General features: G+C 52.9%; 1 pseudogene; it reads right to left on the reverse strand.

Moving 5' to 3' along the window:
• Window positions 1–6,954: 6,954 nt before the first annotated feature.
• Window positions 6,955–38,412, reverse strand: LOC134520896 (tRNA-dihydrouridine(47) synthase [NAD(P)(+)]-like; annotated as a pseudogene).
• Window positions 38,413–70,858: the final 32,446 nt, after the last annotated feature.

Below are 70,858 nucleotides of genomic sequence, written 5' to 3' on the forward strand. Positions count from 1 at the left end.
TATAAAAGGCTTTCCGACGTGTCTAATAAACTGACATTTTGCTTGCATCAAGCAGCGTCCCGTCTCTCAATCGCGGCACCAAGGCTGGGCTCAAAAATTGTAAAATTGCAAGGCTCGACTTTTGGGGCCAGCTCAGTTCACTGACTGACACAGCTCAGCTCCGGGGGCTGGCTGGGCTCAGCATTTGGGGCATCTCAGCTTGACTCCTGAGCTGAATCATCTCAGCTCTTGGGGAAGACTTGGCTTGGCTTTTGGTACCAGTTCATCTCATCTTTCGGGGTTGGCTCAGCTCAATTCCTTGGCCAGCTCAGCTCCTTGGTCTGCTCGTCCCAGCTCCTTGGACCTTCTCTGGTTGGCTCCTGGGGCCAGATCAGCTCTGCTCATGTGACACAGTTAGCTTGAATTTTGTGCCCAGTGAAGCTCAACATTTGGGGTGTGTTTGTCTCAGTTCATGTCGGCTACTGGGCTGGCTTGGTAAGGCTCCTAGGCTGACTCCGCGTTGCTCCTGGGGCCAACTCAACTCAGCTCCTTGGACCAACACAACTTGGCTCTTTGTGCCACCTTGGCTCAGCTTTTGGAACCGGCTTGGCTCGGCTCCTTGACTAACTCACCTTGGCTCTTGGCGGCAGCTCAGCTCAGATCCTGGGGCCAGGTCAGCCCAGCTTTTTAGGCCAGGGAACTCAATTTTTGGGGCCGGCTTGGCTGGGGTCCTGGGGCAGGTGCATCTAGGCTTTTAGGCACAGTTCAGCTTGGACCATGGGCCAGCTTTGCTTAACTGCTGGCCACGTTTAGTTAGGATCCTAGAAATGACTCAGCTCAGCTACTGGGGCTGGCTTGGATTGGCTTTTGAAGCCAACTTGGTAAGGTCTTGAGTCTGGTTCGACTTGGCTCCTGGAGCCAGCTCGGCTCAGCTCGTGGGCAAGCTGAGCTCGGCTCCATTCTACAACTCAGCTTGGCTCATGATGCCAGCTCAGCTCAACTCCTAGTTCCAGCACTGCTTGGCTTTTAGGTCTGGCTTGGCACAACTGCTGGGGCAAACTCTGCTTGGATTTTGGGGCTGGCTCAGCTCGGCTCCTGGGGTCAGCTAAATTAGGCTCCTCAGGCCGGCTTGGCTCAGCTCAGCTCCTGGGACTGATTTTGTTCAGGTACTGGGACTGACTCGGCTCAGCTTGAAAGAACCATCTCAGCTCGGCTTTCAGGGACGGTTTGGCTTGGCACCTGGGGCCAGCTCTGGATCATAGGATCAGCTCTGGATCAGCTAGGATCATAGGAATGAATCAGCTTGACTCCTATGGCTGACTAGACTCAGATTTTGGGTCTGGGTCAGCTCATCTCCTGGGATAGGCTTAATTTGGCTCCTGATGCCAATTCAGCTGTGCTCCTGTGTGGCCCCAACACAGCTTTTGGCACTGATTTCTCTCTACTTCTTGGGCCGGCTCAATTTGGCTCCTGGTTCTGACCCAGATTCGCTTTTAAGGTGGGCTCGGCTTCTTGGGTGTGGTTGACAAGGCTTCTAGGCTGGCTCGGCATGGCTCCTGGGGCCAACTCGGCTCCTTGGACCAAGTCATCTTGGCTCCTGGTGCAGGCTCGGCTCGACTTTTGGAAATGACTTGCATCAGCTGCTTGGACCAATTCCCAACATGAATCAGTGAAAACAAATTGTAAAACCTGAACATCAAATCATTATGTTCTGATAGTCTAGTGAATATGGACATTTATTTACATTCATAAACTGTTCTCTCTTGGTACATTCAGTGAAACTAAAGAAACCCCCCTAAGTCGCATTTCTACTTGGTCACAAATCACTCTAAGGCTTACAGATCTAGATATACAACACAGCAGTGCAAGAGGAAGTTCTCAGATATTTTCTATATATAACAGCGCACTGTTATCGTCTCAACATACTAACAGGACTTTTCAAGAAATCTTCAGGTTGATAATCAAACACCAGCAGCAAAATAATCTTCATTTTTGTAAAAAGTTTGAATGCCAACAGCAAATTGGTCTCATAAATCACTAAAGGAGAGCCTGCTAACGCATGAGGTTCTTTCCTGATCTAGCTTAAGGTGCTTTTGCTTCCGTTAGGCTACACAACCAAGAGATCTCGGGAGAAAACAAACCACAGTGAAGTCTCACCTGCACAAATCAGATTCTGAAGTCAGACCAGCTTGCCCTGCAACAAAACACTTGGCTAAAGCAAGAACACTCTGTGCCATTGCTTTCATGGCTGTCACCTAAAAACTATTCACCTAATGCTGCTAGTGCTCAAGAGTGACCGAACACAGAAGAGAGCCCACCATCTGTGTCTATTTCTTGGAGCATCAACAGCCAGATTTCTCAGCGCTCAGGGCTTTACATTTCAATGGAAACAAAACCAGCCGTGCTAGAATTGGATCACAGACATTCTGGGGACTTTCACAAGTAGGACAGAATCAGTTGCAGCTGAAGTGCTATCTCCCCTCTTAAGTTGATCATCTAGTTTGAATTAACCAAAGGGACGTGAATGCTTTGAATTGACTTTTTGCAGAGCAGAGACACTCAAATGAAATTACCTATGAAGACAGCCTTGAAAGGTTTTCCAAAAACAGCATGTGCCTGAAGCTCTCAATGCTTTGCCTTGGCTTACAGCGTGTTAGTCTTTTGAAGAGGCAGAAAGCCTTCTGACCTTGTACATAAGGCCCAAACAAAAAAACAATGACCTGAAACACTTGCACTGAGTAAGTTTAAAATGCAAAGGTTTCTCCATGAGAATGGTCTTTATATTGTACTTACACAAACTGGATAGGAGTAAATATTTTAAAGCGCTATCAGCAGCCATTGCCTGTAATCTGCCTATGGGTTTGAATGTCAAAAGCCCTTGCCTTTGCAGATCAAATCAGAACAATGTTGCATATCTAGTCAAGCTCTGTCAGGGAGGTTTTGCTCAGTGATCACACACAAAATACAGGACTATTTCACCATTTATGCTCCTTTTTTCATTGTATTATTCGTATGGGCAGGAACCTCTCTTAGACCAAAACATACCTACCAGAAGACATCATTTCAACAATGAAGGGGTAATTTTACTTCTATTTCCATATGACAGAATGCTTTTTCAGAAAACTGAGAAATCATTTAGCCGAAACTAATTCCTCATCTTGCCCTCCTAGGGAACCCAACAGCAAGCTTCCTCTGGACTTCAGAGTAGTTTCAAATGGTAGGAGCTCCTAATGACGGAAACGGAATCTTTCTCAGAAGTCATATCCTGAAACCAACCCCTAGAGCTCTTCCCCGAAGGAAAATCTAACCGTTACACAGGCACCTGCCAAGAAAGGCCTGCACTGTGACTTTTTGATGGAGAAGGAGCTCAAACAGTACTGAAGCCCAGACAAACAATAGGGAGATCAGGCCAGCTGCAGTTCTAGAAGCTCAAAGCAGCTGTTTCTACCTGCTGAACGGAGCCACACAGGGTGTTCTTTCTGCTCCAGATCGCAAACTGCTGGACTGAGATTTCGGAGATATAGGGTAAGCAACAGTGGCTCCACAAAAAGCTGGCACTCACTGACCTCTGATTCCTCCCCTGGAGCTGCCACATCTTCCCTATGTGTTTCTGACACTGGTTACATCCTCTCCAGCTTCATAGTCATAGAATCGGATCGTACCGAGGTTGGAAGCGTGGCCAGGGGAGCGAGGAGCTGTGAATCCTGCATTGCGGCTGCCTGAGCTGGAAGTCTTTCATGGGCAAGTATAGTGCTTGGATCGCCAGAACTGTCGCTTCAACATCCTTCAGCATCACTAAAGCAGCTTTGAAGAAAACCAATACCGAAGAACTCGTTGGGAAAGGCCAAGTCAGGAAAAAAGGAAAGGTTGATTACAGAAAAGTGTGATATATATACAGGGAGAACTAAGTCAGAGAAACTTCAGCTGCTCCAATGTCCAAGTTAAGAAAGGTACAAGTATTAATGAAAATAACCCTTCAGCGGGGCTGTGGCACCTGGGGCGGCCCGTTCCCATTGCTCCCCATGCTCCCTCCCCTCCCACACAGGCACGGAGCGGGACTGGAGGAAAAACTTTTAATGGAAAAACACAAGAGAAAAGGTCCTAACAAAGCCACTCTAAGCCCCCCTCCCTCAAACGCACCCCCCTCCCCTAAACACATCCCCCCCCAAATACACCGCCCGCTACTACTTTTAATGGAAAAACACAACAGAAAAGGCCCTATCGGAGCTACTCTAACCCCTCTCCCCTAAACACATCCCTCTCAAAATGCACTACCCCCATTCAAATGCACCCCTCTCCCCCAAGCACACCACCCCCCCAGATACAGTCCCCTCCCTTAAATCTGCCCCCCCACGCCCACTACCCTAAATACAACCCTCCCCCCACCCCCCAAAGGCACTCCCCCTCTGCCCTCCATCATCTCCATCTCCTCGCTGCGGGGGGGAGGGGGGTGTGTGTCTCTTCCCCCCTGCCACCCCCGGGCTGACAGACAGAGCCCTGCGCTTGCTGGGTGGCTTTGAGGGATGGGCTCGTCCCCTGCTTCGTCCCCCGCTCCTCCGCCACTGCAGGCTGGGCCAGCAGCAGTTCCATTCCCGCTCCCCCCACCCCCGGCTCCTGGGACTCTGTCCCATAGAGGAATTCTTCCAGGATGTGGACGGCCTCCAGGATCTCCTCCACGCTGTAGTTGGGCGTCAGCAGCTCCTCGGGCAGCGAGAGGGAGGCATCATCGCAGAGCTGGGCAGCTGCGCAGGTGCCACCGGGGTCACAGTCGAAGAGCCTCAGGACCTCCTCGAGAGATTCTGCCTGGGGCACTGCAAGGTGGCCGGCCATGTCCCCAAGGACAAGGCTGTGAGGGACAGCAGAGGGGCTGGTGGGGACGTCGCTCTCCCAGGAGACATCACTCTCAGAGGAGTTGTTGCTGCTCAAGGAGGTGTCGCTGCTCCAGGAGGTGTCACTCTTTGAGGAGATGGTGTCGCCCTCTGAGATGTCGCTCTCTGAGGAGATGTCGCTCTTTGGGAAGAAGTTGCACTTTGGGGAGATGTCGGTCCCTGAGGAGATGTGGGTCTCAGAGGAGATGTCACTCTTTCGGGAGATGTTGCTATTTGGGGAGCTGATGGTGCTTGAGGAGATGTCGCTGCCGGGGGGGGTCTGCGGGGGGGAGGCCCTGCTGGAGCTGTTGCTCTCTGAAGACCATTCCTTGGAGTTCTCGAAGGCAGGGATGGATGTTGGCAGCTCAGTGGGTGCTGGGGACACCGCTCTCCCCTCTCTGCCAGTGCCACCGGGGTCTCCAGGTGTGGGGATGCTGGTGTCAGGGTCCTGGCTGACCTCCACCATGGCTGGGGAGGAAACAAAGAGGGGGGTGCCAGGGACTGCCCAGGCCGGGAAGGTCCCGCAGCCCCCAGGGCCCCACAGGGCAGCGCCCGGCAGAGCAGTGGCGCCGTGGCCGAGGGTGGTGGTGGCCGGTGCTGGCACGTTGTTGACGGTCTACTTGATGTGGAAGAAGCGCGAGCTGAAGCAGCATCCGCATGGGGTCCTCTGCAGCCCTGTGTGGGTGGGAGGAAGCCATGCTGGGCTGGGGGCACCCTCTGGGGCACCCACGGAGCCGGCCCCCATGGCCATCAGGGCGCTGATGGTGTCAGGGTGGCAGAGGGGACAGGGGTGCCACACCTGGTGGTGGTGCCTGTGGGGCCGCCCCCACTGCGGGTGTCCAGGTTGTGGGGAATGGCTGCTGCTGCCCGGGTGGTGCGAACAGGGTGGCTGCACCTGGAAGAGAGAGAGTAGCCATGGTCACCTCCTGCACTCGTGGCCATGAGAGCATCCCCGGGCTGTGGGTTGGGGTCTGTCCCTGCCTTGGGGGTACAAGGTTTGTGGGAGCACAAAAGCCTGAAGGCTCTGGGGCGCTGGGGGGGACGTGCAGTGGGAGACGCAGAGGTGGCAGCGCCATGGTCGGTCCCCTCAGTCTCTCCGCTGCTAAGGAGTCTTTGGCATCTCCAGGATGGAATGTGGGGGCTCCCTGTGTTCTGCCCCCTCCCAATGGCCCCCAAAACCGCCCCCCCAGCTCCTCCTGGGGAGGGAAGGGGCTCAGGGGGGCTGGGTGTCCCTGGTCCCTACCAGGGGCTGTGTGTGCAAGAGCTTTTTGCTTTAAACAGTATTTTTCAGGGGGCGAAAAGAACCAGTCGATTCAGCTGAGCTTTGTGGGGAAGAAGCTGCACCCGCAGCCTCCTTGTGCCACATGGCAAATGCCTCTGTGACGGTCGCCTGTGCTGCGCTGCCTGGAGTGACGCAGAGACAGGAAAAAGGACCTGGAGGGTGCGAGGTAAGGTCATGCAGCATCCCTTGGTGGCACGCTCCCCTCCCCAGCCCTCCCTCAAATCCTGCTGTTGGGTCTTTTAGTCTCCTCATTGGGAAACAAGCAGCTCTGGGTCCCCCTCAGAGTGGGGTGTACTTTCCCTGGGTGTGTGACACCGGGAGGAGATGGTACCCACTGCTGCGTGCTCTGAAAAAAGGCCGGGATTCTGCACAACATCCAATGACAAGATGCTGGGTCTCTTTGTGCTCTGCAGGACCCCAGGGACTGTGTTAGTTCATCCCCTCCTGGTACTCGGGAGGATTTGGCACTACTAAGGACAACCCAGTAGGAACAGAGGCCTCTCGCTCCTGCTACGTGAACAGTGTGTGGCGTGGGGTAGTCGGGACAACTGCCACGAGCTGGAGGCCAGAGATCCCTCCTGGCTTGTATCCTGTTAATTAAACAGATTGCTCTCTGTTAGTGAGGGACCTCTGGCTGCAAGATCATGTGAGACCATCTGCTGTGTAACTTGCGGCAGGGACCGATGCTGGGGGCGTGAAGGCAACTTCCAAAAGCATTAACCTTTTATTTCATTTCAGAGTGCAGCTGAACAACCCTGTTCCTCGCCACACATTGTCCTAAGGCCTCCTCTTGACCTGACGCCACAGGAAAGGGCCTCCTCGGCCCTATCTGTAGGAATTTGCCTTGTGGTTAGGCAGGAAGGTGAAGTTGTAGGTACAGGTCCCAGAAGCAGCTCACTAGAAGAAAGAAAATAACAAAAAAACAAAGCAAAAAAAGACAAGGAGAGGTTTGTGTTCAGTACAATAGAGCCACCGGTACCCTGTTGCATGGCCCTGTGGCTCTACAGCGAAGGTGATGGCAGTCGGATGTGTCAAACCAAGCCTCTCCCCTCCCGAAAATTTAGGGCTGCTGCACAAAACCACCTCCTGTGCTGAGCTTTAACTTGCTCCTGTCATGATATAATGACAGCCTGCGGAGGCATAATTTAGCCCAGACCTGAAGATGTCTGTTTTAAGGTTAAGAAGTCCTCCAAGCTAAACTTTCTCCAACAGCAGCAACAAAAAAATCAACCTGTATGGTGTTCATTTGGGTTCCTCTCATTAAGGAAGCCATGCAGGATCACAGCCCGGAGGGTCCATCTTTGCTTTATCCCAACTTCCCACATCCGCTGCAAGGTTTAATTGGTTTCATGGCACCAGATCCCAACACGGATTTTAAAATGATCCAGTTGCTAACAGATCTGGTTGCTTTAACCCTGAACCCCAGCACTGGAGGGACACAGCCTCCCGATAAGGGCAATGCCCCTATTGCTGGGGAGTCACCCAGAATCGATGCCAAAATGGGTTCTGAAGTTTGGTGACCAGAATACCAGCCTCACCCCTGGCAATGACATGCCGAAAATCAACAGGAGCCACTGAAAAGCTCCTCCCCATCTCTCGCCGTGCTTATACAGAGCCAAAACCCTGCCAGTGCCAGAAAGCATTAAGGGCAGATCCTGAAATGATGTAAGCCAGTTCTATTGCCATCAGATTTATCCTAGCTTAAGACTTTAGCTATTTCACCCTTTGGAACACACATTGGATTTTCAGTGCAGAGACATTTTCTTCATAGTCAAGGAGGCTTAACTTATTTCCTGGAGGCTCGTTCAATACGGCATCACTAAAACTTCCCATAAGACATGGCAGAGAGAGAGTAGCCCAGCAGGGCACAGAACTGCACAACAAGAGCCTGAATTTTGCAGCAGAAAAGCAGAAATGGAGTGTGCTCAGAGAACCCTGCTCCTGGTTAGCGTCTCCTTCAAATGAGATTTAATGAATAAACCTAAATTGCTTTGAAATGTTGAGTTCTTACGGCTACAAATGTCTATTACATGGCACTGTAAAGACCACAGGTTACAAAGCTTCGTGCAGTCTAACGTGGGCAGGTTCCGCCTGAAAAATGACATTTAAAAATTCGGATCAAACTCGATGTACTTGTAACGTGGTTTCAGGCAGCTGTTCCCAGTACTAACCAAATGGATGAGGATTAGCAAAACCAGAGAAGGCCACAGCCATGCTCTATTTTTGCTAATCCCTGTTTCCGTGAGATGGAAATAGCAGCTGGCTGCTCCAGCTCTCCTTTTAGCTGCCTTTGAGCTTGCAAAGTCATTTCAAGCCAGTGCCTGAGGACTAGTTGGTGGGGAGAAAAACAGTTTCCTGCTCTGTGTTGCATGAACTCAGAAATCAGGTAATGATAAAATGGGGAAAATGCCCAGCTTTCCTAACCTGGGGAAGGGGACCGCTTCCTGCTTGGCATCTGCACAGGCATGGCAGGGTGGGCCTGTGTGGGCAGAGCACGGAGGGATGTGATGCTGAAAGCCTGAGACATCCCACCGCTGCGCTCTCCTCTGTTGGTTCCTACGACTGTCCGGGGATGAACAGCGTGTCATGAGAGAGGTCAGCTCTTCTCGCTTTGCAGCAGGCACGGGATGACCTGCTGAAGCAGATACAGGGACTGAGCTCTTTATGGCAACTTCAAGCTCAGTTAAAACCGTGAAGTGAAGCCCTGGTTAACCTTTGCTGCTTCCTTACAACCTCTCTAACTGATGGGAAAGCGTCATCACCCTCTCTCTGGAGGCTGCATGCAGGCACAGGGACTTTGTGGGGCTCTGCAATGTCCCTTCCTAGCAATTTAAATGAAATTCCGTGCTTTATTACCTTATTCTAGTCAAACCATCCACATTGTGGCTCGCCATCAGATAGCCTCTCCCCACGTAGTAAGGTGGCCGTTCGTTAGTTTTCTGAGGTAGGTGTTCTAATAAGCCAACTGGAATATACCTGCAATGAAACGCAATGGTGCTATGCGCTATTGTTCAAGTGATACAGGCTTGCTGGGGTAAAGCTCCTCTTGGCTCCTCTCACCTGCACAGGAACAAGAGCCATTCCAGCAGCAACTTCCTGGTCTTCTCCACTCCCTGAGTATCCGACCCCCAGTGCTCAAGGCCACAGTTGGTGAAGTCTTTGAGGGTATCAAGTGTCTCGCTGGAGGAGATATCCCAGTGTCTGCTCCTTCATTTCAGTGAAAAGCCACAGTTTGATGAGTGCCCCTCTGTAGCCATAAATAAATTTACTTTGTTATTCCCATGAATGATCCTTCTGAAAATGCCAACTCATTTCAGAGACCTTCCAGCACTTATTTGCCAGCCAATACTGCTTTAATTTCCTTTTTCAATTTCAATAGGAAGCTGCTGTTAGTTCCCACAGACCAAGTTTTAAAGCGTAGTTTTGCCAAGAGGAAACTTCTCATGTTTTGGGTTTGTTTAGGTATGTTTCTAAATTCCTTTTTCCCTCTTGCACCAATAGAGTCAGAAGCAAAAGGGAAACACAGGCACTTGCCTTGCAATCATAATTCCCGAAACATCCATCTGCATGGCTCGATTAGCATCTTCGTAAGACAAAATATCACCGTTTCCTGTACGGAAGGAAGGGAGAAGGCAGAGGTCAAAGCGACACACGAGGACAAGTCACAATGAGTTAATCCAGGCATGAAATAAAATTCAAAATGGACACAGGATCCAAAAGCTAGATTGTCCAAAGAGGCTCTGGGGCTCACATTTGGAGACTCACAGGGATGTTTCTGATTAATGTTCCCTTACAAGGAAAAGGAGAGGCTTCTCCTCTCTTCTGCTCCACTCCAAACTCCTACCCGGAAGGTTCAGCTGGGGCTTTCTGTGCCATGGTGCCCAAGGGAGAAAGCACCTGCTAAAAACCAAATGGTTTGTGTCCTGCCTGTCCCTTCCCTCCTGCTCTGCTCAGTGCTGTCCCACCTGGCCCCCAGCACACAGGCAGATCTGGGCTGCGCAAGAGCTGCTGGTGATTCACTTCATCGTATCATCACCAGCAACATGGATACTCCAACCTTTCCCCCGGATTAAATGTCCTTAGGAGCCTGGGTTTTAATTTTTTAAAGATATTTCGAATCAAATGTGGCACTTTCCGTCCCCGTGACCAAACAATAGAAACACCTACCAAAAAGGGGCATGGGGCTTGCTATTTTAGCACATTCTGCTATGTAGTCCCAGTCAGCACTCCTCGTGTACCACTAGTCCCTGGATCGGCCATGAAGCTGGAGAAAAAAGTCACAGAGAGACCTCAGTGAATGCCCTGGAGGAGGCAGGGCAGAAGGGGAGCACTGGAGGAACGTGCTTCAGCAAAGGCAATAACAGCAGGTAAAGGATCCCTTTGGATGTACAGCCCAGCCAGTGGCTAGCAGCCCGGGCTGCAGAGGTGGCTAGCAGAGCTGAGAAAGGGCTGGATGCTTTCTGAGTAATGTTTTGGCTATTTGCAAGCCAGAGCAAGAAATGACTGTCCAGAGTGAAAGAGAATATTCACTGTCGGCAGGAACAACTCATCCCCATGCAAATGAGACAGTCCCATCACTTCCCCAGCCCTGCTGTAATGAGGCTCATTTGGCTGAAGTTTCTGTTCCTGAGCACTGCAGGAACCATCTCCCTTTGTAACGGAGACAAGGCTCAGGAGCACCAAGCAAAATGCTCTCTGCATCTGAATTTTTCTCCGTTATTAGCAGAAAGCACTAAAAGGCAGTACGCAGCTGGTCAAAGGTGTTTGAAAGAGCTGCTCAGCTGTGGGGAAGGGTAAGGTCACCCCCACATTGTGCTCTGCGCTGACTGGCAAGTGGAGTTCCCTGGGCACCACCCACCAATCTCATGCCACAGCAAGGATCCCTGTACCATGACCAGGGATGCTTTCCACTCCTGGATCTTGGGAATTATTTTAGGAGCCACATTAATCTTTTCTTGCACCCCCGTCTGTACCTTCGCAGTCCATGGGATGTCCAGCACCTGCAGAAACGGGAGAGTGAGGCCAGGCTGAGGCAGGAGTCGGCTCCATCAGCTCATCCGCCACTGCTGGCAGGTGCTCTGACGCACTGAGTTCATCCCTCAGACGATCTGTTCAAACTTGTTGGACTGAGTCATCTGAGCACAGCCTCCTCCCTGGGAGACAAAGAGCATTGGGATCAAGACTTTCTGCCTCCTTGCATAGTGAAGAGCTTCCTTGGAGCTGCTCAGCAGCAGCCCTCCTGATACTCAGGGAACGCAGGTAAGACTCAGAGCACCTCAAGACTTGCAGAAAAGGGACTCTTCAACAAAAAAAACCAAACCCACAGCCCTTTTCCCTTCCAACTTCTGCTTGCTGCCAGGGAGAGACAGCCAACCATTCCCGGCTCTTTGAACAGCTTATTTGCCTTCTCGCTGAGGTCTAGTGCCCATAAATGAACTGGGAGCTCTGGATCAGACTGGCAGGAGCAGATCGGGTAACAGGAGATGAGGCAAAAGACAAGCATCTATTAAATGAGGGAAAATGTGCTGCAGAACGTCTTCTTGTAGACCAGGTCAATGGGACACCCAACACTGATGTCTACAAAGTCCACTTCAATTGCTTGGTTCAGGAGCTCTGCACATTTGGTCATTGTGTCTGGAAACATTCCCTCCAGCTACCAGAGGGGGACAGGTTGTATGAATTCAAGAAGCAGCTTTTCTCCTCAGAAGTGAGTTATCATTTCTGTGGTTCTCAGGATGATAGCACCCACCTGCACCCCGAAAATTATCTTCAGTATGGTGGCGTTTGAGGACAGCCCACTCGGACCGCTGGCCCTGAAGCAGGTTTCTGCACGCAGCCATCTCTCCACAGGTGACGTCTGCCCCGAAATGCTCGCATATCCTTTGGAAAGGGAGGTTACCGCGCTGAAAGAGACAGCAGAGAGATGGTTTGTCTGGAGATTTGCTCTGTTCCAGATGTGGCAATGGCAAATTTTGACAAAAGGAGAGAATTACCTACTTAGTGTGGTCAGTGGAGCCAAGTAGAGCTTGCCTTGGATTTCCAACTGGAAAACAAGAAGGACGGAGGAGCACGTTAGGAGAGTTGAAGCAGCAGTGGTTAAAGAGAAGGCTATTCCAGGTAGCAATTGTACCACTTGCCTTGGGTAAATCTCAGTGGGAAACCCAGGAAATCACTGGTTTTTCTTTGAGAACGCCATGTATTCCAAGAGAATGTATCATTTGGATAAAAGAACCAGAAACCTGAAACGCTCAGTTTGTTTTCACTGCTCAGCTTGGAGAAAACTCAAAGCAGTTACAGATATAGAGGGATGCAAGACTGGCTAAAGGATGCAAGGACGGAGGTGACGAGGAGGAGAGGAAGGAGGCAATGCTCTCACCCCAGGAGAGCACCGTGCAGTACTCGCAAACCAACCAGCCCCAGACTGAGCTCTCCTTGCAGATCGTTTCCAGCCTCACTGAAAACTGAGCACCTGCTCTTCTTCCTGTGTAAAGGGCTGCAACTTCTCTTGGTTCTCACCCTTCCAAGGACACTACCACAGCCCCAGGAGTGCACCTACCTGCATCCTTCCCCTCTCCTGACAGTAATATGGTACCCTGTCTGTGGTACCATTACCAGCAGTAATGCCTGCTCTGTCCCCTGCCTGCCTCTCACCCGGCAAACAGGTCTCTTCTGTCTTCCCAAGCACAATCTCAACCACTTGGCAGGGACACGAGAGACAGAAACCCTCAGCCAAACTCTCACAGCTCATCATCTTCTTCTCACATGACCGCAGCTTTATAACATCTTCATCTGTCACTGGGCCCACCGTTTTCAAGGAGGAAGCTTCCTCACAAGCGGTGGGGCTGGGACTCTGCAAGGCGTCTGGTTTGGGATCTTCTCCCTGCTCTGGTAGCGCAGGACATTCAGGACCATCTCCCAGCCCCTCCTGGGGTGTTGTGCAGTTGGACACCTCTTGCTCCTCTGTAGAACGCTCCGTGGCTTTGCCTCCCTTCCCACCATCCCTGTGGGGCTTGCCCAGACCATGAAGGTACTTGTCAGCCTTCCTGAAGCTAAACTTCCTCTTGCGCAGCTGGTGCTGGAATGCCTTGGAGAGGTTGTTCCTCACCAGTGACTTCCCCTCCCACTGCTTGACTGAGTCCGTGTTGACAATGTTGTGGTAGCTGACCCCGAGGTGGGCTTGGGCAAAGCGGCAAGTGATGCCATAAATGCACTTGCCAAAAGTTTCGAAGAGCACACTTCAACAACTATTTTGGCTATAAAATGTGGACCTCTGCCTGATGTTATTCCCATGGGTACCCCAAATCTAGGAGTCATTTCTTTTAAAAACACTTCTACAACTTCTCTAGCTTTATTGGTGCGACATGGAAAGGCTTCAGACCATCCTATATAGATTAACAAATGTTTTAATCCTTCGCTTCTGGGTAACTCAGTAAAATCAATTTGCCAATATTCTCCTGGTACTTGTCCTTCTGCTGTTTTTCCAAATTGGATCCTATTCTGTGTTTTAGGGTTATTTCTGCAACATATTTCACATTGTTCAGTAACTGATCTAACCACCTCTATCATATTTTGACTAATGATTGATTTCTGGAGATGTTTCAGCAAATTTTCTGTTCCCCAATGCACGGTGTTATGCTCCCTTCTCATGAGGCTGCTCATGAGGGAGTATGGCACTGCCACTAAGCCAGAGGGAGTAACTGCCCGTCCATCCTTCCGCATTTCTGCTTGTAGTACTGTTATCAGATTTAAACCATCTTTATCGTAAACAGCTTTCTCTGGCAATGGTATCTTCTTTTCTGGTATTATGGCCAATATCACGGTTTCTATGTCTTTTTCTGCAGCCCTTTAGCAGCTAAATCAGCTAGCTTATTCCCTTGTTCCTGAGTAGTTTGTCCTGCGTGGTGCGCTTTACAATGCATAATGGCCACTGCAGCAGGTGCCCTTATACACTCCAGGAGCCTTAAAATTTCTTCCTTCTGCTTGATTTCGGTGCCTTGTGTTGTCAGGAGTCCTCTTTCTTTCCATATAGCTCCTTGTGCGTGCACCACACCAAAGGCATACTTTGAGTCAGTCCAAATAAGTACACTTTTTCCTTCTCTTAGCTGTAAGGCTCAGATCAGGGCTATCTGAGCGGATGTTTTGGGTGGCAATGCCTGGGCCTCTACTGTTACTTTTATAGTAGTAACAGCACATCCTGATACCCATTTCCCTTCTCTGACGAAGCTGCTCCCATTGGTGTACAGCCCTAGCCCAGGTCAGGCAAAGGGGTGTCTTTTAAATCAGGTCGGCTTGAATAAACTTCTTCAATAGTTTCTGGACAACTATGCTCAGGATTACTCTCAGCCTGTTATGCCAAAAAGAACATTGCAGGATTAACAACGGAGGTAGTTTTCAAAATCACATCATCTTGTTCCAGAAGTACCACTCGGTACTTCAACGTCCTGCTGGGAGATAGACAATGTCCGCCCTTTTGGTCTAATACTGTAAGTAAGTACCATATGTAGAACGTAAACAGTCATTTTCTGTCCCATAGTAAGTTTCCGGGCTTCTTGTATTGACAACACTGTTGCTGAAACCGCTCTCAGGCGGCCTGGCCAGCCTTGACTTACTGTATCTAATTGCTTGGAGAAACAGGTCACTGCTCACCTGAATTCTCCCAGGTACTGTGTCAAACCCCCAAGGCTACGGCTTGCCTCTTGTAGGTAAAGAGTTCCAATGCCTTCTCCGGGTTAGGTAATCCCAAGGCAGGAGTTCTCATTAATGTCATTGCAAGGGTCCTTTTGATAATTTCAACCGTTCATATAAGGGCTTTACTAACAGCCCATAGTCAGCCATCCACAGGAGACACCATGCAGTCTTGTCGCCACAACTCCAGCTCTTTCGCAAGTTGGTTTCCAAAAACAGTTGGGCTGTTTTTAAACCCTTGGGGCAGCACTGTCCGGGTATACTGGGTCTTTCTTCCCGTTTCAGGATTTTCCCAGTCAAAGGCAAACAGTTCCTGACTCTCAGGTTCAAGTGGGATGCAGAAAAAGGCATCTTTCAAATCTAGCACTGTAAACCACCCTTGGTCTTCAGTTAGAGTGGTTAACTATGTCTATGAGTTTTCTACCACGGGGTGGATATCCTGGACAATTTGATTAATAGCTCTCAAGTCCTGTACTAATCTGTAAGACTTTCCATCTGCTTTCTTAACTGATAATATAGGAGTATTGTACTTGGACTCACATTCTCTTAGTAGGCCATCTTTCAAGAATTTTTGTACCAGAGGCAATAACCCCACCTTAGCTTCTAACTTTATAGGATATTGTTTCAACCTTACTGGAACTGATCCTGGTTTCAATTCTATTCTTACAGGTTCGGATCTTTTGGATTTTCCAGGCACCTCCCCTGCCCAAATGCAGTATGGCCACAGTTTTGACTTCGGGCGGAATTTCTTTCTTTGCATGCTCCTCCTCCTGTAACAATAATACTGTAGCTTGGACAAATTTAGACTCAGGCATTAACACTTCTACTTCTCCATTTTTAAACTTTATTTCAGCCTCCAATTTTTCTAACAAATCCCGGCCAATTAAAGGCTTTGGTGCCCCAGGTAGATACCAAAACTGATGCGTTACCCACTGCTCTCCAATTTTAAACTTTAGGTGTTTAAAGAAAGGTCTGGTTTCTGATTCCCTGTGGCACCAAGAACCCTCACCGTGTCATACCCTAATTCATGTTCTTTCGTATTTGTGATTGAATAAGCTGCTCCTGTATTGACTAAGCATTCTATTTCAGTTTCATCTTCCCCCACCCGTATTTTAACCAGATGGTCTGCTGGGGGAGATTCCTCCGGTCCCCTTCAGTCCCTAGCCTCCACGGCTAGCACAGGAGTATCTGGTACCCCAAAACGTAGCCCCTGCAACAATGGACATTCGTTCTTCCAGTGTCCGTCCTTTTTACAATAAACGCACTGGGTTTCTCCTACAGGGAGTTCCGGAAGTCCTCTGCCACGTCCTCTTCCCTGATAGCCACCCCTAAATCCTGCCCTAGATCCTCCTCGAGGACAATAGGTCCCTTCTAGGGCGGCAATCAATTGAGCATTGCCTTTTTCCTTCTGTTGATCTCTGTTTTGGTAAAGTACCCAAGCCATATCCAACAGTTTTCCTAGGTCCTTAGCATCCGCTCCTTGTATTTTCTGTAATTTCCTCCATAGATCATCAGCAGACTGTCCAACAAACAAGGCTGCCAAGTGAGTCTTTCCTTTTTCCAACAGCTTCCTTCAGGTTATTTAAGAATTCAGTCAGAGATTCTTTCCTATCTTGCTTAATTTTTGACCAATTTATAGCCATTGGTATAATATTCCTTATGCCAAACCGAACCCATTTCTCATATTGTGTTAATAACAATTTATCTCCATTATTATTGATGTTCCATCCAGGGTCTGCCGAGGGAAAATGGTGTTCCAATTGTCCTGGCAAAGCTCCTGCTTCTACCTGGGCTTCTGTCTGAGTCCTTGCCACCATACGAATCATCTCTCTTTCTGTACTATCAAACAATACTTGCTTCAATATCTTTCCAATCAGGGTCTTCGGTTTTTATCATCGTCTCAAAAGCACTAGCCACCTGATCGGGACCATCCCTGTACCTACCTCCAGCTATCTTCCAATTCACTTTCACTACAACCAGATCATCATTTCCAACAGCCTGTCTCAATGGAGCTTGTAACACAGCCCCTCGCCGACTACGAGTTCTCTCTGCCACTGGCTTTGGTCCCAACGTACCTCTCATATTCATCATCCTATTCACTTTCTGCCCTGTGATTCTGAGGTCTCTCCCTGAATCTAGGCACTACCAGCATTTCTGTATTCTCCCTCTTGCTCACTCCGGGTCAACTTCAAGCATCTCTGTCCAATACTACATGTTGAGCAACACCTCTTTAATACTTTTTCTCTCTCTTTCATCCTTTTCTAGTGCCAAGACTAAAGGATCCGACGAGGCAAATTAATTCCACATTTTTTCTGACACTCCTTATGCTGACTCAAAGTAAAGAACGTGTCCGCATACGGAACTTCATCCCATTTCCCTTCTCTTCTTAAAAACAACGTCAATTGCAGTAAAGTATTATAATTTTAACTGCCATTCACGGTCCAGTTCTCCTCGCTTTACAAGTTATACAATGGCCACCATTGGTTACAGTATTTAATCAAATCCTCCCTCTTTGCAACCCCACCGGGGGCTCCACCCATTTGTTTCCAATGACTCAAACTACAACCCAGAGGCAACTTTTTCAGTACTCCCCCACCCGAGGATGATCCGGTGCCTATTTTAGATACAAGAGATAACACACACGGGTGAGTCTTCCGCACAGCAACAATACAACTAACCAATTGCTATAGCAAACAAAGACACAGGTACAATAACAATTACCGTGGTTACATTCAACATGCACTTTAAACGGGGACTCCAACCACTTACCGAACCAAGCGGGGACTTTAACTCCTTTGTCAAATGGGGACTCCAACCCTTTTACCAAACCAAATGGGGATTCTAACCCCTTTACCAAACCAAATGGGGGGCTCTAACCTCTTTCCCGGGACTTAGCCCAGCCTTGTGTACCTTCCCCTGTGACTGACAGGCAGGCAACCGAACAAAACTTAAAGAAAGAGTGCCTTGTACTTACAAATCAGTACTACATGCTTAGAGGCTCTTCAGTCCACAGATCGGGGTACCCTCAGAGAATCCCTCGGGGTGCCGGCTAGGGTTCCACTACCCCAGGATCCGTTGAGGCTCAAAAGCAGTGTCCCATAGGGGTTGCCAAAGGATACCGTAAGACGGCAACTAAGGACTCTCTAAGACTCAAATTTTGGAGTGTTAGAAAGCAGGTGTTCATTATTGCAGTGCTGGGCGCACATGGGATCACTCTGCCTCATGTGTGCCCTGAGCTCCTCAACTAGAAAGATTATAAGCAATGATTAACATATTCACATTATCGCCTAGCAACAGTTTTCCCTCCTGGCACTTTGGGCGTGGGAGCAATCTCCAGACACATGGAAATTTTGGAGGCTGGCGCGGCGCCAAGTGAGAAAGGGTGGTTTTGAGGATGAAGGTGCGAGGAAAGCCTGTAACCCAAAGCCTTTGTGGCCAAGCAATCGGTTCCCAGAGAGCTTTAGAACAAGGCACAGTTTTCCCTCCTGGCACTTTGGCCATGGGAGCAATTTCCAGACATATGGAAATTTTGGAGGCTCTTGTGGAGCCAAGTGGGAAAGAGTGGTTTTGAGGCTGAAGACGCCAGGAAAGCCCACAGCCCCAAGGTCTGAGGCACCATGCAAGTGGTTCCCAAGGAGCTTTAGAGCAAGGCACAGTTTTCCTTCCGGGCTCTTTGGGCATGGGAGCAATCTCCAGACATATGGAAATTTCGCAGTCTGGCGTGGCACCCATTGGGAAAGGGTGGTTTTGAGGCTGAAGGTGCCAGGAAAGCCTGCAGCCCAAAAGTTTGTGGGGCCATGCAAGCGGTTCCCAAAGAGCTTTGGAACAAGGCACAGCTTTTAGCTCCTGGTTCTTTGGGGGTGGGAACAATCTCCAGATATATGGAAATTGTGGAGGCTAGTACGGCGCCAAGTGTAAAATGGTGGTATAGAGGTTGAAGGTGCAAGGACAGCCTAGATCCCGAATGTCTGCAGGGCCATGGTTGCGGTTCCGAAAGAGTCTTAGAACAAAGCACAGTTTTCCCTTCTGGCTCTTTGGGTGTCGTAGCAATATCCAGAGATATGGAAATTTTGGAGTCTGGCGCAGCGCCAAGTGGGAAAGGGTGGTTTTGAGGCTGAAGGTGCCAGGAAAGCCCACAGCCCCAAGGTCTGTGGGGCCATGCAAGTGGTTCCCAAAGAGCTTTAGAGCAATGCACAGTTTTTCACTCCGGGCTCTTTGGGCATGGAAGCAATCTCCAGATATATGGAAATTTTGGAGTCTGGCGCCGCGCCAAGTGGGAAGGGATGGTATTGAGGCTGAAGGCGCCAGGAAAGCCTGGAGCCCCAAGGTCATTATGGCCATGCAAATTGTTCCCAAAGAGCTTTAGAAGAAGCCACAGTTTTCCCTCCTGGCTCTTTGGGCGTGGTAGAAATCTCCAGACATATGGAAATCTTGGAGACTGGCATGGCCCAAAAGTGTGAAAGGGTGGTATTGAGGCTGAAGGCAGGAGGAAAGCCCCCAGCCCCAAGGTCTGTAGGGCCATGCAAGTTGTTCCCAAAGAGCTTTAGAACAAGGCAGAGCTTTCCCTCCTGGCTCTTTGGGCGTGGGAGCAATCTCCAGACCTATGGAAATTTTGGAGGCTGGCACAGCACGAAGAGGGAAAGGATGGTATTGAGGCAAAATGTGCGAGGAAATCCTGCAGACCCAAGGTCTGTGGGGCCATGCAAGCGGTTCTCAAAGAGCTTTAGAAGAAGCCACAACTTTCCCTCCTGGCTCTTTGGGCGTGGGAGGAATGTCCAGACATATGGAAATCTTGGAGGATCTTCTGGAGCTAAGTGGGAAAGAGTGGTTTTGAGGCTGAAGGTGCCAGAAAAGCCCACAGCCCCAACATCTTTGGGGCCATGGAAGCGGTTCCCAAACAGCTTTAGAGAAAGCCACAGTTTTCCCTCTGGGCACTTTGGGCTTGGGAGCAATCTCCAGACATATGGAAATTCTGGAGTCTGGCGGGGCGACAAGTGGGAAAGGATGGTTTGAGGCTGAAGGTGCCAGGAAACCATGGCTCCTGAAGGTCTGTGTGGCCATGTAAGCGGTTCCCAGAGAGCTTTAGAACAATCCACACTTTTTCCCTCGTGGCTCTTTGGGCGTGGGAGCAATCTCCAGACATATGGAATTTTTGGATGCTATTGCGGAGCCAGGTGGGAAAGAATTCTTTTGATGTTGAAGACGCCAGGAAAGCCCGCAGCCCTAAGTTTTGCGGAGCCGTGCAAGTGGTTCCCAAAGAGTTTTAGAACAAGGCACAGTTTTCCCTTCTGGCTCTTTAGGCGTGGGAGCAACCTACAGACCTATGGAAATTTTGGAAACTGGCTTGGCGCCAAGTGTGAAAGGGTTTTTTGGGGCTGAAGGTGCCAGGAAAGACTGGATCCCCAAAGCCTGCGTGGCCATTCAAGCGGTTTCTGAAGAGCTTTAGAACAAGGCACAGTTTTCCCTCCTTGCTCTCTGGGCCAGGGAGCAATCTCCAGACCTATGGAAATTTTTGAGGCTGGCACGGCGCCAAGTGGGAAAGGGCGGTACTGAGGCTGAAGGTACAAGGAAAGCCTGGATCCTGAAGGTTTGTGGGGCCATGCAAGCGGTTACGAAAGAGCCTTAGAACAATGCACAGTTTTCTCTCCTTGTTCTTTGGACGTTCGAGCAATATCCAGAAGTATGGAAATTTTAGAGTCTGCGCGTTACCAAGTGGGGAAGCGTAGTTTTGAGGCTGAAGGTGCCGGGAAAGCCTTGTGCCTGAAGGTCTGTGGGGGAATTGCAAGCGGTTCCCAAAGAGGTTTAGAAGAAGCCACAATTTTCCCTCCTGGCTCTTTGGGTGTGGGAGCAATCTCCAGACATATGGAAATTTTGGAGGCTGGCGCGGCGTCAAGTGGGAAAGGGTGGTTTTGAGGCTGAAGGCAACAAGAAAGCCCGCAGTCCCAAGGCCTGTGGGGCCATGCAAACTGTTCCCAAAGACCTTTAGAACAAGGCACAGTTTTCCCTTTTGGCTCTGTGGGCGTGGGAGCAATCTCCAGACAGATGGAAATTTTGAAGGGTTTTGTGGGGCCAGGTGGGAAAGATTGGTTTTGAGGCTGAAGGCGCCAGGAAAGCTGGGATCCTGAATATCTGTGGGGTCATGAAGGCTGTTCCCAAAGAACTTTAGAAGAAGAAATAATTTTCCCTCCTGGCTCTTTGGGCGTTGGAGTTGCCTCCAGACATATGGAAGTTTTGGAGACTGGCACAGCGCCAAGTGGGAAAGGGTGGTTTTGAGGTTGAAGGTGCCAGGAAAGCCTAGATCCCGAAGGTCTGTGGGGCCATGCTGGCGGTTCCCAAAGAGCCTTAGAAAAAGGCACTGTTTTCCCTCCTGGCCCTATGTGCGTTGGGGCAATTTTCAGACATATTCAAACTGTGGACGCTGGAGGGGCGGGCGACAAATGGGAAAGGGTTGTTTTGAAGCTGAAGGTGCCAGGAAACCCCCAGTCCCAAGGTCTGTGGGGCCATGCAAGCGGTTCCCAAAGAGCTTTAGAACAAGGCACTGTTTTCCCTCCTGGATCTTCGGGCATGGGAGCAATCTGCAGACATATGGAAATTTTGGAGTCTGGCGCGGCGCCAAGTGGGAAAGGGTGGTTTTGAGGCTCAAGGCGCTAGGAAAGCGTGGATCGCGAAGGTCTGTGGGGACATGCTTGCTCTTTCAAAAGAGTCTTGGAAAAAAGCACATTTTCCCTCCTGGATATTTGGGCGTGGGAGCAATCTCCAGACATATGGAAATTTTGGACGCTGGTGCGGAACCAAGTGGGAAAGCGTGGTTTTGAGGCTGAAGGTGCCAGGAAAGCCCGCAGCCCCAAGGTCTGTGGGGCCATGCAAGCTGTTCCCAAGGAGCTTTAGAAGAAGGCACAGTTTTCCCTCCTGGTTCTGTGGACGTGGGATCAATGTCCGGACATACGGAAATTTTGGAGTTCGGCCCTGGGAGTACTGAGAAAGGGTGGTTTTGAGGCTGAAGTTGCTGGGAAAACCCGCAGCCCCAGGGTCTGTGGGGCCATGCAAGCGCTTCCCAATGAGCTTTAGAGCAAGGCACAGTTTTCCTTCCTGGCTCTTTAGGCATGGAGCAATCTCCAGACATATGGAAATTGTGGAGGGCGGCATGGCGCCAAGTGAGAAAGGGTGGTTTTGAGGCTGGAAGTGCCCCGAAAGCCTTGTTCCCGAAGGTCTGTGGGGCCATGCTTGCGGTTCCGAAAGAGCCTCAGAAGAAGGCACAGTTTTCCCTTCTGCCTCTTTGGGCGTGGGAGCAATCTCCAGACATATGGAAATTTTGGAGGGTCTTGTGGCGCCAGGTGGGAAAGAATTCTTTTGATGTTGAAGACGCCAGGAAAGCCCACAACGCCAAGTTTTGCAGGGCCATGCAAGTGGTTCCGAAAGAGCTTTAGAACAAGGCAGAGTTTTCCCTTCTGGCTCTTTAGGCGTGGCAGCAACCTCCAGACATATGGAAATTTTGGAGGGTGGCGTGGCGACAATTGTGAAATTGTTGTTTTGAGGCTGAAGGTGCCAGGAAAGACTGGATCCCCAAAGCCTGCGTGGCCATGCAAGCAGTTCCGAAAGAGCTTTAGAACAAGGCACAGTTTTACCTCCTGGTTCTTTGGGCATGGAGCAATCTCCAGACATATGGAAATCCTGGAGTCTGGCACGGCGCCAAGTGTGAAAGGGTGGTTTTGAGGCGAAAGGCGCCAGGAAAGCCTGGATCCCGAATGTCTGTAGGGCCATTGAAGCGATTCCGGAAGAGTCTTAGAAGAAAGCACAGTTTTCCCTTCTGGCTCTTTGGGCGCGGGAGCAATCTCCAGAGATATTGGAATATTGGAGGCTGGCGTGGCGCCAAGTGGGAAAGGGTTGTTTTGAGGTTGAAGGTGCCAGGACAGCCCGCAGCCCCAAGGTCTGTGGGGCCATTGAAGTTGTTCCCAAAGACCTTTAGAACAAGGCACAGTTTTCTCTCCGGGCTCTTTGGGTGTGGGAGCAATCTCCAGACATGGAAATTTTGGAGGCTGGAGGGGCGACAAGTGGGAAAGGGTGGTTTTGAGGCTGAAGGCGCCAGGAAACCCTGGATCCCGAAGGTCTGTGTGGCCACGCAAGCGGTTCCCAAAGAGCTTTAGAAGAAGGCACAGTTTTTCCTCCTGGATCTTTAGGCGTGGGGCAATCTCCAGACATAGTGATATTTAGGAGGCTGGCGCGGCGCCAAGTGGGAAAGGGTGGTTTTAAGGCTGAAGGCGCCAGGAATGCCTGCAGTTCCAAGGTTTGTGGGGCCATGCTGGTGGTTCCCAAAGAGCTTTAGATCAAGGCGCAGTTTTCCTCCGGGCTCTTTGGACATGGGAGCAATCTCCAGACATATGGAAATTTTGGAGGCTGGCACGGCGCCAAGTGTGAAAGGGTGGTTTTGAGGCTGAAGGCAGCAGGAAAGCCCGCAGCCCCAAGGCCTGTCGGGCCATCTAAGGGGTTCCAAAATAGCTTTAGAAGAAGCCACAGCTTGCCCTCCTGGCTCTTTGGGCGTGGGAGCAATCTCCAGACATATGGAAATTTTGGAGTCTGGCGCGGCGCCAAGTGGGAAACGGTAGTTTTGAGGTTGAAGGCGCTAGGAAAGCGTCGATCCCGAAGGTCTGTGGGGACATGCTTGTGCTTCCGAAAGAGTCTTGGAAAAAAGCACAGTTTTCCCTCCTGGTTCTGTGGACGTGGGATCAATGTCCAGACATACGGAAATTTTGGAGTTCGGCCCTGGGAGTACTGAGAAAGGGTGGTTTTGAGGCTGAAGTCGCTGGGAAAACCCGCAGCCCCAGGGTCTGTGGGGCCATGTAAGCACTTCCTAATGAGCTTTAGAGCAAGGCACAGTTTTCCTTCCTGGCTCTTTATGCATGGAGCAATCTCCAGACATATGGAAACTGTGGAGGGCGGCATGGCTCCAAGTGTGAAAATTTGGTTTTGAGGCTGGAATTGCCCTGAAACCTTGTTCCCGAAGGTCTGTGGGGCCATGCTTGCGGTTCCGAAAGAGCCTCAGAAGAAGGCACAGTTTTCCCTTCTGCCTCTTTTGGTGTTGGAGCAAACTCCAGACATATGGAAATTTTGGAGGGTCTTGTGGCGCCAGGTGGGAAAGAGTGGTTTTGAGGTTGAAGGCGCCAGGAAAGCCTGGATCCCAAAGGTCTGTGGGGCCATGCCAGCGGTTCCTAAAGAGCCTTAGAAAAAGACACTGTTTTCCCTCCTGGCCCTTTGTGAGTTGGGGCAATTTTCAGACATATTGAAACTTTGGAGGCTGGAGGTGCGACAAATGGGAAAGGGTTTTTTTGAGGCTGAAGGTGCCAGGAAATACCCAGCCCCAAGGTGTGTGGGGCCATGCAAGCAGTTCCGAAAGAGCTTTAGAACAAGGCACAGTTTTTCCTCCTGGATCATCGGGTGTGGGAGCAATCTCCAGACATATTGATATTTTAGAGGCTGGCGCGGCGCAAAGTGTGAAAGGGTGGTTTTGATGCTGTAGGTGCCAGGAAAGCCTGCAGCCCCAAGGTCTGTGGGGATATGCAGACCTATCTCAAAGAGCTTTAGAAGAAGCCACAGTTTTCCCTCCTGGTTCTTTGGGCATGGGAGCAATCTCCAGACATACGGAAATTTTGGAGTCTGGCGCGGCGCCAAGTGGGAAAGCGTGGTTTTGAGGCTGAAGGTGCCAGGAATGCCTGCAGTTCCAAGGTCTGTGGGGCCATGCTAGTGGTTCCCAAAGAGCTTTAGAAGAAGGCGCTGTTTTCCTCCGGGCTCTTTGGGCGTGGGAGCAATCTCCAGACATATGGAAAATTTTGAGGCTGGCACGGCGCCAAGTGGATAAGGTTGGTTTTGATGCTGAAGGTGCCAGGAAAGCCCGCTGTCCCATGGTGTGTGGGGCCATGCAAGCAGTTCCCAAAGAGCTTTGGAAGAAGCCACAGTTTTCCCTCCTTTCTCTTTGGGCATGGGACCAATCTCCAGACAAATGGAAAGTTTGGAGTCTGGCGCGGCGCCAAGTGGGAAAGGGTGGTTTTGAGGCTGAAGGCGCCAGGAAAACATGGAGCCCCAGGGTCTATGGGGCTGTGGAATTTGCATAATGAGGTGAAGTCTCTGTGCTCAAATAGCAATTAAGACTGGCTTTGCTATCTTTTGTTTAACCCAGGGGAGAGAATTCTTGTCTGGCTATCATGTGATAAAGAAGTAATGGGGAAGTCTTTGGGAGACAGCTTCTTTTTCATCAGCAGAGACACTAAAAACAAGATAACAGAGACTTTGTGTAGATATCTCTTTCCTGGTGAGGCTGCCATGCCCAGTGATTGACCTTTGATGACCTTTGCCTCATTACTTGTGAAACGTATATTAAAGATCTCTGTGTCTAATGAAGATTTTAGAGATCATGCTCAACATATATGAGAATAGCACTCAAGCCTCCACCCAAATCATACTACACATTATATAGGGGAGGGAAACCTTGTAATTTTGGATAAAAAAGAATGGAGAAAGTGACTGTTAAATTGGGAGAGAAGAAACTTGTTACCTGACGAAGCGGTCGAGGGGCTGTGTTCCCTTCCTCCACCCCAGGCACAGATGCCTTGCTGTGTAAGAGCTGCGTCTTTCACCTTCTGGGGAATTGTACACCGGGTTGTTGTACTAGCATTATTTTTCTAACCATATTAACCTTAAGTAATTAGCACTATTGTAGTCAGTGAATTTATCAATGGCAATCTCGAATATGCCACTGTCACTCTCAATAAATAAACTAATTTCGATTATTTGTGAATCTGTTTCAGGAAAAGTCCTTTGGTGGGACTCTAATAGTCAACCAGTCTAAGTCCTGGGACTATAACAGACAAATACCGAAACTAAACTTAACACGACAGGGCAGTTAGTAGACCGGTAGCGCCGGTAGACCACTGCCGATGGGGTCAGTCTAGCAAGTAATTCTGTCTTGCCTTCTGGGGACTCCGGGTTTTTTTGTTTGCTTTTTATACGCCTAAGAATATGGTGGATTTTCTCTATTTCTGTGTAGTTTTGCCTTTTATATTCACAGGGAACTTTTGTGGACTGTTGTTTTACTCATGTGTGTTGTCTTTTAAAGCAGTGTGGTTTTCCCTTCTGATGGAGAAAAGGCAACTCTTGAGCTGCTACCGCTGCCCGGGCACCACGAGGCACCCGCCGCGCTCCTCGCACCCTCCTCTCACCAGCTGCCCCCTTTGTCCCCAGGGTCTCCTCCTCGTCCGTGGGGTCCCCTCCTTGTCCCTGGGGCCTCCCACTGATGCCCGGGGCCACCCCCTCGTCCCCAGGGCCAGCTCCGGCCCCAGCAGCTGTCCATCACCAGCCCCGGCTCTGGGCACTCACCGCTGAGACGTCCTTGTTTCCGTGGTGCTGTGTCACACACGGCAGCTGTGCTTCCTGTCTCGGAGCTTTGCTTTTCATCTGAATTTGTGGGCATTGGTGATTTCTCCCTGAAACGATTGCTGACTCTCTTTTAAACGAGAAAATCCGCAGATTCCAGTTGGTGCTTTCCCTTCTGCGTGCTTAAATGATTTGATCCAAAACTGGGGCTTTTCCTAAATCCTGGGCAGGAGCTGCCGTTGAATGGTGGGTAGCGATGCCCTTGACACCGGTGACAAATTTTGTGTCCCCTCAGTGCTCCCTGTCCAGGCCGGGAGCTCGGCTCTCGCCCTTGGGCAGGCGGCATCACCCTCAGCGGGGCTGAGGATCGCTCTTGGCGCAATCCTGGGGTCCGCATGGGATTTCCTGGGATTTCTGGGGCTTTCTGGGGCTTTCCACCTCCTCCTCCTCCTCTGCTGCTGGCTGGACTGGAGCCGGGGGAGCCCCAGCCCTGTGCCCCCCTGCCTTGCCAGCACCAGGAGAGCATCTTCCTGGGATAACACTGCCTTGAATGTTGGGATGAGGAAGGCAGGGAGAGGTTCTGGGCAGCCAGGACCCAGCGCTGGTTCCTGCGGCTCTTCTTGCTCTTGTTTCTCCTTCGGTTGCCTGAATGTACTGCTTTGGTTGCCCGACTCCGGAGGCGTTTGCCCCTGCGGAGTTTGCCACCCTGTGCGAGGCGTAAGGGCTGAAATAACGTCTCTGCGGACGGACACGGTGGGGGATTGAGTAGGCAAGAACAGTGTCAAATAGTGACGTGCAAAAAGGAAATTAAATGCTGAAAGGTAAAAGATTACAGCCAAAAGCAAATCTTTTCCCCTTCTTTCCCCCCGCCAGTGCCGGCAGAGCTGGGAATTGCCGCTGAGGAGTTTGGCTCTGCAGCGATATAGAATCATAGAATCGTAGGGTTGGAAGGGACCTCTGGAGATCATCTAGTCCAACCCCCCTGCCAGAGCAGGGTCACCTAGAGCAGGTTACACAGGAACACGTCCAGGTGGGTTTTGAATGTCTCCAGAGTTGGAGACTCCACCACCTCTCTGGGCAGCCTGTTCCAGTGCTCTGCCACCCTCAGGGTAAAGAAGTTCCTCCTCATGTTTAGGTGGAACTTCCTATGTTCAAGTTTGTGCCCATTGCCTCTTGTCCTGTCCCCGGGCACCACTGAAAAGAGCCTGGCCCCATCCTCCTGACACCCACCCTTTAAGTATTTATAAGTGTTGATAAGGTCCCCCCTCAGCCGTCTTTTTTCCAGACTGAAGAGACCCAAATCCCTCAGCCTTTCCTCATAAGAGAGGTGTTCCAGTCCCCTAATCATCTTTGTAGCCCTCCGCTGCACCCTTTCCAGCAGTTCCCCGTCCCTCTTGAACCGGGGAGCCCAGAACTGGACACAGTACTCCAGGTGCGGCCTCACCAAGGCAGAGTAGAGGGGGAGGATGACCTCCCTTGACCTGCTGGCCACGCTCCTCTTGATGCACCCCAGGATGCCATTGGCCTTCTTGGCCACAAGGGCACATTGCTGGCTCATGGTCATCCTGTTGTCCACCAGGACTCCCAGGTCTCTTTCCACAGAGCTGCTCTCCAGCAGGTCAGCACCCAACCTGTACTGGTGCATGGGGTTGTTCCTCCCCAGGTGCAGCACCCTACACTTGCCCTTGTTGAATTTCATAAGGTTTCTCTCTGCCCAGATCTCCAACCTGTCCAGGTCTCTCTGTATGGTGGCACAGCCTTCCGGTGTGTCAGCCACCCCTCCCAGCTTGGTGTCATCGGCAAACTTGCTGAGGGTGCACTCTATCCCCTCATCCAGGTCATTGATGAATATATTGAACAGGACTGGACCCAGTACTGACCCCTGGGGAACACCACTCGTCACTGGTCTCCAACTAGACTCTGTGCCCCTAATCACAACCCTCTGAGCTCTATCTTTCAACTAGTTTTCTATCCACCCCACTGTCCATTCATCTAACCCACACTTCCTAAGCTTCCCTATGAGGATGCTGTGGGAGACCGTGTCAAACGCCTTGCTTAAGTCAAGGTAGACCACATCTACCGCCCTCCCCTCATCTATCCATCTAGTCATGCCATCGTAGAAGGCTATCAATCAGGTTAGTCAGACATGATTTCCCCTTGGTGAATCCATGCTGAGTACTTCTGATAGCTTTCCTTTCCTCCACGTGCCTTGAGATGACACCCAGAACGAACTGTTCCATCATCTTTCCAGGGATGGAGGTGAGGCTGACCGGCCTGTAGTTCCCTGGCTCCTCCTTCTTGCCTTTCTTGAAGACTGGAGTGACATTGCCTTTCCTCCAGTCCCCAGGCACCTCGCCTGTTCTCCAGGACTTTTCAAAGATGACGGAGAGCGGCCCAGCAATGACTTCTGCCAGCTCCCTCAGCACTCTCGGGTGCATCCCATCAGGGCCCATGGACTTGTGAATATCTAGATAATCTAATTGGTCCCTCACTCGCTCCTCCTCAACCCAAGGGAAGTCGTCTTCTTTCCCTGTTACTTTATTCAATGCCTGGGACTCCTGAGGGCTGGGCCAAGCAGAAAAGACCGAAGCAAAGAAGGCATTCAGTAACTCTGCCTTCTCCACATCCTCCGTCACCATGACTCCTGCCTCATTCAGCAGTGGGCCTACAACTTCTCTGGTAAGAGACCTTTTGCTTCCAATATACTTGTAGAAGCTCTTTTTGTTGTGCTTGATGTCCCTAGCCAGGTCTAATTCCAAGGTGGCCTTGGCTTTCCTTGTTTCATCCCTGCACGCTCTGGTGGCATTCTTGTAATCCTCCCAAGGGGTCAGTCCCTTCTTCCACTTGTTATAAACTTCCTTCTTCCACTTGAGCTTTTTCTGAAGCTCCCTGCTCAACCATGCAGGTCTCCTGCGTCCCTTGGCCAATTTCTTTCTCTTAGGGATGCACCGATCCTGAGCTTGGAGGAAGTGGTCTTTGAATATCAACCAGCTTTCTTGAGCCCCTTTGCCTTCCAGAGCCCTAGCCCACGGGATCTCTCCAAGCAGTTTCTTGAAGAGGTCAAAGTTAGCCCTCCTGAAATCCAAGGTTGTAATTTTACTTCTTGTTGTTGTTTTGTGGATAGTACCCATGATCCTGAACTCAATCATTTCATGATCACTACAACCTAGGGTGCCCCCAACCTTAATGTCCTCCACCAATCCCTCTGTGTTTGTCAGTACCAGGTCTAGAAGTGCTCCTCTCCTTGTTGGCTCCTGTACCACCTGTGTCAAAAAGTTGTCATCAATGCACTGGAGGAGCCTCCTGGACTGTGCATGCCTGGCTGTGTGGTCTTCCCAGCAGATATCGGGGTGATTGAAGTCCCCCATGAGAACCAGGGCCTGCGCTTGCGAGGCTACCTTCAGTTGTCTGTAGAAAGCCTCATCAGTCTCCCCATCCTGATCAGGTGGCCTGTAATAAACACCCACAACAGTGTCCCTCATATTTGCCTGTCCCTTAATCCTCACCCATAAGCTCTCGACCCGCTCTTCATCCACCCCTAGTGAGAGCTCAATGCATTCCAAATGCTCTCTCACATAGAGTGCAATTCCACCACCTCGCCTCGCTGGTCTGTCTTTCCTGAAAAGGACATAGCCATCCATGACAGCATTCCAGTCATGCGAGTTGTCCCACCACGTCTCAGTAATTGCAATGAGATCATGGCCCCGCAACCGCACACAGACCTCCAGCTCTTCCTGCTTATTCCCCATGCTGCGTGCATTGGTGTATAAGCATTTCAGAGAGGGAGTTGTGTGTGTAGTTTTGACCCTTGAGATGTGGTGTGCCTTCTGGCTTTCAGAAATACTGGCACACTGGCCCACAAGCGCTGAGCAACTACACCCTGGCACCTCACCAGCAAGCCCAGTACCATCCCCACCCCCCCTTCAAATCTAGTTTAAAGCCCTCTCAATGAGCCCTGATAACTCTTGTCCTAGAACCCTTTTTCCCCTAGAGGTCAAGGTATTCCTGCCTGTTACCAGCAGGCCAGGCATTTTGTAGATCAGGCCATGATCAAAGAACCCAAAGTCCTGCCGGCAGCACCAAGCTCGAAGCCAGGCATTGATCTGCTGGCTCCTTCTATTTAGCCCCTCATCATTCCCCGCAACTGGGGGAATAGACGAGAACACAACTTGTGCTCCTGATCCCTTGACCAGGCGTCCCAGGGTCTTGAAATCTTTCTTCATTGCCCTTGGACTTCTTCTCGTTACCTCGTCGCTGCCTACCTGAAAGAGCAAAAGTGGATAGTAGTCTGAGGGCCGTACCAGGGAAGGAAGCATCCTCTTCACGTCCTTGACCCGGGCCCCAGGGAGGCAGCAGACCTCCCTATGTACCAGGTCTGGCCTGCATATTGGGCCTTCTGTTCCCTTCAGTAATGAGTCACCTATGACAAGAACCCGTCTTTTCTTCTTTACCGCAGAGGTTTTGATGCAGGGGGAGGTCTGACTAGACCTTGCTGACGGCTCCAGGGTAGGAGAAATAGGAGAAGTATTGTGCTCGTCATCATCCAGGTTCCTCTGTAGAGCACTGTACCTGTTAAGTAATGGCACCTGGGAAGAAGGGGTAGTCATCGGGCAGTCTCGAGTGCAGCGCCTGTTGCGCTGCGCAGGAACTTCCTGCCATTGCCCCCTGTCCTCCAGGTTACCACCTTCAGTTGAGGTGAGAGAGGATATGGAGCTCTCTGTTTCAGGGGTTCTATCTGCCTGCTGGGTTTCTGTCATGGGATGCAGGATTCTGCTCCAGGAATCTATCTCCCTCTCGCATTCCCTGATGCTCCTCAACCTACTTACCTCCTCCCTGAGCTCCATGACTAATTGGAGAAGATCCTCTACCTGAGCACATCTCCTACAGGTATGCCCATCATTGCCATCCGACACTGGCGTAAGAGCAGGGCATACCCTACAGCCCGATGTCTGTGTGGTAGCATGTTCCCACAAGAGCTCCGTCTGAGAGGCGGCATCAGACCTGGCGGTTGTGGAGCTCATGGACGCCACAGTCATCTTGCAAGTAGTTACCATCACTACCTAGCCGGGTTAGCAGTCTTTCAGCTCTATCCTGCACGAACTGCTGTGCAGGCCGCTGTGATTGGACTGGTGTGTCACACCCTGCTTGGCCGCCCCCTTCTCCAGCCCAGGAAGTACACTCTCATTGTGGTGCACCTGGGTGATACCTCAGGTCACACCCAGGGAACGCCCACTTGCAGCTCGCTTGCTCAGTGTTTGCTCAGTGCACAGCGACCTGGTTGCTGCGCTCCCAAAGGGTTTCTTTTATGAGGGGGGAGAGTGGTCCCACCCTCTGCTCGTTAACACCTGCCGCCGGGGGTGGTGGCTCCGCCCTCGGCTCCTCAGCTGTCCCCGCCCCCCAGAAGGGCCGGGTACCGGCTCGGGCTGGCCCCTTTTCCTGGCTTTAAAAGCCTCAAAAACGAGCCCCTGGCCGTTTCTTTGCCGTGATTTCCTTCCCCAGCACAGACTTACCTGCACTGGAGCTGATCTCCTCGGCAAAATCTGTGTCTGGGGGTGGGGGTGAGCAAGGTGATGCCCCACCGTCCCTGTCACCGCCGTTCATGGCCCAAAAAAAGGGGAAAAATACAACAAAAAACGAGATGAAGGGTTTTTATTAATTAAATAGTAGCAAATCAGGTTTTGAAGAACAGGTGTTGCGGTCTGGCTGGCCGGGCGCTGGGTCGGCTCCGGGGGGGCCTCGGTGCCAGGGAGAGGGGGCCGTTGGCCAAGTCTGCCTTGTGCTCCGCCACCTTTGGCTCCGTCGGCTTTGGATCTGCCGGGTCGTGCGACGCTGGCCTGGGCTTCCCGGGCTGGTGCAGCAGTGGCCGGGGCTGGCCGGAGCTAGGCTCTGGGGGTGAGGAGAGGGGTTGGCCCCACTTCTGCCCGTGGGGCAGCTCCGTCAGCCCACGATGGGGCAGGCAGAGGGGGACAGGGGGAGCAGGGGTGGGGGGAGCCAGGGGGGACACTGGTGGGGAAAAACTGGGGACCACGTGGTCACCCTGCACGCCCCACTGTCCCCCTCACTCCCATGGGATCCTGCCCTCAAGCCGGCCCCAGCTGTACCCTCTGTGCCTGTGAACGCAGGCAGCAGCTTCTGCAGCTGGCCCCAGGAGATGCGGCGGTCCTTGGCCAGCAGATCCACCACGTTGCACTGGGAAGGAGAGAGTGGGGCTGGCTGAGCCACCAGCTCTGCATCCCCAAACAACCCCACCCCGCAGCCAGATCTCCCTGGGGAAACTGAGGCACAGGCCTCCCCCCGCGATGCTCAGCATCACCCTCCCAGCCTCAGTCCCCCCGCCATACCCCACCTTGGTCATCCCTACCTTGCTGGGGAGCAGGAGGGGCTGGAGGTGCAGGGGGGGGCTGGAGGCACTGGCGGCGCTGCAGCGGGGTGGTGACGGTGTGCCGGCCCCCACAGCTCCTTGGCACAGTGGGGTACCTGGGCTTAGCCGGAGGCTCTCTGTGGGACAGGGCAGAGGGATGCTCAGTGCCCAGCACCGGGGCACCCTGTACTTCAGCCTGCTAGGCCAGGAGGGGGGCCAGGGGCTGCTCCCCAATGGGTATGTCCCCCACAACTGCCATCCGATTGACATGGCCATGGCAGATCCCTGCACTCCGTGCAAAGGATATCAGGAGGCAGGAGCTGGGCTGTCTCAGCTGCGGTGCTTCATTTTTACAACTCGTCTCCCAGGAGCCCCCACTCCCCTCCAGCCCAAGGTCAGGCTGAGGGCAGACACAATTCATCACACATGGCTTCAGCACCCTTGAGACAGAGACCTGGGCCAGGCAGGGCAGTAAGGGGGGTTAGTAAAACCCCACAGAGGCAGGGCAAGCACACCTGACCCTCTGTGGCACACCTCTGCTCCCCTTCCATGCCCAGGCCCCCCAGGAGCCCTCTGCCCCCACCCTGGGAATAGCTCTCTGTCGACGGGGCAGAGCCACCCTGCACCCCAGGGGCTGGGGATCTGTCCCCTTGTCCCCTACCTTTTTCCATCCTGCTATTCCTGCTCTGATTTGAGGACGGTCAGGGGCTGTCCAGTCGGGGCGGGGGGGCATCGGTGGGGAGGATGGGATGGTCACGATGCACCTGGGGACGACAGGAGCGACGGATCGGTGGTGGGCCCAAAAGAGCTGCCCAGATTTGCAATGGTACCCCAAAACCCACAGGCTTGTACCATGTGGCACCCCCCTGCCTGCTGCCCCCCAGGGAGCGCTCCCTGTGCCCCCGCTGCTGGGCAGGGCTGTGAGGGGGCTGGGCTTGTCAGACTCCCCCAGGCAGACACCCAGACCCCTGCGCCTGGCACAGCAGGGCACCGCCAGCACCCATCGCCCCCCCCCCGGTCCCCCATGATGCCAGGTGCTACTCACGGGCCAGGCACCCGCATGTCGAGGGGCCGGTCGCAGGACAGGCAGTGGAAATGGGCCAGCAGCAGCCTGGAGGTGGGGAGAAAAGGGCTGCGGCAGCTCCTGGGGGGGACGCGGCTCTGCCCACACACAGGAAGGCAGCTGGCTGGCAGCAGCGAGGTGTCCCCGAAGCTGCCACTGTCCCCATCACACTCACTTCCTAATCCCAGCCACGTCGTCACCCTCCGCCTGCGCTGCCTTCTCCTGGAGCTGCTTCAGGATGCTCTTCCAGTGCCCCTCCAGCTGCTGCCGGAAAGGCTCCAGCTCCATGTGGTCCAGCTGTGGATGGGGGACACCCTCAGCACCCACCACGGCGAGGGACATGGTGGTCCCCGGGGGTCACAGCGGGAGGGGGGACCCTCGGAGGGATGCTGCCTTCAGCTGCCGAGCCCCAAAGGTACCACTTGTGCACGGCGGGGACGAGCCAGCCCTCACCTTGGCAGCCAGCTCTTCATTGAGCTTCTGCTGGAGCTGCTCCTGGCCCGTCACCCGGCTCAGCATCTCCTGGAACATCTCCTTCAGCCGCTCCATCAGCGCATCAAGCTTGGCGTGGTTGACTTTGTTGGCCAAGGCGCTTTTGTCTGCTTTCTAGCGGGAGGGAAAGGAGGAGAGCGGAGGAGAAAGGCTGGAGGTACGATGGGCAGGGACAGCCCGTGACGGGAGAAGTGGCTGCAGGGCTCTGCTCGCCCCATCACCCCCGTGCGCTTGGTCCCACCAGCTGAAGGGACCCGTGGGGACACAGAAGGACATGGCGAGGGATGCGCAGCCCATCTGGAAATCCTCCCTCCCCCCAGCAGGTTCTGCCACCGAGCACCCAAGGGACAAGGGACGCTTGTCACCCTGCCCGGCACCCCCTTGGCTGGCGTTGGGTCCCCTCGAAGCCGTACCATGTCGATTCCCAACTCCAGGTCCTCCTTGTGCGCTTTCTGCTTCACCAGCCTCTCCAGGGACTGGAACAGAGCCTCTTCCAACACAGAGAGCACCCCGTGATGCCACGGCAGGCTCTGCGCTGCCTCCCGGCCAGCCCAGCACCCCCCACCTCCCCCCGACCCTCACACCTCCAGGAAGGGCGTTTGGAGCCCCTGCAGGGCTGTGAGCCGGCGGGCAGGGGGACAGACCCCTGGTGGTCCCCAGCCGGGGCTCTGCTGGAGGTTCTGACCCCACGGGGGTTTCTGCCACCTGCCTTGGTGTCCTTCTGCTTCTGGTGACTCTTGTCCAGCACGTTCCCCACGATGGAGCTGAGCTTCTCATGGTCCCCTTGTACTTGCACCATGGTGGCCTGGATGCGTTTCAGCAGCTCCTTGTCCTGCTGCAGGGGGAAGAAGACACCGTGCTGTCGTGGGCGGGGGGGCTGGCTGCCCCGTGGGGGTCACACTCGGGTTACTCGGCCCGTGGCCACGGGCTATGAGTGCCAGCAGGACACTTGCACCAAGGTCCAATTTCCTTCCTGCTGACATGTATGAGCCAGTCTGGGGGGCAGCTAGGGGCTCCCCCACATTACAGCGAAGCACAACCAGCTGGGGGGCCCCGTCAGCCCCCTCCCAAGACCCCCACGCCAGCATCTCCCTACCTGGCTCCTCCTCGGCAGGTGCCTGTCCACCTTGTACGCCGCCAGCCGGGACAGCTTCTCGTAGCGCTGGAGGAGCTGCCCCACCTGCGCCCTGGTGTCCCCACTGCAGGCAGGGCACGCGGCCGCCTCCTGCCCCACGCTCTCCAGCATCCTCAGCTTCTCCTGCTGCAGGAAGGGGAGGAGGAGGAACCGCCTCTGAGCTGGGATGGAGGCGGCCAACGAGCCCTGGTACTGTGGGGGCTTGATGGCCCCCGCCAGCCAGGGGAGGTTGCCAGGAACCCCGCCAGGACCCCACACCGAGCCGGCGGGCAGTGGCAGCGCTCCCCCCACACCTCACCTGTGCCTGCAGCTGCTTGTCCATCTTGGCCCCCAGCTTCTTCAGCATGGCCTTGGTTATCTCCTGCTGCTCTGCCAGTTCCTTCAGCTCCCTCTTCATCTGCTCCAGGCCCAGCTCCTTCAGCTCCCTCTTCACCTGCTCCATACCCAGATCCTTCATCTCCTGCTTCACCTGTTCCAGGCCCAGCTCCATCACCTCCAGCAGCTCCTTCTTGGTCTCCTGCAGCGTGGACCTGCCCAGCAAGACGGGGATACAGGCAGGTTTAGCCTCCATGGGGCTGCTTGGGGGGTGTGTCTGCCCCCCCCAAACTGGCATACTCCCAGCCCCCCTGGGTCCCTTGCAGCCCCATGCAGTAGAAAACCCTCTGCCGTCCTTTCACCCTGGCTGCAGGGTGCTCCAGTCACTGCCATCCACCTCCCAAGTCACCTCCAGACACCCCAAGCTTTCCAAAGGCATCTTCCAGCTGCCTGACCTGGGAGCGGTGGTGGTGGCAGAATCAGGGCACAGCCCCCCGTGTCATCCCAGCACAGGGGCCCTTCAGTTGCTCCCTCCCTGCCCCAACCCCCCTGGCATCCCTGCAGCCCCCTCGGGTGCTGCCACCGACTCACCTTCCCCGTCTCATCCTGCAGGTCGCTGGCCTGGCCCTGCAGGGCGGAGACCCGGCCTCAGAGGGTGACGCTGCCGTCATCTAAAGGGACACTGCTGGGCCCCCGGGATGCCTGGGACATGGATTGATCTTGCAAAGGGGACATGCCGGCGGATCCTGACTGTGCCCCTTGGGTCTGGGTCTTGATGCCAGCAGCTCCTGGCTGCATTCCTGGGGCCGTGGTGCTGGCATCAGAACTCCTCCTTCTCTCATCGGAGGGAGCATCTGCCCCCTTCTTGGTGGTCGCCGTTGCTCTTTGGCTCCCTGCTGGTGTCCCCAGGGAGCCAGGCTGTGTCCCCGGAGTCCCCTTGCTGCTCGTGGGCACAGCCTGTCCCCCGGCTCCCTCCGGCCCCAGTGTTGTGCTCGCCTTGTGCTGAACGTCCACGTCCGACAGGGTGGGCTTGGTGCAGGGAGACTGGCCCCCACTGCTCTCCTGGGACCAGGAGGCAAAGGGGAGCAGGTTGAGGGGCAGCCACGCAGTGGCGAGGACACACCCCAGGGCCCCCCGCCCTGTCCCCACTCCCTGTCCCCAAACCTCCCAGGGAGACAGAGACGCAGCTGCCTCCTGCCCCCGTGCAGGATCCAGGGGTGCTTGCGGCCGTACCTCATCCGTGTCCATCCGTCTCTGGTCGTGGGGGCCCGGCAGCCGGCCGGCAGCTTCCTGGAGTTTGTCCTGGAGCTGGGCGAGGAGAGGGACACCGGTTCGGATGCGGGAGCGGGATTTCAAAGGAGCATCCGGAAATTGACTTGGGCACAAGACAGAGGGATGCCGGGCTGTCCCTGTGGCTGGGGCAGTATTGCCCGGGGCAGAGCTTTCTCTCCCCTCCTTCCCAGCTCCCACGTCCCGATATGGATGGCTGGTCACTTCCAAAGTGCCCCAGCATCCCTTTGGTTGATGCCGCAGTTCCCTCTACCCCCAGCCTGACCTGCCGGCAGCGCTGCCCGGTTCTGCCCTCCCTGGGAAGTGCTGAGGGGCAGAGGCTGGGGGGCTCTGGGGACAGTGGGATGAGGTCCCCGCTCCCCACTTTGGGACACCCCTCCCACTCTTCCCTCCTGCTGCCCTTCCTGATGGGTGAATGGGTGACACTGGTGGCTGATGGCGGTGGGGCAGGGGCTGGGGTGGCGACTGCGAGAGGGGCCGGGAGGGGCCGAGGGCCCAGTTCCCTCCTGGGGCCACCAGCGGCAGCTCACCAAGCCAAGCGCCTCCTGCATCGCCTGGATGTCCTCTCCCATGTGGGTCTGCGCCGCCTTCATGGCGCCAATCTCCTGGAGGGCCTGGGAGAGGCGGGTGGTGGGGGTTGAGCCCCAGGGCAGGGTCCCTGGGGACCAGGACCTCCCCCCCGCTGTGGTCTTTGCTTGAACCCAAGCTTATTTCTTCCCACTGCAGATGCTCGGGCAGTGCCATGCATGAGGCATGAGGCCCCTCTCCAGTCCCACCAGTGCTGGCTTTAGCCCTTGGGTGAGCCCAGGGAGGGGATTTGTGGTGGAAGATGAGGCCCACGAAGGGCTGCTGGAGCCTCTCAGCTGCCCCAGGAGTGGATGCAGTACCGGCCGTAGGTCAGGAATGGCAAGGGAGGGCTGGAGAGGGTGGTGGGGCTGGGCTGGAGGTCCAGCCCCCTGCAGGGGCTGCTGAGCCTCCAGCCAGCAGAGCCAAGGGCACCGGGGGCTGTGTGGAACCCCCCAGGACTCGCAGATGGCAGCCTGGGCAGGACCCAGAGCAAGCGGAGCAGCATTTCAGCCCCAGCTCTTCCTTCCCAAACCTCCATCCCTTTCCCGCACTGGAGCCCCACGTGCTGCCGTGAGCTGGCGCTTAAACCAGACCTTGGTCCAAGGGCAGCACAGGGGTGGCGCAGAGCCCGGAGAAGGGGGCGTCTGGCCGGGGAGCACCCAGGGGAGCAGCAAGAGCCTCTACCTTGGAGATGCCGCTCTCGTTCTCTTTGAGCTTCTCCTTTATCTGCCCCATGTTGGTGGCCATGGAGGCGAGCTGGGGGCCGCTCGCGGTGCCCGACAGTGAGTCCTTCCCGGGCAGCTGCTCCTGCGGCTCCAGGGGCTGCTGCCCCATGCCCTGGGCCCTGTCCCCATCCTGCTCCAGGCCGGGGGCTGTCTGGGCAGCCTTCAGCAGGGATAGGCGTCCCAGCATGGCCTGCAGCAGGCTGTGCAGCGCCGTGAAGTTGACGGACCTGACCTCGGGCGTCCCGATGGCCGCATCCAGCAGCTGTGACAGCTTGGGCTCGGCCATGGCCGCTGCCCTGCCCGAAGCCACGGAGGGACTGGAGGGGGATGGGGATGGGGGCCTTTCTGCCTTGGTGGGGGGAACTGGACCGGGACCGGGACGGGTGGGACTGGGCTGGGCAGTCAGCAGCCTTCCTCCTGCTCCTCCTCCTTGTATTCTCCTGCTCCTCCTTCTCCTCGTCTCTTCGTCTCCTCTCCTCCTCCTCCTCTCCTTGCCTCAGCGCGGTGCCACCTGCAACAGGTGACAGGGACAAAGCGGTGTCCCCCATTGCCAGACGACGCCCCTACCCTGGAGATGGCTGTCCCGCCCGTGGCTGGTCCCCGGGGTGCGTTATCCAAGTTATCCACTGCTGCAGAGGGACCTGGCCTTGAAAGGCTGTGATGTTCCCAGCACGGAGAAGTGTCTGTGGGACAAGCAGCCGGCTCGATTGGCAAGAACGAGAGCGGCCTTGGTAGCGAGCCGGTGGCCTCGCCTGTCCCAAACAGGGGTGTGAATAGTGGGGTGTGGGTGTCCAGAGCCGAAAACCCAGAGTGGAGGGATTTTCCCGGGACTCTGAGTCCAGAAAACTGTTACAGCAGCCAAAAAGCCCACGGAGGTTGCCTTATTGAGCTCACGAAGAACAAGGCGGGGTTGGATTCGGACCCGGATTGTGGGTTGTTTGGGGGCTCCACCCACGGTGGCATAGCCCCGGCCAAAGTGGGGATGTTCCTTGGGTAACGGCTGCCAGAGGTGGAGCGTGGCGGCAGAGCAGCGACCGGCACCGGTGAGCCCCAGGTGGGCAGCCAGCGCAAGCCTGAGCATGCCGTGAGCTTCTCGCAGGCACTGGTGGAGTTCGCCAGCAGCGGGACTCTCTTCTCCAGCCTCTTGGAAAGCCTGGGGAGCTCTGGCTCTGGCTCGTCCTTCCCCTAGACCCTGCCTGCCATGCCCACCATGGTCACCTTTGACATCGTGGACGTGGTGCACAAAGGGGAAGGGGAGTGCGAGTGGCAGCCCGAGATGAACGCCGGCGAGGACATTGCCGAGGCCTTTGAGGACGGCTACAGGCGGAAAGAGTCGCTGGCGGAATGCGAGGAGGGAATGTCCCTGGGGCACCTGCCGGGCTCCTTCCCGAGCTGTGACTGGGGCGTTGCCAGCTGGCCACGCCACCTGCGCTTCCACGGGCTGGGCCCCGCCATGCTGGCCCTGCTCTCCGTCGGCCGCAGGAGCTGCTTGCTGGACACGGAGAGCCTGGAGCTGGAGCTCCCCCACACGCAGGTGGCTGAGAGCGGCCCCCAGCCAGGCTGCCTGCAGGCGCAGCGGGAGGGTGGCAGGAGGGACTCGGATGGAGCACGGAGGAGCCAGAGTGAGGAGGAGGGCTAGCTGGCGGCTCCCGATGGTGGGTTGAGCTGGCCGGGCTGGCGGCACCTCCAGCACGATGCCGAGGCAGCTGCCGGGGCCATGGAGCGCTGGGGACTGGCTCCGGCCACCACCATGGAGAGGGCCTGGGAGCCATCGGAGCAGCTGGGTGCCGCGTGTCCCATCCTGTCCCTGTCCCGTGGCTGGAGAGACTGTGGGCAGGTGGCCCCCGGAGCTGGAGCTGGGCCGGCACCCGCTCAGGCCCTGCCATTTACCTCTGCAGAGCAAGGCCCGGCGGCCGTGGGAGGCAGCCAGTCCCTGCCAGCCCTGCGGAGAAGCCGCCGCCAAGAAGCTGCTGCCCTTGTTCCCCCTGGGAGGAGCCGAGCACCAGCTGCCCCCTAGCTTTCATTTCGTGTGTCACCTGCTCCCCGGAGAAAGGCGCCCCGTGCAAACCTCTCAGCGTCGCCCAGGGCATCCTGCAACGTCCCGAGGGCAGTGCCTGCGCCGGAGAGAGCCTGGAGCACTGCAGGGAGCCCCTGAAGGGCAGGGCCAGCCCTGACCACGCGCTGCCTGCCGACTGCCGCAGCACGGCTGTGAGCATCACCGAGCCCCAGTAGCTGCTCCGGGGAGGGGGTGACAAGGGCTGCGGGTTGCAGGGAGGGGACAATTAGCACTAATGAGCAGTTTGTGAGGGACCTGACTGTAGAGCTGGGCTGAGGAGGCTCCTCTCCCGCAGCCCCGGGCCCTGCTCTCGCTGCTGTGGATGCTCGGGCGCGTTCGGAGCCGCCTCTGGGATTGAGGTGTTGATGCAACGTATGTTCTGGTTTTCCAGCGGCAGCCGCTGGGCTCTGGAATGCCGAGCGCAGGAACAGCCCCTGGCGCCTCACGCTGCTGCGGGGGAAAACGCTGGGAACGGAGCCATTGCCACCACGGCGGGTTTGGCATTTCTGCAGGCTGGGAGCCGGGGGGCCTTGGGGACACTCTGGGAGAAATGGGGGTTTAACTCCTCTTCTCGTGCAATGTTGTGGTTCAGACACTCTTGAATGTCGTCCATCTCGGGCTCGGTTTGGGGAGGCTGGGAGGAAGGACGCCGGTTATTTGCAGAGCGAGGACGGGAGACGAGGCAGCTGAAGGTGAAACTTTGCTGTAACTTTTTTATTTATTCTTTTTTTTCCCTTGCCCCAGAAGAAGAAGTGTGTGTGCTGGTAGCGTTTTCCAGGTCTCGTTTTAATTTGCTCAAAGGTACCGCACTCGGAGAGATGTGCTGTCGGTGGTGTCCCTTTTGAGAGCAAAGCGTCGGTCCCGTCCGTGTCGTGGTCTGGCCTCCCGGTGCGTAATTCCCATGTGGAATCTTTCCCTTGCTTTGTGCCACGCTCCTCGCCTGTCCTGGGCCACGGGCACATGGACGAGGTCTGGGACAGAAGCTCAATTTGCATCGTGCCCGTAGCTGCGAATTTGCAGATGCTGTTACTTTCTTCACAAGGAAGTTTTGTGGGTTGTTTTTGTTGTTGTTTTTTGTTTTTTTAAATTATTTTAGAGTTGTTTTCTTTGCATAAACTCATATGAGGAAAGTATTCTTTTAATTAGAATACAGGATGTAACGCAGCCTAAATTAGGCTTCATGACTTCTTCCTCCCGACTGAAGGGCACAAAAAGCTGGACGTTGCTGCAGGTTTTGGGTTTGTTTTTCCTCTTTGAAAGCCGTGGAGGAGGGAGAGGAGTGGAGGAGACGGGCTTTGTCTGAGGAGGTCGTATGAGCTCCCGGAAACATCGATCTCGGGCCGCTGGTCCCCGAGGTGTCTCCCCCGTCCTCCGTGGTGTCAAACTCGCTGGTCTTGAAACCAAACCTCCCTGTCCGGGACTGACAAAGCTTCTTCCTCCTCCTGTCCGAGCTCTGTGTTCTGAGTTTCATTCAGTTACCTATGATGGTTTTTTTTCCCCGCCGCCCTGAGTTGCCCCTTTTCTGCTTTTCTTTGCAGCAGAGTTTGTAGCGTGAAACAGGAATCGTCCCGTGCTGGCAATGTCCATCTGTGACTGAGCTGGGAGAGGCAAAGCCAGGCTTCGCTTGCCCAAGGTTCGACTTCTTTATGTGTTTTTCCCTTTCCTGACCAGAGTGCTGAGGCTCGAGTAGACCCGTCTGTGTGTCCATGGGCTTAAACCTGAACTTTTTAGCATTTCCCCCCCAGGCCTGCTGCAGGGAGTTACCGTAGGACCCGCTGGGCCATGTTTTTCCCTCCCATCCCCTTGTGCCCCCGGAGAGGACAAACCCAGCTCCTGATGCTGCCTCCGCTCCGCATCCGCGTCCTGCAGAGATGGAGGGGAGAAGGCGGTCGGCCAGCGAAGGGTCCCCTCGGCCCCGAGGTTGTGAGTGCAGCCTCTCCTTGTCAGCATCTGCTAAGGAATCCTGCCTAATTGGAGCAGTCCCCCCTTGCCAGGCATGAGGGGAGGGTCAGGTCTCAGCACTGCACGTCTCCCCGCCACTCACAAAACCAAACCCACAGGAAACACTGCTGGTGACTCCGGGGACGTTGTCCCGCAGCCGGGCAGTCACTGCGTGGCTTTTAGTCGTGTTGGGACGTGGGGCCGCCTTTGCCAAAGTCTCGGGGAGGAGCGAAAGCGTCTGGGTGGTCACATGAATGTTGTGTTGCAAAGGCGCGTCTCTAAGAATAATTCCTTTGGTTGTTGGTACATGCGGGAAAGGCTTAGTGACAAGAGCTTCTGGCCTCAGGAGGGTGACAGCAATACAGCCAGGACTTGATAATCTGACTTTATACCAAAGGTTTCTCCTCTTAATTTGACGTGGACTAAATGAAGCCAGTATCTCTTGATTCCAAATGAGCTTTCAAAAAGCAGTTTTGGAGCTAATTTGCTGGATTCTTGGCGTATCCTGCCCCATTAACCCAAAGAAATAAGGATTTGCGATGCGCGAGCCCAGCCTGTAAATTGTCCCTGCCCTTGAGAGGCTGGGGGTCGCTGCCTGATGTGCGGCTCTTCCTGAAATGCCCGTCTGCCCCGGCATGGACAGGGACAGATCTTCTGCTCCGGGTCTGGAGCAGCCCTTAGTCAAACCCTTCCGAAGCCGAGGGGCTCCACTTTAAGAGTGGCGATGGCGGCTGTCTCTGAAAAAGGGCTTCCAAACCAGAAATGAATCCTGAAAGTCAGGAATAGCAGCTTGTCTTGCCACGGTAGTAGGGAAAAACTCCCCTCGAGGAACTCGCCTGGAAGCGTCCCTTCCAGGGAAGGTCTTGCCTCAAAGCGCTGAATTCTGACTATTAAATTGCACTGAAACCGCTGGCGATGGGGTCAGTCTAGCAAGTAATTCTGTCTTGCCTTCTGGGGACTCCGGGGTTTTTTGTTTGCTTTTTATACGCCTATGAAAATGGTCGATTTTCTCTATTTCTGTGTAGTTTTGCCTTTTATATTCACAGGGAACTTTTGTGGACTGTTGTTTTACTCATGTGTGTTGTCTTTTAAAGCAGTGTGGTTTTCCCTTCTGATGGAGAAAAGGCAACTCTTGAGCCGCTGCCGCTGCCCGGGCACCACGAGGCACCCGCCGCGCTCCTCGCACCCTCCTCTCACCAGCTGCCCCCTTTGTCCCCAGGGTCTCCTCCTCGTCCCCGGGGCCCCTCCTCATCCCCAGGGCCAGCTCCGGCCCCAGCAGCCGTCCGTCACCAGCCCCGGCTCTGGGCACTCACCGCTGAGACGTCCTTGTTTCCGTGCTGTGTCACACGCAGCAGCTGTGCTTCCTGTCTCGGAGCTTTGCTTTTCATCTGAATTTGTGGGCATTGGTGATTTCTCCCTGAAACGATTGCTGACTCTCTTTTAAACGAGAAAATCCGCAGATTCCAGTTGGTGCTTTCCCTTCTGCGTGCTTAAATGATTTGATCCAAAACTGGGGCTTTTCCTAAATCCTGGGCAGGAGCTGCCGTTGAATGGTGGGTAGCGATGCCCTTGACACCGGTGACAAATTTTGTGTCCCCTCAGTGCTCCCTGTCCAGGCCGGGAGCTCGGCTCTCGCCCTTGGGCAGGCGGCATCACCCTCAGCGGGGCTGAGGATCGCTCTTGGCGCAATCCTGGGGTCCGCATGGGATTTCCTGGGATTTCTGGGGCTTTCTGGGGCTTTCCACCTCCTCCTCCTCCTCTGCTGCTGGCTGGACTGGAGCCGGGGGAGCCCCAGCCCTGTGCCCCCCTGCCTTGCCAGCACCAGGAGAGCATCTTCCTGGGATAACACTGCCTTGAATGTTGGGATGAGGAAGGCAGGGAGAGGTTCTGGGCAGCCAGGACCCAGCGCTGGTTCCTGCGGCTCTTCTTGCTCTTGTTTCTCCTTCGGTTGCCTGAATGTACTGCTTTGGTTGCCCGACTCCGGAGGCGTTTGCCCCTGCGGAGTTTGCCACCCTGTGCGAGGTGTAAGGGCTGAAATAACGTCTTTGTGGACGGACACGGTGGGGGATTGAGTAGGCAAGAACAGTGTCAAACAGTGACGTGCAAAAAGGAAATTAAATGCTTAAAAGGTGAAAGATGACAGCCAAAAGCAAATCTTTTCCCCTGCTTTCCCCCTGCCAGTGAGGGCAGAGCTGGGAATTTACGCTGAGGCGTTCGGCTCTGCAGCGATTTCTGTGTCTTTTCATTAAATTTCATTAAAATTCCTTCGTCTAATGAAATTCCAGATCCAGTTGCCCTTGGTGATCTTCTTATACCTGGGTGCTTCCTCGCGTTCACTCGGGATTGCATCGCTGGAAGTGCAGTGCTCAGCACCACAGACCTCCAACCCGTCAGTACTCCCTTCCTCCATGTTTGCTTGGAAAATGCTGTTTGCATATCCATTTGGAGCTATCATGGGACCAGTATGCTGACGGTCCTCTATAACTTTCATCACCTCGACTTGCAAGCTGGTATCAGGGGTCACAGATGCATTGTCTTCAGATTGCTCGCTTCTCAAGACTACGGGGAAAAACAACAAAGGAATGCAATTAGGAGCAGAAAGGCTTTTTAGATGACACATTTGTTAAAGCACCAGAGGTCAAATCTTATCCCCAGTGGCAGTGGTGGTTTTGCCATTGATTCCAGTGAGGCTGAAATTTTGCTCCCAAACCTTATAAATTTTAAAGCAACTTAAATCTGATTGAAATAACTGAAGATTTTGTGATCACAAAGAAACTTCCTGCATTAATAAAGTTACCACAAAGTATACGCAGAATACAATAAATCACATCTTCATTTTGCAAATTGCTAGGACTCTAGATACGTCAGAATACATGACAGAGAGGAAGAGAGGAAATTACAGCAAAGCGTCCCTGCGCATGTCACTGTCATCTTCACCAGCCCCATCTGCCAGCAACCGGCGATGCACTCCTGATGAGTTCAGTCTCTTCAGGCAGGCGTTCAAAGAAAAGTCAGGATGAGCCTTTTCCTGGAACCAATGCAATTCTGAAATACAACAGTATCAGAAACCCCATGGAATATCCAAGCCAGGTTTTTCCTACTATAGCTAAGGCACCAGCGTGGGAGTCCCTCGCCGGAACTGGACTGGTAAATGAAAGCTGCTTGGCCACCACTCAACACTACACAAAACACATGGGCTCCCCTCAAGTGAGTTCCACCCTAAGTGAACAGTATCAAAACTACAAGTAGCCCCTATGCAACAGCAATGGGAACCACCCCAAACCCTTTGTGGGAACACTTCTGAACTCCTGCTCGTACAGATCCTAAAGCTTCCCTGCCACTGGTGTACCTCTGCCCCGTCTTGCTGCTACAGCTCCGTAAGGCGGACCTGGCTTTGCTGTCTACCTTTGCGACATGCAGAACTACATGCCAGGCACTAAACGGAGCTAAATTCCCTCAATTCCCAATCCTACTCTCAGGAGAAAGACGGAAGCAAGAGTAGGAACAAGAAGGTGTACAGCTCCAGACAGGTTTGACAATGGAAAAACTCTCCATTTTCCCCGAGCAGAGGGCGAACAGGCCATCACACTGTAGCTCTCTACACGACGGCATGAAGCTCGCTCCTGCTCTCATCCATTCCACTCTTACTGCTCTACAAACAGTCCCCACAACTATATTAAAAAAACCATTATGCTCACTATTTCTGTTAAAACTAAGGTTAATGCAGCAGCCACTGCCCTGGACACCTCATAGATGAAGAAAGGCTCACCCTTGCATTCAGTCAAATAAGCCTCTGTTTCTACCTTGCCATCACGTCTGTCTTCAACAAGCGATGACCCAGATGAGACCTCCATGGACGGCAGAGGCACCAAGGAACCAGAGCACAGCCAAGGGAGGTCGAAAGCCTCAACAGAAACAGCTACTCTCCTGCTTTTTTATGAACAACAGTCATCTGGCTTTTGGTACAGCCACAACACAGGGGTTTTGCCAAGCATTTTTGGCAACAACGGTACTTAGGGTAGCAAAAATAAATGTTTGCTGCTGTGGTGGATTGACTATGGCCAGCTGCCAGATGCACACCCCACCGTGCTATCCCTCCCCCCTCCCCAAACAGGACAGGGGGGAAAAAGTAGGATGAAAAAGCTCATGGGTTGATATAAAGCTATGGAGATCCCTCACCAATTACTGTCACAGGCAAAACAGACTCAACTCGGGGAAAATTCATGTTGATTTATTGCCAACTGAAACTGATTTGGATAATGAGAAACAAAGATAAAACTAACACAACGCCTTACACCACCTACCCCCTTCTTCCCATGGCTCAACTTCCCTCCTTCACTCCCGATGGCTCTACTTCCCCCGCAAGGTATTGGGGAGGGAATTAGGATGGGGAATTGGGAGAGGTTCAGTCAGGGCATAGCATAGCGGTTCCTCTCTGCCGATCCCTCCTCCTTGTGCTTTTCCAGTGTATGGAGACTCCACAGGCCACGATTCCTGTCAGGAGAACCTGCTCCCGCGTGGGGCCTCCACAGGCCGTGACTCCTGTCAGGGAACATCCCCCTGCTCCATCACCTCCTCCCCGCCAGCTTCACTGACCTCAGAGTTCACAGCTCTGTTTCTCACTTTTTTTTATACGCCCTCACTCCTCTCTGGCATTTTTGCCCTTCCTTATACATGTTTCCAGAAGAGGTGTTGCCGGCGCCGCTGACAGGCTGTGCTCTGGGCTTTGGTGTGGCTGCTGTGGAACCGGCCATGCCCTGCACGGGGCAGCCCTGCCTTCCCTCACAGCGGGGCCAACACCTCGACAAATACATCCCACATGGTTACACAGCCTAACCGTACAGCAGTTATCTTCCACACGTGCCGCCTCGCTCTCCTTTGGCCATCTGCCTTTTGTACTCGCCATGTTGGGGATTTGAAGAGAGAACCTCCATCCCCAGGCAAAGGCCGGGTTTGGGGCCTCAGCGCCACCTGCGACCGCTTAAAACCTGTAGCACAAATTCACACAGGAGCTGCGTTGCCCTGGGTCCGCATGGAGACCACAGGAAGCTTTTGTTCACCGCAAAAAAGCAAGGGTTTAGCGGGCGTGTTCCTCCATCTGGTGCTCGAGGAGGAGACCAGCTCTGCATACCCCGGGCTGTTGCTCTGGGTATGCGAGTTATTCACAGACATCCCTGCTGCAATTTAAAGGGTAACACATTCCAATGGATTGGAAGGAGGGAAACAAAAAAAGAGCATTTCAGTAGTTTCAAGATGTACAGCCAACTGGCAGCAAAAGATAAAAATCACAAAAGGTCCCTCTGTTGTTGTTGTTGTTTTCTCTTTCCAGTTTTATGTTTTATTGGTTTTGGCTGGGTGGGTTCTGCATGAAGAAAGGAACTGAAAAGGAACAGGCTTGTCTGCGAAGTCTTTGGCGGGATGCCAGCACACAGAGAGGCTGTTTCTCATGTGTCGAGCAAAAGAGAGCCTGAAACAGGAGACAGATCCTGCACGGCCCTCCCCAGAGAAGCAACACAACCCAGAAACGTGGGGCGCAAGGGTGGCTTTAAAATTAAGTATACATCTATATATTTATTTAGTTTTTTTAAAGCAGCTTTAAACCAGATGTAAATTTGAGCTGCCACCATGAAGCCAGGCCTGAGCGCTCTAACCAAATGGGGAAGCAGTGCTTGGTGGCTCCTCTCCGCCTTCCCTTCCACCAGCCTCACCTGAACCTCTCCCAGTCTCTGAAACCATCATCATTTCTTTGACAAAGCTCTCCCTGGGGGATAAACAGAATAGTAGGACACAGGCATGATGCTCAAAAGGCCTTTTGACCAGCTGCTGGCAAATATTCAGTGTGAGAAAAGCACCTTGTTGTTGTCTAATTTGCACCAATTAAGCCTGCAGGACTGCACACACTGAAATCACTGCCTAACCTTGGCAGGAGCCAACTCGCAGCAGCACAGCTTCGTTAGCGCCCGCGGTCCCAGCACTGTCACCTGAACCAGATCCAGCCCGAGGACTGGCATTGCCTCACCCAGAACAAAGCCTCCCAGCACCAAGGCAAATCCTCTGCATTTGAACAGATTTCAGCCAGCTTCACTCCATCTTCCCCAACCACGTGCCAAAATCTGCTACACTCCATCAACTCATGCAGCCACTGAAATTAGTGTCCGCTGCTGTGCAAACACACAACAGCAGCATGTTTGTGGGAAACCTATGTTTTAAATAAGCCAAACAGAGAACAGGTGGCCTTATCAACAAAACCACATAGGTTATGGGGCCCATAATGACATAATAAAATTTGAGCATGGAGAAGAACGGCCAGGAGAGTAACTAATACACTATTACTCATCTTTCTGGGATGCAGGAGAAGGAGGTTTTAAAGAAACACTCTCCACATATCTTTGAGAACATCTATTAGCCAGGAAACTGCATCAGTTAGTCAGCCACTCTTATTTTTCCCCTCCTTGGGCTGCAGGCGCAGTTGCAGATGTCAAGTCGTAGCGAGTTACCGCCTAGCAGCTAAGCTGCGACTACCATCTCTGTGTGTGGGACTTTAACCACAGAAAGTATGAGATAATGCTATTACCTTACACCTCTTCCAGCACCCTCTGAACTACCTTGAGCCCAGGTGGCGGTGGCTGGTGCATTTGGTCTACAAAATACACAACATCTCGCCCTGGCGAGGAAATGCTTTCATGAAACCACAGCTATCAAACACTGAAAACTGCTCCAACTTACAGGAGTGACGCTCCTGGGTTGGTAGATTGGATTGGGTTGGGTTTGGTTGGAGCGTGTCCAGAGAAGGGCAACGGAGCTGGTGAGGGGTCTGGAGCACGAGTCTGATGAGGAGCGGCTGAGGGAGCTGGGGGTGTTCAGCCTGGAGAAAAGGAGGCTGAGGGCAGACCTTCTCACTCTCTGCAACTCCCTGAAAGGAGAGGGTAGCCGGGGGGGGGTCGGTCTCTTCTCCCAAGGAACAGGCGATAGGACAAGAGGAAAACGACCTCATGTTGCACCGAGGGAGATTTAGATTGGATATTAGGAAAAACTTCTTCACTGAAAGGCTTGTCAAGCACTGGAACAGGCTGCCCAGGGAAGTGGTGAAGTCCCCGTCTCTGAGATATTGAAAAGACGTGTAGACATGGTGCTGAGGGACGTGGTTTAGTGGTAACTTGGCAGAGCTGTGTTAGTGGTTGGACTTGATAACCTTGAAGGTATCTTCCAACGAAAATCATTCTATGATTCTACGCACGTCTCTACCCTGCCCTCTGCACAAGACCCCGTTCTTCTTTTCACACAAGCAGTAGCCCTTCATTTTGAAAATTCACCTTCCTTTTCCAGGCCACTGATGTGGACAAACAAGTTAGGATTGCACACAATCCCAAGCAAACAGCACACAAATATCTCTATCTATGGCCGTGATTCCCCCGCCAAATTCTTTCCATTTTTTTTGCATTAGCCAAATCTTTAAGAAAGAACTAGGTACTCTGTATCTCATCCATGATTGCATTACATTTCCTTGGCAACAAGGCTTTTCTTGCATGGTACAGGTGGGAGTAATAGCAATTTTGCTCCTTTTCAAGTGTGATTTAGAAGACGGATACAAGAGCAGAAATAACACCACGGGCCCAGGTAACACCCACTGAAGTTAACAGTTCTCATAAAGGACACCAAATCAGGCCCAAGAAATCAGGGCTGTCACAAGCCACCATTCAGGGACTGACGCTTTCCTTGGGCAATCTTGTTCTTCTCTGCTGGCCCTTAGTAAATTTTCAGGAGTTATCCACAACCACAGCAAAATAAGGGTGTCCACATGCCTACCAAAGGCAATAGGGTAGTGAGACCAGCTAGCAAGGAAACATCAGTTAGGGAAGGTCGGATCCAGGCCGAGCTGAGTTTTCTCAAGAGATCCCAATGATGGAAAGAAAATGCTCATTTAACATCGCACAGTTCAGGCTGTTTGTAAGGCTGGCAGTACACAATTCCTGAAATCTACTTCACATCACTGCAGCTGCACTGTAAAGCTGCCCCCTAACTAGAAAAAAACACCAAAAATGCTAGACAGTTGGGACCTCTGTCAGGAAAGGAGACCTACAATACGGTTTCAGGCTTCTTAACCCTTTCTGAACCTTCTGAAACCTTTCAGGTTCCAACTTTTTGGAAGGACTGAACAGGTTGCCCGGAGAAGCTGTGGCTGCCCCATCCCTGGAGGGGTTCAAGGCCAGGCTGGATGGGGCTTGGAGCAACCTGGGCTGGTGCGAGGTGTCCCTGCCCAGGGCAGGGGGTGGCACCGGGTGGGCTATAAGGTCCCTTCCAACTCTAACCATTCTGTGATGCTATGCCTCTCCCAGCCATGAGAACATTAAAATGCAACTGAACCACAACCCCTGAGAGGAAAATACAATGCAACACAGCAGATGTTTTGGGAAACATCTTGGCAGAGGATTAATTTCACCCACACTCAGACCCGACACATGACTGTAAATCCGAGCTTGTGTTGCGCTGCCTCGGCATCAGGCCCCCGAGCAGGAGGCAACCTGGTTTAGCAGAGCAGACTGCCAAGGGAGTGCTCGAGCCTCCCCCAAGGCAGGCAGCGAGGTCGGGGAGACGCCATGTTCCAGCCCAGCACAGCTCCCCGCTGCCACCAGATGCTCCTCTTAATAGCTGGAGGCTTGCTTGCTGCCCTCACACCAAGGGGAGCTTTTATGGGTTTAAGCAGAGCTAGAAGGGGAAACAACCAGACAGAAAATACCTTGACTTTGGTTTTCACCCAAAGAGCCACAGGAACACACAAGCCCTTGGGTGGGCAGAACTACCTCCTTCCCGGTGTACTGGGTCTGGCTGGGATGGAGTTCATTTTCTACGTAGCAGCTTGTATGGTGCTGTGTTTTCGATTTGTGACCAAAACAGCACTGATAACACACTAATGTTTTAGCTATTGCTGAACAGTGCTTGCACAGTGTCAAAGCCTCCTCTGTTTCTCACTCTGCCCCCTCAGTGAATAGATTGCGGGCTGCAAAACAGGTTGGGAGGGGACACAACCAGGCAGATGACCTGACCTGGCCTAACCAGAGAGATAGTCCATGCCATATAATGTCATGGTCAGCAATAAAAAGGGAAAAGAGGGGATTTTAGAGAGGTTAGACATCTTTTGCTTGGGAACTGGCCGGGCACCAGTGTGCTCGTGGGAGGTGGTGAGGGATTGCCTTTGCACCGCTTGTTTTGTTTTCTTACACTCTTTTTCTACTTCTCCTTTGTTTATTAAACAATTTTTATCTCAACCCACAGTTTGCTTTCTTTTATTCTTCCTTTCCTCTTCCCTCATCCTCAGGGATTTGGGGGGCAGCGAGCAAGCGAGCAAACGGCCAGCCGGTGCTTAGCCAGGGTCAACCCACATCATCTTGGCACCCACCGTGGGGCTCAAGGGGTTCAAGATAATAACAGATGCGATCAGCGTGTGCAAGATGGAACTTCCAGCTGCGACACCTGTTTAGTTATTGGGTTGGCTGCTGCAGATCATGACACTGGCATATTTACTTTGGGAGCTGCCATATATATTTCCCCACGCCTTCCAGTACTTGATCCCTTTTTTGCTGTACAATAAACTCCAAGAATTGTTAATGCCTGCTCTCAATTTTCACTGTTTGCCGTGTTGTCTATCACTTTGTTTTGCGTTGCCTGGGAGAGCTATGATAAAAGCACTGCCTTTGAGCCTAATCTAGTATTTGGGTCCTATGTTGCTGCCATCCCAGTACTCCAAGAACTATCTCATGGAGAAAATCATCAATTACCCCCTTTTCTCCTGAAACCTACTCTGTGGAGAGAGGAAAGAAAGGCACCTACCCCCTCCTCTCCTCCAGGACAGGTCTTTATAGCCTTGTTGTAATGGCCTTTCAGCTCCTTGCATACCTTTGTGTAATCAGACTGTTCATACCGGTGCATGTTGTGAGCCTGGTTTTGATTCTTGTTTGTAAGGTTAAACAACTAATTGGGAATGCCCCAAGGGAACATGCTCCAAGGCGATCGATCTCTTGGTGGCGGGGTGCACATTGCAATACGTATGCTCAATAAGCTAACACCCATGTCACCACCAGTCAACAAAAGGAAACCCAGGCATCCCTAGATGTTGTGGGATTCCGGAGAAGGCATATTCCAGGCTACAGTCAACTTGTGAATTCCCTCTATCAGGTGACCCGAAAAGAGAACTATTTCAGCTGGGGCCCTGAGGAGCAGCAAGCCTTTGAAGAGATCAAAGAGGAAACTGGTGGTGTGGTAGCCCTTGGGCCAGGCCAGACAGGATCACATGTGAGAAATGTGCTCTCCACCGCAAAGCCTCTGACAGAAAGCACCTAGAGAGACCCAACGTCAACCTCTAGGGTTTGGGAGCTGAGGTACAGAGGATCTGTGGCTCACTACACCCTGACAACGAAGGAGATACTTCAAGCCACATCACAAATAGTTGGTACAAAAAGGCCAGCTCCTCTTGGCACCGCGACTACCTGTGGTGTACTGGATGTTCAAAGGACAGGGTCTGCTCTTGCTGCGGAGCAATGACTTGAGACACCCCTCCAAGGCTCTCCATCCCCCTCTCTCACCTCTCACCGGCACTAAATTTGTTTCAAAACCCATTGGCTGCCCCCGGCATCGCACGGCACTGACCATTTGTGCAAAAGGCCTGGGGACAGCACAGCAAAGGCACCCGCAGCCTTGCAAGGCGGCAGCTGGAGCTGGAATGCGCCGAGGGCCCCCGGGGACACGATCTTCCACTCGGCTCTTCCTCTGCGGGGTACAAAACGACCAACAAGAAGGAGCCTTTGGCCATTGTTTGTTGGTGAAAGGGGGTGACGGGGAGAGGGCATGAGGCGCAGCCTGCCAGAAGGCATGGCTGAGCTAAGGAAGTCCTGCCTGGGCTTCGGTGTATCCGCTCCTCTCCAGGAGGGGCTGGGGGAGGCAGAAAGGAGAGAAAATAGAGAACAAATGATCATATCACCCTTGAGAGAAACCTGTCTGCTCTCGGAGAGCGTGTTTAGCCCAAGCATGCAGTGCCTCTTGCTATACAAAAGAAAAAGAGGAAAGAAAACCCCGCCAGTTCTTCCGCTACCATGTTCTACCACCGAAAAAAAATGGGAGGAAACAGATGCTAAACTCTCCAGGGTCAGGAAATTCTCTCTTTCATGAGGGTGCAGTTACTTCAGTGTATTCAGGTCAAATAAATAGGGAGAGAATCGTGACTTCACCCCCTTACTGTTTATGCCTCCGCAGACATTTCAGCCTCTCTCGGTGCCGCTCCGAAGGACCAACCACAAAACCGCATTCAGGCTTTCGCAGCGCACTCCCAGACGATGCAGGCAGGAGCCAGCCACGCTCCAGCCCCTGCCTGCCCCGCAGATGCCCAGCGGCAGATCCCCAGCTCGCAGCCGCCCGCTCCATGAATTCTTGCAGCCCTCACAAAAATTCAGCATCTCTCGTTTATGGGACACGAAGGATGGTGTGCTGCTGAGCTTTGGCCAGGCATGGCAGTACTGCAGCTTGCATATTAATTTTTTTTAATAGAGGTGGAAGGAGCATGGAGGAGACTTGGGTGGAACATCTGCAAAAGGGATCTCCAGGCCATTAGCAAGCACAGTTACGGCTTTCCGGCGCTGGGCTCCCCAAGGAGCGCTGAGCAAGTGCCCATAGGAAGCGACCATAGAATTTAACCAGCATTTTACATGCTCTGCAAAATACCTTACACAGGAAGTTAAACCCCCTCATTAGGAGCAGGAGGCAGGCAGGAGAGCAGTTTGAATCCCTTTCCAGTTGGGAGCAGACAGACCTTACTGAAACACTGAGTTTTCAGAGGCAGAAGGGAGTCTGCAGCAACGGTCTCGCTCCATCAGTGAGGGCAACCTACCAGACAAGTGATCCCTGGGCAAAGCCGCCGCTTTCCCTGTGGCAGCATGCATCTGCCCCGCACGCTTTTCACTAGTTTAAACCAAAGCTTTTACAGTACTGGATCTGTGTTTACGTTTCTGTTAATTCAATATTCACCGGGCAGACGGATGGATGCACAGACAGATAGCTCCGTCCCTGTATTCATAAGGCCCAAACTCAAAACTTTGGTCTGAGTAAATCAGTTCACTCACGTATAATTTAAACATTACTTCCTTCCCATTTCGGGGAGCTTTAGAGTTTGTGCGATGGCTAAACACAATGAAATTAGAGCAGGAGACTCTTTTTGCCTCTACGGCCAAGGGAGAGACAGAGTTGCTCAACTGCACGTCAGATGAACCGGACTTGTCCTGGTGGGACCAGCTCACTGCAAACACGAGCAGCTCCACACTCGAGGCTTGGTGGGCCTGATAAAATGGTGTGATGGTGCAGAGAGGTGCCAGGCAGCTTTTCAGGGTACCAGCACTTGGCTCTGCATCGTGCTGAGCCCTAAAGCCTTCCGCCAAGCCAGCAACAGCGTTCTATGTCAGTGCCCGCACAGAAAAGGGGAGAGGGCCGTCACCTAACTCCTCCTGCAAAGCTGAGCCAGAGAAACTCGAGAAGAAAACACAGAGGTATAAAAGCCCGTGTTAACTGGAATCAAAAGATGAAGATGTAAGAGATTAGTTCTGACTGAAGCTGAATTTCACTGCAAGGCTCTGCACCGAGCCCAGAAGGCTTTGCCGTTGTACCTGTTGCTAAATGTTCCTCCAGACTCACTCAGCCGACCCATGAATTGCAGAGGAGAATACACCCTTTGCCCATTTAGCCTGCATTGCGTTGGTGGTAGCATTAGCCCTCGCACGCTCCTTCACGTTTTCATAAGCCCCTTTTTTGCAATTCTAAATTCTTTCCCCATACAGAAAATAAAACTAAGGTGAATACCGAACAGATCCGAAAGGAAACTTTCGCTACTGACACCCGATGCACAGGGACCAACAACAACGAGAGGGAGCTTGAAAAAGCACTCATCTGCCAGAACTAGGCTATGTTTTGATGCACGATAGCTGTTTCCCCAGTCTTCTCAGGTATTTGGCACTGAGCGTTGCCCTTATAATATAGAAATGTCTGCCGTTACACGTAGATTTTGTAAGCTGTTCCGTACTTAGTTGAAAGTAGTTAATTATACATAAGAACATTTAACTACTATGTAGATGTAGGTACTCTAATACCACAGCGATGAGCTAAAACACAACAGTAGAGGCAGATTCAGGGGTCTACACCCAAACATGTCCCATTAATGTCAGCTGAACTCCATCAAGCCGCTGGCTGCCGTCCTTCGTGAGGATGCTGGGAGGCAACGACTTCATGATGCCTGTGACATTACTTTGCATTCCCAATTAGCCAATTTAGCAGAGGTGCCACAGGAACTTTACAGCTATGACATTTCTCCACCCTGAGTCCCTTAAAAATCCTTTCCTTCTCCAAAAATCCTTAAGTAAAAAAGCATGGCTGCTGGTAGTCTGAACGCAAGAAGAGAAATCAGTAGCCAGCATTTAAGTATTTATATCTTGAGACAAAGATAGTGTCTAAATAATGCTCCTAAATGTGCTCCTGTCGGTTTCAGCCATTAGCTTTCCCCAGAAAGCGCATATCCTACCCTATTGTTCCTGCTCAAATGTTTGAAAGAATTACTTTTTCCTTGCTTCTTTTGTCTGGGGAGTTTATTTATATTTCCTCTTCGACATGCAATTACTACTAGAAAAAATAAGTGCCATCTTACAAGGCAGCTCATCGATGCCAGTTAAATTAGGTGCGAAGGGTCACATTTGTGTGTATATATTGCCATAGTTACAGACCTTGCAATCTGTGGTTCTGTGTTAAGGTACGTTCAGCGCGTTCAGCTCAGGATCAGAAACAAAGAGCTGAGGGCCAACCACGGCCCCAAATTCACATGCAAAGACTGGGAGCACATGCAGCAACCGGTTCTGCCCAAACATTTCCAACAATTATTTCGGCATATTACGCAGCAACTCCCTTACATCGCCCTGGCGACGTCAAAGGGCATCTCACAGGTATTTAATTGCTTCTCTCCAAGCCCAAAGTATTTGTATCTCCAGACAGATATCAAGAGACATTTTTAGGCAGACACATGGGATTTCCCCTGCACTTGCCCCCAGGCCCTTTTTCCTTACTGCAGTTTGAACAGGAACCATAACTTCTTTCAGGTTTCTCCATCAAACAGGCCAAACACGTCGTTGTGTCAAAGGAAGGAAAGGGAAAGGTAAAGGCAATGATGCAGGATGGAGGGCTGCTCCCAGCTCTCATCAACAGGCTGCTAGGAACAAACCTGCCGCACAGCCTGGCTTTATTGCACAGTAAACCGCAACGACCAACACCTCCTTTAAACGCAAACACAACAGCGTAGGACTGAACACTTGCCTGCTGGTTTGCTCCCAATTTCCCACATTACAGAAAACTTAATTCATTGAGCAAAGCCTTTTCACTCAAAGGTGGGGTACAGCCTTACTGCGCTCTCAAATTTTGGCGATGCTCAGGTTGGAGCCCAGGGTATCAGGTGTACCACCAGTGTCTTCGCCTTCAACAGCAAACGATTGCTTTAGGAGTCTCCTGCACTGCTTTTGAGTGAAATCAACCCAGTTTCTGGGTATTCGGAGGTTTGATGTTCCAAACAGGCCAACGACACCTGCCATGCATTCGGCCACTGCTATGTTCCAGGATATCCAACTTGGGAAGGCAAGTGGCGTCGCACAAAATTCCTTTTAGGCACATGAAAAACCTAATCTTGTGTTTCTAGAAGAGCCCCGTGACTGCTGGGTGCCTCTCTGGCTGGGGCTTTACACCCCAGAAAGGCACAGAGCTTTGAGGGGCCTGACACCCACCTGTGCCTTGGTTTTCCCTCACAAGGCAGGCGTGTCATCAAATCCACGTCCACCCCACATCCAGAACCCTCAAAAGTCACAAGGTGACTCCTAGACATGCAGACGCCTTTCTCCTGCCTTCACCCCTCGATGGCAACAATGAGAAATAATCCTTCTTTGCATCCAGAGCCATTACACGTGGGCCGTGAGCACGGCGGTCAGCCCCGGCTGGCACACGTGGGGGTTGCTTTGCAGGAATAATTGGTGGGTGGGTGATATTGGCAGCCCAGTTTTGGGAGCAAAGCTGCCATGGCTGTAGGTGTTATCCTGCATTCGTGCAGTCCAGCTCGGACAGAGATGGTCCTCACATGCCCGCCTTCTAACCCAAGACTTCAAAACCTTAGTTTGTCGATGCAAGCCTGCCCCGCCGACCCGATACTGACACCAAACCAAACAAGCAGCTTTTAAGCAGGCACCGCGAGCTCATCCCTGTCTGGAACACTGCACGGTCTCACCGACAGGGCTTTTCCCTGCAAAAGGGACTGTCAGCTCGCATTCCTCACGCACCGGGGCCCTGCTCGAGCCAGCCACACTCCGCTGGGCGACAGCGGCAGCAACTGGCTCTGAACAGAGGGAAGCAACACGGGATTCAATTAGCATCATTACCCATGAGCTTTTTCATCTCTTGGCTGAGCCCCCACCATGCACCCCAGCCGATGGGACGGGGCTGTGCACACGCAGTCGTGTCTCCTCTGCCCTCCCACCCTGCCCTCCTCAAGCATACACTTATCCCTGAGCAGGAGCAGCTAAAGGTGCCCTTTATCACCATTTATGGAACAAAGCCTGAATCTTTTTTACAAGGAGCTGGGGATTTTGTTCCAAGCCTTATGCACCTTTTTATTTCACCCTTTTCTATATTCTGCTAAGTCTCTCCCATAACTCCTTTTCAACAGCAAGTGAATTTATTGCTACAGGTGGCAAGGGACAAAACAAAAACCATAAGCAGGAAAGGACAGGACCAGTCACCCTGAAAGTGCCCATCGCATCCCCTCTGAAGGTGCATCCCCCCATCTCCAAGGATGAGCCCAGCGCACCTACACCTTCACTCATGCTTTAAAAGCACAAAAGGTTTGGGAACACATGCAGGCAACATCTAGTTTGTGCAGGAAATTGCACAGCATGGATATACAAACATTGCTATCCTGCAAAAAAAACAACACACTGATTTGCCAGCTCATGTCACACAAATTCTCTATACATGACAGCATTTAGCTAACGCGGAGCAGCAGTGATACCCTTGCCACAGTTCTGGAAAGCCCTGGACCTTCACAGCAGCAGGCAAGGCGGGCACCAGGCTGCAAAAAAAGTCGCGTACCTTGGGAAATAAAAGCATATACGTTTCTGCAAGGACATGCACCCTGTTGGAGGCATAGGGCCAGCCCACAGCGAGTCGAGGTGCACTAGCTCGTGTTTTCTCCATGAACAGGTTTGAATCCTGCTCAGCTGGTGCAAGAGCTGCAGGAAGCCCCACGCTGCGCTCAACCTGCCCGCACAGGCAGCACAGGGCCGGCCCCGGCTCCAGTGCACCACTGCTGCCAGGGTTTGCAAAAGCTGCTGAGTTTTCTGGATGTTGTTCCAGTGTCATGTCTTTCATTTGCTGGAGCTAGCACTCAGTAGCGAGGCAAAATCACCTGGGCTTACAGGCCATATGCTGGATCTACGTGCTGACACGTTTCCTTCCTGTAGTAAAATGAACGGGCTCTCCCATACATAGGCTATACCACTCCCTTGATATAAAAATCTTTAAGGAGCCAATCCTTCTTGTCCGTCCCACTTGAGAAGCATCAAAAGAGCACTCTGAGCTGTGGTCACAGCCAACCATTTGGCACATGGGCTGCAAAACGCCTGAGGACATTGGGATGAAGACGGCAAATATTCTGACAGGTCCCAGTAACAGCACCTTCCCACAGCAGTCGTGATTCACTGTTCACGTCAGCAGCATGCAAAAAGTGACCCCTTCTTCCTTCAGAGGAGACAAAAGGAGTGCTTAAGAAAAAACATTTAAAAATATGGGCTTGTCCAGCAGAAAACCTGAGTGAAACTCAATTCCCACAGAAGCCCGAGGGATCGCCCGTTGCCTTTAACCGCTCTTGGGCTTTTCCTTGTCTGTCTTCAAATACATCCTCCCCCCTCCCCACAGCAGCATGCAAACAAGAGCGAGGGCCCCAGCGGATGGCAGGGAAGCCATCGCTGGCATTAGCAGAACAGCCGCTCTTTCACAACTACTCGCAGCAAGAAAATCGAGAAACCCAATGCAGTCAGCGTGCCAAAAGTAATCTCCCCAGAAGATGTGGCAACTGGGAAGGGTGACGAAAACAGGTCCAGGGACGTCAGGAATGAGGCAGCAAGGGAAGCGCCTGTGTACCCAATTAAACCAAATCTTTTTGGTCCTCACCTCAAAGGCATACTCCCATGTTCATTTTGTTTTCAACCCCAAAAGAAGACTGCATTGAACTTTCCTCCTGAGCCGCATTGCCTCCTCCCATCTCCGAGAAAAGGGACTGTGACTCCCTGCTTCCCCAGCCTCGACCTCGATGGTGGCTGGATGCGATAGCAGAGAAGGGGCAAAGGAAGAGATAAATGAATTAAGCATCTCTCTTGAGAGCTGGGTTATATGCTGAGTATGAAGTTCTGACCCATTGCTACGGCACTGCGGCTCCATAGCCTCCAGGCCAAATCTGGCTGTCATTTATCCAGCTCAAAATGTGTCTCCCCACACCCTCATAGCTGGAAATCACAATTGAAGCGGCACCAGGCTGAACCCCAGCTTCTTACCACCAGCAGAAAGAAACTCAGGGCTCTGAAGCATACTTTGCTGGACTCTTTGCAGCAGATCTTGTCCCAGATTGGTATTTCTCCAGAAACCCTCCTGCACACTCAGGAAATGCTCACAGTCCATCCATCTCGCAGGCACCCCCAAGCACAGCCCCTGCCCTGCCGTGCCCCAACTGCCAGGGAGAAGAGCTGCACCTGTAGCATAAAAATTGGATTTCCCACTTACACACTCAAACATGCATTTAGGTGCCAAAACTAAACTTGAATTAGGAATCTCAATAGTCATTCTTGCAGTGTATTTACCCTCATGCAGCAGAGGGTGCATAAAGAACCAGGGAAACGCGGCACGGAGGGGTTTCTCTAACACCAACAGACAGACCTGGTCTCCCAAGACACCTTCAGACCTAAATCAGTGACTCCTGCTGCTGCCAGCAGAAGTTGTGCCTCCTTTCATGAGAGTGTTTGAAGCATGACAGGCAATGCTTTTGCTTTTCTGACCAGTGCCCCAGGGAGTATCTAGCAATCAGGTCCGTGTCCCCTGGCTAGAGCTCTGCCCAGATCCATGGAGCTGTCCTGCAGGAAAGCTCTTCCCCCGAAACGACGTCTTTGTTTTTTCAACTCTAGCTGTAAATAAAGGTGAAACTTTCCAGGAATCCAAGCAAGGTGCCTGGAAATGTTGCAGCGCAATTATCACTCAGAAAGTTCAAGCCTGAAACCATATGAACAGACTCCCTATGTATTATAGACAGTTTACGTGGCATTGCCTTAATTCTTTATGGGTGCAAAACCCACTGATTACAATCAGAGGAACGTTAAGGAATACAAACACGCCAGCCTGGATCACACGAAGCTTCCATATAACCCACCGTTTCCTCCTATGCTCTGGACAAGGGCAAACGCTTCACAGGAAGAAGGCAAAAACTTCATTAAAGAGCAATTACGGAATAACCTGTGCCTTGGAGAAAACTGCTTCTAGCTGTGTCAAACATGGGTTGGCTTATGGCCTGAAATGCATTTATTTATTTCCCTTTTATACAAATAGTTCTACCTAATGCAACTCATTATCTTCCTAAGAGTTTATTAAAATGCTTGGCTTTAACTTATTATGGCAAGAAGTGGCAGGGAGCAGTTACAGACCAGACAGAGGCCAGAAAGGCAATACCCGCCCTTGGGGGTTATTACGGGCGCTGCTGTAGCATCCCAGAGGGAGAAAACATCAACCCTGAAGAGTCAGAAGCAAAGATTTGGCTATTGCACCAGCAGACTCCTTCCTCAGCATCCCCCTTTGCAAGGACCCACTTACTTTACGCAGTTCACAGCATCAGACCTGGGCAGAAGGTCCCGCTGAGAAATTCAGCTCCCTTCCCGCTTGCAAATCAACCCACAGGCTCAGATATTTGCTCATTTACTCCAGGCTTTTGTGGCCCCCTTTTCCCTCTGCCTCCCCAGCGAGCTGTGCCTGTGCTGCCAGCAGCGGGAAGTGCCCAGCGTGACCCGAGCACCGCCGGGCATGAAGCATCACTCACAGCAGAAGTCGTGGCTGGGATAACGAGGCGATGGAAAGAGCAGGAGACTGGTAACGTCATCAGCACGCACCGTAATTACACAACAAAGCTGCTCTGCAACCAAACACTTCTGACACAAGCCCCAGCCGCGGGGCAGTTTGCAGCACCGCCTTTTCGCTCCCCACATCGCAGAGTAACCGCACCAGAGATGCCGTTCCAGGCACACATCCACTCCAAGCCTTGCCCTCCACAGGGCAAGCAGTGACGAGCGGTGCCACAGGGCTGCCCCGCCACCCTTCTCCAGAAGGGCAGCACCTCACCCTAGCGACTAACTGACTTTTTTCCTGTTTTTCCTTCCTCTCAGCAGCCCGCCCTTGGGAACGGGATTGGAACCTGTTCACTTCACTTGAATTGTTCAGCAGTGGCGAGACTCCTCCCAGCTCTGGCGCTGTGTTTGCCATCGGGAAACCTGAAACGACTTCTTTATGGGAAGCAATTGCGGCTGATCCCACATCGCCTGCCACGGGCTGCGCTGGAACCCAGCACGCCTTCTTGTGGCTCCGCTTTCGGTTCAGTTCGTTCACTCAAAATGAAGAAAAAACCAAGTACAAGGGGTGTTAGGATCCATCTTCATTCCCATTAGAATATTTAAAAATCTTCCTTTGAAGGAGTGGAAACCCACATACAACGGCATTTCTGGAGCAAGGCTGTTTCCTTGCTATGAAGCTGAGGAAGCTTTCCATGCAAATCGCTCCCCCAGCCTGTAGAGCTTTCCAGCTATTGAAATTCTATGCCATTTTCCTAATTCTGCCAAAATTAGGTGGGAAAAGGAAGGTACTTGACTCTCCTGGGAGCGTGAGGTATCCATGCAGCCCTCCAGTCGGAACTAAAACCCACCACTGTCACTGCAGCAGCCCTGAGAGCAGGGGACCACAGGATCTTGTTCAGCGTCAGGAAATAAAACGGTGTGGCAACATGAAACGTCAGCTGAAGCCACCAGCTCTGAGCCTGGGAAATGACGAAGACTTGTGGTGCTCTCCCAGCTCCAGCCCAGGTCCAAGTCCCTCCTTGTCCCAGCTTCCACTTCAATATATTTTAACACAAGCCTTGTCTTCAAGGCCAAGGTCTTTGCCACCCATAACTACCTCCTCAGGCAACTGAAGAGACAATCCATGGGAAATATCGCCTGAAATGAACCCAATCCATTTGGTTGTAGAGAGACCCTACACAGACTATACTCAGATGTTCCTTTTATCATTTAACTAATCATGACTTGGAAAATGAGCTAAAGGACTGAGGAAAAGTCTCCCTGGGAACTGCTGTTCAAAGCTCCTGGCTCAGAGCAGGAGAACCCCTGGGAGAAACCAGCTCCCTGCAAAAGGCTTTTATCGCTCCACTAAGACTGGAGGAGCAATAACAGGAAGAAATTGTTTTGGCAGGACTTACACCATATAAAGTAAACTCACTGGCCGCCGTTGTATAAAATCTCACTGAAAAACGCTGGCAGCCATCATCCCCCGTGGCTGCAGACAGCATCCCCCGGACTGCGGTGTGCTCCTGGCCACGCTCAGCCTGTTGGCATCGCCCACCCGCCAGTGCACCACCTTGAGCCCTGCTTCTTCACCTTGAGCCCTGCTTCCTCTCCTGGCTTTCCCCGTTATCTATAAGCAGATGCTCCAAGCACGACCGCAGAGGGTCACCGAGGGACACGGTGTGCGTTGCTCGCCTGCTCTCGCTGCTGCCAGTGTCGTCTTCAGCTCCGGTCTAAGGCTTGGAAATCAGAGAGCAGAGCAGAAGTTCAGGATGTGCTCTGCACCCAGGAACGCTGTCAAACTCCCTACAGCAGAAGGGAGGGATGAAAAGATGGTAACATGCTCTGGGGCTGGTGCTTTTGCTGGCTGGGAAGCGCCCTTCCACTGCAAACCCAACTCCTTGTGCTGCTCAGAAACCTGGTGGATGCTCTCCTCCTCCTCCTCGCTCTCCACCGCGCTGCCCGAGCTCCGGCAGGACCCTGGTGCCACCCTCCAGCCACCCAGCCGATGCCATCCTCTACACCGGCGTGGGCAGGGGAGGCCAGGCACTGCCGTGGTGCCGCGGTGAAGCCCAACACCTACCGCTTTGCCGAAGCGGAGAGTCTGGAGGCTCTGCGACCCCACTGCTGTGGCTAGACGCATGACTTCATACCAGTTCAGCTGAATAATTCCAACACTGAGGGCAGATGCTCACATCGGTGGCATTAGTTTTACACACAATAGGCATTTTTCAGACCTGCGAGTGAAACGAGGCAGTTTTAAACTGATTAATGGTTTTCTCAAACAAGTCTCTGAGTGTACGGGAGGCCTCTGGCAGACAATGTCAACCCAGTTGCAGCAGGACGGCATCAGCTGCGACCCCGAGCCAGCCCAGCGTAAGAGGAGCTGCAGGAAGAAATGAGCTACAACCATTCCCAGTGTGGCTTGTTCGGACGGGGGACACAGGACCGCTACCGCCAGGCTCCCCATCCCTCTGCCAGGCACGTGCTTCACTCCGCTCCTCACCCCAGCATCAAAGCAGCTTTTCAGTTCACTTTCTCATGCCAGCACACAAATCCAGCAGAGCCCTCCAACTGAAGCCAGTGTCTACTGAAGTGAAGACACCCGCAGTTTGCCGCAGCAGTGAAGGAGCCGGCCTGCATCTCCTGCTGCCTCGACAGGAGGGTGATGACACCCTCACCACCGGTGCTAGATCCAAGAGTGCTCCCCACCTCACCTCTGCACCCGGAATGCGGCATCGGGACCGAGACAAGCCTCCAGCGGCAAATTCCCTCCTGGCACAGGGCAGGTTGCTGGCAGCTCTGCTGCCCGTGCGCGGAGGGGCTGGTTGCCTGCGCAGGCTCCCTGGGGCTTTACCGGGGCAGCAAAAGCTCAGCTCCTGGGACACAGAGTTTGCAAAAGCCCTGGGAACTTCCACACTTAATTCTGCCCTGGCATATGACAGCGGAGGAATGTCACGCACGCCCCTTCACTCTTTACACCTGCCCCAATTTGGTGTTTTCCCTCTTTTAGGATGGCAGCCAAAAGCGAATGGAAAACCCAGCGAAGGGGAAGCGAGAGCCTGGGCAGGAAACTCGGCGGGGGAGCAGTCTTCCCTGCAGAGAGGGGGAGCGCAATTGGGTCAGTGAAGCTTTCAAACCCTCTTGCTTCTTGCCGCCAGGCAAGCTGTAGCCAAACCGTTACAGGTAGCCCTGCGCGAGAGGACCTGTGGTTCGCACGGGTGAGGAATGCTGTTTTGCAACTTTGGATAGCGCAGCCTGGGAAATACAGGCTATTGCTGCCAACCATCTAAGCCACAAAGATTAGGTAAGGGAAAAAAAACAAAGTGAAAGCAAACACGGGCAGCACAGTGTTTGCTCCAGCGTTCAGAAAAGAAACTGAGGCACAGACAGGTTAAAAGGCATCCTCGGCCACGCCACAAGACTGCGCAGATGGAAAGAGAGCCTGCCACATGCTGTACCTGCCGATTTACGCCTGTGTGATCCAGGCCACATTTTTTGGCATCTCAAAGGCAGGGTTTTGATGGGTTTCTGTATCCCACCCACACCCACAGATGCCGATTTGCCATCACTTGACGCGTCTGCCACGCATCGCTGACAAGCCAGAGAGGGCTAAGCAGTGAGAAGCTGCAAACTGTGGTGAGGGACAGTGCCCCGACTCCAGTTTCACTTCCCAGTTTTCCTTAACCCCGAGGATTCCCGTGAAAAACCCGAGCGGCGAGTTGGAGCAGAAACGCAGGGATCTAGGCTAAGCGTGAACTCTGCGCAAAACCAGCCCTGGGCCGGCTGCCCTGGATACTCTGCAACATCCTTTTAACCCAGCGAGACATTTTAGGATGTGAGCAAGACCGAATCCTGTTCTTGCCCCAAACAATAGGCTCTGCAATAATGCTGCAACCAGAATTTCCTGTTCCTCCCCTGCGCCAGCTCCCGGGAGAAAATATCATGGGAAAGCGCTGCCACGAGACAAGCCGCTTTGCAGTGCACAGGGGCAACTCCTCGAGGCTCCCAGGGACACTGTGTTTGCAAGAAGCAAAGCACCACAACCAAGTCCAGGCCAGGAAGCAGGCAAAACTGCACCAGCGGCTCGACACAAAAGCCTGCCAGCCTGGGAATGGCTGTGGATAATTCATTATCGCATCCAGCCTTTTGCAACATCTGGCCGCAGCTTTCTCTCACGGATATTTCACTACCCTGCAGTCCTTGTGAAAGCAATCGCACCAGAGCGGGCTATGATTTGGAAGGCTTCAATCTCAGCTTGGCTGGGGTGAGTCTCAATGTCGCTCCTCTTGCGGTGCGAGAAGCTCGGGAACGGGGCTGGCCCAGGGCATCTCTCGCGGGAGGGCAACTGGTCCAGAGACGGCACAGGTCCCAGCAAGACCAGAGCAACCACTGGCACTGCATCAGACACTGACAGGTAGCAACTGCATTCAAAATGCTCCGGTGTTGACCTGTTGGAGCTTCTACCAAGAACGAGGAATCAAAATGGATTGTGATCCCAAACACAAGCAAGTGAAACACTCCTACAGCAACACAGGAACTGGGTATTCCACAGCTCTGCTGGGCTTGAGGATTTGAGGAGAGATGGGGAGAATTACTAGTGAAACAGGAAAGGACTAAACCAGTGTGCTCAACGCAGATACCACCAGCACCCTGCTCCAAGCACAACAGCTTTTTGTCTTTCCACCTGACAGCCCAACACAGGAGCTATGGGCTTGATGCGGCAAACATCACACACCTGGGCTCTGCTGCCATCCCCAGCCTGGTCCACAGACCTCCGACCCTTCTCAGCTGCAGGAGATGCGATGTTCAGGGTGGGGACCACCTTCACGCAGTCAACATCTTTCTAACGTCTCATTCGTACCATCTCTCTAGCTCTACTTGTGACACTTGTCATCAAACGCTGGTGTCATTCACTTTTCTATCACCTTTTTTCAAAGAGGGGCAGAAACAATTTCTATGAGGTTTTTTGGCCCTAAGTGACTTACCTGCCTAGAAGTATTGTATTGGGTTTGCGCGGCAAGGTTTTGGTAGCTGGGGAGGGCTACAGGGGTGGCTTCTGTGAGAAGCTGCTAGAAGTTTCCCCCATGTCCAATACAGCCAATGTCACTCGGCTCCAAGATGGACCCGCAGCTGGCCAAGGCTGAGCCCATTAGCGATGGTAGTAGTGCCTCTGGGATAACATAGTTAAGAAGGGGCGGGGGGGGAAACTGCTGGGGAACAGCAGCTGGCAGAAAGGAGTGAGAATCTGTGAGAGGAACAGCTCTGCAGACACCCAGGGCAGTGAAGAAGGAGGGGGAGGAGGTGCTCCAGGCGCTGGAGCAACGGGCAGCTCGGCAATGTGTTCAAACGAAGGGAGATGCAGAACTGTGGGCTCCAGATGGGGTGACGTCCTCTTTCCAGAGAGGAAGAGTGGAGAAGCTATGTGCAAGAACATCGAATCATAGAATGGTTTGCGCTGGAAGGGACCTTAAAGCGCACCCAGTGCCACCCCCTGCCCTGGGCAGGGACACCTCCCACCAGACCAGGTTGCTCCAAGCCCTGTCCAACCTGGCCTTGAACCCTTCCAGGGATGGGGCAGACACAGCTTCTCTGGGCAACCTGGGCCAGGGGCTCACCACCCTCACAGCCAAGAATTTCTTCCTCACATCTCATCTCAATCTCCCCTCTTCCAGTTTAAAAGCATTCCCCCTTGTCCCATGGCTCCCCTTCCTGATCCAGAGTCCCTCCCCAGCTTTTCTGGAGCCCCTTTAGGGACTGGAAGGGGCTGGAAGGTCTCCCCAGAGCCTTCTCTTCTCCAGGCTGACCCCCCCCAGCTCTCTCAGCCTGTCCTCACAGCAGAGGGGCTCCAGCCCTCCCAGCAGCTCCAGGGCCTCCTCTGGCCCCGCTCCAACAGCTCCGTGTCCTTCTGCTGTTGGGGGCAGAGCAGCGTGAAGCTCTCGGAGCTCAACTTACAGCAAAAGCGCCTTTTACTGGGAGATAGTTGGAAAATGCTTTTTTAAGTGGCTTCATCAAAAAAAAAAAATAAATCCAACACTACTCCATGATTTATTTTAACGACCACTCGGTGCCCTGCAGGCTGCAGTGAGACAGGTAACCGGCCTCCCTGCACTCAGCCCTCCACACACAGTGCCCCAAAATCCATTCGCTAATGTGTAGGTGCACAATAATTTTGTTACACCATTTAGGCACCGGGGAACTCTTCCCCAAGAGGCTGTGGCTTCCAAACGGGCATCGCTGCCTGCTTAATTATCAATCCGAGCTCACCCTGCTCATCTCCGGCGCTACCGAAATCCTTCATGATGTTTGCAAAATGCCCCCTTCTGGCAAATTATAACTCAGGTTTTCAGGTCATATTGCGTAGATGAAGAAAACTCCAATAAATCTGCCGTTTAACGGAAAATTAATGCTGCGTCTTAATGTCAGCACCGTGCTCAGAAATAACCTCTTTTCCACAGATGGCTATTGCGTGTTTGACGTAAGAAGGCTGAATACAACAAACCTAAATTAAGAATAAAACAAAAAAAAAGCCCCACAAAAATCAAAGCTGGCGATGCTCATGCCCTGAAACACGGCTGGCAAGCGGTCACTGGGCAAGACACGTGTTGGGATCCCTGGCTCGTGGTGCTGGCAGGAGCCTGGCCCCCAGAGGCGGCCAGGGTGGGAGCAGCACTGGCTAGGTGGGCAACGGAGCAGCAGCATTGCTCCTGTGGCATTTTTTTTTGCTCCTATTTCTCCTCTTTTTTAACCATTTTATTTATGTCAGGGTTTTTCTGCTGTTTGTTGGGTTGGGTTTGTTTGTTGCTTTGTTTTTTTTTTTTAAGCGAGGCAGAGTAATTTTATTAAATGAGCTAATATTACTGCAAAAACCAGGGAAGTCTTTGAGATCACAGGATATAAACAGCCAGGTAAATACAGGCAGAAATAATTGCTCCAAGCATAACCGAGTTGCTGTAATTAGCTGGGTGGTTTTCAGCTCCCGGCCTCAGATCCTCGGGATTCCTGAGACTATTTCTGAGAGCCCTTAGTAAGGTAAGTCTGCAAGCAAACCCATTCTCACGCTTCACCTGGAAGTTTCATAGGCACCTGCAAGCTGAAAAGAACAAAAAACAACCAAACAGGACAGCTGAGAGCAATTAGTGCTCAGGAAAAGGAGCCCTAGCAGCAGTGGGAGAAGATGGGAGACTCCGGTGCTTGGGGAACCAGGGGGGAAAGAAGTAACACTTGCAACAAGTATGGAACGAAGGAAAAATAGAGCAAAGGGCCAGAAAATCAACCTTTTGCACGCATCATTTTCAGTACCCAGGATCAGGATTGCGGACTCAGTTTGCGGACTCCTCCAGGCAGACCTTTCCCGCTGCTTCTGGTTTAGTTCATGAGGAGGCTCCCCTGGAGGAGACAATGCGTTTTCCCTTCCCTTGCTTGCACACGTACGTGTGATGCACCTGCTTCTTCCTCCTCCCACGGGCAGCTTCTCCCCTCAGACCGCCAGCCCCTTGTGCCAAAGGGCTCCCGTCCCACCCTGCTTGATGGCCACCGCCTGGAGCTCCAGTTTGAGAGCCCCACCAGCAGCTGGATGAGCTCCTGGGCTCTGGGACGGGTCTTCTTTTGCGGGAGGAGGGCATAGCAGCGAGTTAACTGTAACCTCTCTGACCAACGGAGCCCATCCTGAGGCCACCCGTCCTGCCCCATGTCCCCAGGGTCACCACTGACACGGGAGGACAGGAGGTTTTGCTCCATGTGGCTCTCATGGCATGATCTCCCTGGGTAACGCAGACCCTGGGCAGCACAGCGAGCCCCTCTCCTGCCCCGACACGACCACCCTGTCGGTTCTCCTTACTGGAATGTCTGAAAAGTCAAATTAATTAATTCCAGCTGTGCAGGAGGGTGTGAACAGCATTCACATCGCAGCAGGGAAATGGGATGGCACAGCAGAAATCCGGCGCTCCCTCTCCCTGGCTGGTCACTTGTTCAGCCAGGGACCGAATGCCGCCAGTGTGAGCCATCCCCCCAGCACCCGGCACACGAGCAGGATGGCCCGGGCACCTCCACGCAGGGTCTCCAGCAATGCAGGGGACAAGTTAACTTATCTTCATAGACCTAAATTTGGCACTTTTATTTTCCCCAAAACCAATCAGTGAAGATACCGTGGAGGGAGTGAGCAGCATTCCATAAATATTTGATTTAAACAGTTACAGTACGTTTAGATCCATCTTGCTGCATCACAGACCGAGGTTTTAATAACCCATAACCAACGCAGCTGCGAAGCCCCGAGCACGACGACTTTGCACCATTTAAAAATGGAGCCGGGGCTGGCTCTGCCACGAGCTGGCGTCACGTGTGGGAAAGCGTTGTGCCTCGTCTTCTATTAATACGCAAAGGAGGAACGGGGAGGTTATATCAGCTATTAATCCCTTTTATTATTCCCTTAATCCCTGCATTTTGAAATATCTCATCTAATAAAGGTTAAGTTGTAAAACAAAACCACGAAGGTGGAGATCTGAACGCGGCACCTAAGAGGAACCCTCCAGACAGGCTCTGTAAAAACATGACTAAGACTTTCTCACTCAGGTTGCCCCATCGGCTTCCCTAAGACTCCTAAAACCAGTAAGGACTGAACCCTGCCAGCCAAAAAACATTCACTACAGCCAACAGAAACACTCTCCCGGACTCGAACATACTTTGAATCAGCCTGGGTGAGTACTGACACAGTTCTGGGGCAGCTCAGGCGAGCGTAAACCAGGCATAAACTACTGAAATCTGACACACAGAGTGGAAAATAAAACCAGGCTGCCACCAGGATTTGGCCCACGGTAGTCAGTGCCCAGCGCAACTTGAAGTTGGCGCTTCCTCAAACAAAAACAAAAACCAAACAGAAAACATTCATTTTATGCTATACAGAGTTTGTTTTTTTCAAAACTAACGTGGACTTTGCAGCTTTGTACTCATTTTGGGGGGCAGGAGAGGGTCTGTCCCGCAGGTACCTGCGCAGGGGGGTGACAGGTATTTATCAGGTCAGAATACAAAGAAAAGTGATGCCACCCACACCGGGACGGGGACCGGGGCCGCTCCCGCCCGCGCTGCGGCCGCCGGGGGGTCCCGGTGCCGGTGCCAGTCCTGGTGCCGCCCGCAGTGCAGCCACCGGGGGGTCCCGGTCCCGGTGCCGCTCCTACCTCACCGCATGGCCTCAGCGCCGCACGTTGACACGGTCCTGGGAAACAACCACAACTCTCCGCTGGCGGCTTGAAGTTGAAATGTTTTTTTAAAAAAAAAAAAAAAAAAAAGGCTCTAAAAATTCAAAAGCGACTAATGGTGCGAGCTCCTCCGAGTAAAATAAAATTACAAAGAAAAACCAGCCGGGAAGGGGGTGCCCGTGCCATGCACGGCCCTGTCCGCTGGGCCGCCCCTGGGACCGGCTCTGCCTGGGGAGCGCTCCCCACCGGCCCCGGGACTGGCCCGTGACCCCCCGGCCCCGCACCAGCGCTCAGGGAGCGGCGGCGAGGGCCGGGCCGGGCCGGGCCGGGCCGGGCGAGGGCTGCCCCGGGGACCGGGGGCCGGCGGCTGCCCGCAGGCAGCGGGGCGGGGGG

This window comes from Chroicocephalus ridibundus, chromosome 9 (assembly GCF_963924245.1).
Source record: "Chroicocephalus ridibundus chromosome 9, bChrRid1.1, whole genome shotgun sequence".
In the NCBI taxonomy this organism is placed as follows: Eukaryota; Metazoa; Chordata; class Aves; order Charadriiformes; family Laridae; genus Chroicocephalus; species Chroicocephalus ridibundus.